The following is a 72,089-nucleotide window of genomic DNA, read 5'->3' as shown; positions in this document are numbered from 1 at the left end:
TGCTCTTTCAAGTCCCTTCCAGGACACAGAGGCCCTTCCCAAGAACTCAATACACGAGAGCTGGCCTCTGCCCCCAGAAGCTTCCAGGCAAAGGAGAACAGTCAAGGAGCCAAAGTCCTAGGTGCTCCGCTGGAGGGTGATTTCCACTCACACCAATCTTCCAAAACCCTGGAACTTGGGACCCAGCAGTAGCATTACATCATTTCCAGGCAAAGCCCTAACTTCTGTCTTCAGTTTATGTGGTCTCTTTTCGAATTTTGCACATTGTCATTTGCTGCTTCATCTGACCTAACTCAGTGAGTTTCTTGATTTTAATGTGTGTAGAACTTACTTATTGGAGAATTTTATTAAACATGCACATTCTTAAGCCTGGCTTCCAGTGATCCTCTTTTGGGAGGCCTGGGCAGGGGCCAGGATGTAGGCATGCTTCACAGGCACCCAAAAGATTCCTATGCAGCAGTGACCCATGAAACATGCTTTGAGGAACACTCATCTGATGGTTCTGGAGTGGGGTTGGTCTCCTGCACAGACTCAGGCTCCTGGGAGCCAGGGACTCATTTGACATTGCAATGAAACAGAGAACATGGAAAGGGACATGCCATGTAGTCAATCCAAATTGGATGAGTAAGTGAATCAATGAATGACTAAGGCACATGCAATAGGGAAGGTCATTGTCACCACGAACTGAAACTTTCCAGCAGTGTTGGAGAAGGTAAGGTGAGTGGGAGAGGTGGTACAAGACAGGCTTCAAAGCTGGTCTCTGATAGGTCACCAGAAACAGTAGGGTCCTTGTAAGGCAATGCTTCTTCTCTAGCAGACACATTTGTCCAGAGGGAGTCTGTCAGCCTCCATGATATTTTAAGCTGCATCCCTCAAAATGTCATAAAGGAGGATTAAAGTATAAATAATTGTCAGTTCACTCCTGTCCTCCTGGTACTGCGCTGAGCATCTCAGGCTGTTTGGAAGACAGGGGCGGCAAGGGAGGGGAGGAGCAGGGGAGGGCCTTAAAATGTGACTGAACAGAGCCTGCAGAGAATGAGGAGCTCCGATGTGTCTTGGGGGGCTAAAGCAGTTCACAGGCTGCTACTTTTTTGTGACATAGCTTTTACGGGGGGAGAGCCAGAATATTAAGCTCATTGCTTCCAGATGGGAAGGTTGGACAAGACAGAGAGGCTTTGGCTCTGAAAGCTTGGACGCTGTGGTGCGATATGGATGTGACATATTGAAGTAATCGAGATAGAAGATCTGGCTTTAGCCAAGGCTGTCAGATAGATACTTTTTAAAACATTACATGGTTTGTAACAAGGTATTGTGTATCCTCCCAGAAACCCTGCCGCCTGGGTCTCTGGGAAGGCGGCGCGGGGAAAAGTGTGCTTATTTTGCTTGAGTTACTAAAGCTCCTTTTATATATGAGGAATTTGGCATCTCCTGGCTGGGAACGGCTGAGCCAACAGTGTCCGATGCACTTGTAATGTAGATCATGCTAGTGACTTGCTAAGTGAGTCCAGGTGTTTGCATAAGAGGCAGGGTCCTAAGAACCTCCTTATTTGAGCCCCGAAGCAATCATGGCCCAGTGCCTCAAATGAGCCTCAAATCTGTTTAATAAATCATCCTTCTATTTATAGAGTTAATCCAGGGAGAAAGCCTCCGTGTTGTCTGGTGGGGCATGTGCCACCAGAGGGCGCCAGATGTCTGCCTCATTCCATCAGAGTGGCTCTTGCTCTATCAGGGGTTTTGCCTCCCCTGCAAGCTCCGTGATCCAGACCTTTCCTTCCTAAGCTTTCAGGCCCTGGATGGCATACCTATGGATCAAAGCCAGGTGGGACAGGGAGAACCCCCAGACCCTTTCACGAGGGACCCTTTCTCCTCCAGTGTCCTCAGTGAGAACTTCCCTCTGTGCCGGCCTGCCCATGCACGCTATTGAAAGGGAGAGAAGGCCCTGCCTCATTTGGAAATCCTGAGTTTGCAATGTGCTGGTTTACTTGCAATTCTCATGTTCAGAGAGTGGGCCCCTTCCTTGGCTAACTTCACACCTGAGAACATGTCGGGGCATCCCTGCGGACCCAGTGTCTGCTTCGCATTTCAAAGGCTGGGAACTGTTAAGCTTGTATTTTGATTAAAATTTTGTATTAGCGCCCCCCCTTCAATGTAATTTCAGGATATTTAATTTCAACCAATCATCTGAAGGAAAGTGGGGGGAGGAGGTATTTGATGTGAAACAGCACACGGGGAAAGCCAGCCAAGTTAGAAAATAGAGCAGCTCGGGGCTGTGTCGATGTGACAACTGAAGTCTCTTTTGTTCTCTCAGGCAGGGTCTGAAACCAAAGCCCCTCAAGGACAGGAGATCTACCTCTGGGCTTGGAATCAAGAGGACCAGTCCTTTCGGGAGGCCTCCCTGCTACCTTTGGGGTCTTGGGCAAGTCCCTGAAAGTTTGCAGGTTTCAGCCACCTATTTGGGCTCTGGGGAGAGGAATGCCTACCATTTGCCTCTGGCTCTGGGATTTTAAAAGGAAAACAGCAGAGTCTTTGGAAAAACCAATCTCTGAAGACCCAGGGTGAACATTAGTTACAACACCCTAGCTTCAAGGTGATGTAAACTTCAGGTACGGAGGTTACACTCAGAGGAATAAAGGAGCATTCGTCACACATGAGCTCCCCTCGATTGTGGTCTAGGGTGGAGACCAGTTATTCAAATGTCTTTGGGCCCAGGCAGGTAATGAAAATGTAATTATGGGGGCACGCCCGGCTCAGAACAGGCGTGTAGTAAATAATTGTTGTTAACTGACTGAAGGAATAAAAGTGGGTCTGATATAAGACAATAGGGAATGGTACAAACCTTGTCAAACTGGAAGGTACATGACTTGAATTTGATGTTCAAACTATTGCTTTTTAAAACACTAGTTTAAACATCTTCTGGTCCTAGAGCTACCAGTTTGTACCTCTGTATCCACTTTTATATATTTTAGGCCCATTTAAAAGACCAGGAAAGGAGGAAAATAAATCTAGCAGTATAGGAAGTTCTTAATCTTGTCAGTTAACCCTAATTTTAACACCCCATCTCTGTTTGTCATTCTACTTAACCACTTTGGATTAAGCAAATTCAGTCACTTTGGAAATAGTGTGTGTGGATGGTACCTTATAGGATGAAGGACCGTAACAATATTCTCTAGCACAGGCCTGTACCTCTACAGGGGGACAGACTGATGAGCCAGATCAACTCCTGCATCCTCTTCCTCAAGGTAAGCCCCCATCAATAAAACCACAAGGTTACAATGGAGCCAGAGGGAGAGCTGGCCTGAGTTGAGACCTCCTCATGGAACTCATGGCTTCAGTTTCCTAAAATGGGGATTGTACTCCCCTAGCTCTCCTTGCTTCACAGAGCTGTTTGTGAAAACTCATGAATAATGTCATGTGAAGGCTTCACACATTGCAGTGTGCTGAATAAATATAAAGAGTCCATGCTATCCAATTTGGAGACAGAAATTAGAGGACTCATCCTCATGCTAGTTAAGTACATCTCTTAAATTCGTTGGACTGTTGGTGTGGTTCTCACCAGAGTTGAATATAATTCCTCTGTGGATGGGTCAGCCTTTATTTCCCCCAATGCTGTTTCTTACTTGAGTTAATGAGTCCAAAGCTCATGTTTGCATGCTACCTCTGACCCTCACTAAGTGCTCACTGCAGCTCTGCCCTGTCCTCAGAAAGATGTGAGCCTCGGGGCCAAACACTCCACAGGCTGCACTCTGCCACCTCCAAATCCCCACTAGTGGGTCCAGTTCTCAGTCATCTGCTTGTTGTATTTCTGTTGTTTCTGTATTCATGTCAAGGATATTTGGCTGCAGAATTCCTGCAATATATTTTAGGTGAATGTGCAGCATGATCTCATTCTCGAGTCCAGGGGACTCCACCTAGGATTGCTCACAAATAGGTCAAGTGGAGGGGGTGGCTAAGGACAGTTTTTCTGCCATGAAAAGAACTGCTTGCTATGCTGGCGCAGGCAGATGCTTTAGAGTTATGTTTCCAATAAAAGGCATAGATTTTCACTGCCTGATGATCAAAGTCAAACTCCTAAGCCTGGAATTTGAGGTTCTCCAAATCCGGCAATATCATTTTTTCCTTCTTCTCCTCTAGTTTCTTCTGTGCACCACAGGCTTCACGCACCAGGGAGCACTCCCTTCCGTGTACATGTTCCACATTTTCACACATCAAGCATGCATACATATAATTTATACATACAGTTTCCTCTGATTCTTTTTTGTCCTTAAATGTCTGCCTGCTATCGTCATGACCATTTTTAGGGAGAAATACTTACCCATACCTCCTACTTCCACAGAGAGGAGAGTCAAAGTGGAGTGTTCACCACTCTCTTTAGGAGGAGAAAAGATGGAGGATCATTCCCAGCCCCTGGCTCCATCTTTGACTCGCTCTTCCTAGGGGAAGAGGAGTAACTGGGATCAGGACCTAAGTATACCCGGCTCAGCTCCACCATCCGTCCGTCTGCAGGGCTCCTCCTGCCTGTAGATCAAGGGCTTCTTTCCTTGCTCCCACTTACTTTCTCCCTGCGATTGCCTTCTAGAGGCAGTCATGAAGCCCCATGCTCAGGGCAAGTCCCTCCACGGGGGCAGGACTGGCATGAAGGAGTAATGCCCTCTGCAGTGGGTAGGGTGAGAACGTCTGCCTGGGACTGGCCCTGCCCTCATGAGGGTTTATACTGCAAAGGCAGGGGAAAGAGGCCTGCTTTCCAATCCAGAGTTACCAACTGATAGTTTGAGCTTCTTCCTTCTGACCCTAGTGCCCATACTGAATTGACTCTGAATCCTCAGAGGAAGAGAGAAATTATTTATGTCCTAAAACCTCAACAGCTAAATATCACATCTTCAAAGACGTTTCAGACTTCCCTTGTCAGATGTGATCATTCCTTCTCTTTTTCCTCTTTGCATGTTTCCTATAGAACTTCAGTTGTGCTTCATTTGCTCATTCTTTAGTTCAACACATGTTTACAGGTAAAGACCTGGGATTTCCTTGCATTTAGGATGTGATGAAAAATCACATTTTTTAAGTTGTGATTTTTTCAGAAAATCCAAGTCTTCATATTAGCATGGTATAATTAGAACAGAATTGGACAGAAGGCTTGGATTTAGGTCTCAGATTGAGACCTGCAAGATATTGAGAGCTTCTGAGATTACAGTAATGCTGTTAGGTGCTTTTTGATACAGAATCTTGAAATCATTGGTTTCCTACATTATTTTCTTTTTGGAATGAAGACCACTAAAGCTCTAAGACAAAGTGAACAAATGATAGCAAAAATAACAGTAAGGAAACCATGCTCAGCTCAGGGTCATGTCACCAATAGTTGGTTGGGTCAGGGGTCCCACCCAAGACTCTTGACTTTGAATCCTCTATTCATTCTTTCTGCCTTCTCTCACACTCTCTGTGACTCTTGCAGTCCCTCCGCGGAGATAAGAGTAACCCATGAAACAGATCTGTAGCAACATAAGGCAATAAATGATAAATGCCAAAATAATTCCTCCTGGCTGTGAGTAAACTAAGGATTCCATGAAGGGCGAATCCCCATGGCCGTGGAGATTCATGGCAGCCTTCCTGGAAAAGGCAGGATTGAATTGAACCCTGGCAGGAGAATTCTTGGGTAGGGATAGAGGACTGGGAAGAACATTCTAGGCAGAGGATCTCATAGAAACAAAGGAGCACAGGCCAAATAGAGCAAGAGAAATCCAGGACACAATGAATTTACCAGCCTGGCCTGACCCAAGGTTGGTATCTGGATAACATGGGAGGTAAGGCTAGAAAAGACGATTAGGTCTTTACTTGAGAGGATAGTGGTTTTCAATTTAGGAAGAACCACAGTCTCACCATTTTGAAAATGCCTATACTAGTCCCCAGACCTGCTGAATCAGACAGGATTTGGAGGAATGAGTTGGAACAATTATTATTTTTCAATCCTCTATATGTGATTCTAATGCTCAGTGAAGGCCGAAAATCACTGAGAAAGGAAGAAAGCCCATCAAGCATACACAGAGCCCTATATTTCGATCCAGTCATCCTGGGGTTCCTCTCTGGCTTTCCATCTCTAACACTGAGTTGGGGCAAACTACTCTCTGTGCCCCACTTTTCTAATTTTTAAGATTGAAACAATAATAAGACTGCTTACCACCCTCAAAACTCATCATGATGAAAAAGCAAAGTGTTGTATTTGAAAATCCCAGACAGATGTGGCATAGGTAGCTATGAATTGATTCTTTGAGTAGGGACGTGCTGAAGGCTGCTGATAAAAGTATTGGGGCCGGAAGGGCACCCAGAGGGATGGATGAAGCACCGAGAGATTGGAGGGTACTGGGTAGCAGCTAAGGCAATGATTCAGGTGTGAGCTGACACAGCCCAGCCATGGTGAGGCCTTGAGGACAAGTGTGTGGCCACAGGCCAAAAAGATTCAGATTCTCTGTGGGGAACAGCAAGACACTATCCACACCTAAAAATAAAACTGGCCTGTCTCAACCCTGGATTGGGTACCTCAAATTGCTGAAGGGCGGCAGGACCAAATTCTAATTTTAAGAAGGTCTGCTTTTTGAATGCAGACTCAGAAACAGCTTTGCTGGGGAAAAATGTCAAATGGTTTGCCAGGATATTGACAGTGGTCCCAAAGACAGGAATAGAAGTACTGAAAAAGGGAATGTCAAGGCAGGAGTTCCTGGGGTCTCTGACTCCAGAATCTTCCAGCAGGAGGAGGAAAGGCAAGGAACCAAAACCCCGGAAGTTAAAAAATAATAATAATAACAATAGTAATAATAAAGCCAAGCTGCAAACCCACACTCCTGACACCCCCATCTTGCTCCCACCTGGGCCCCTGGAGCGATTCCCTATGACCCTTAAAGAGCTACCACCCCTTGGGGTGGGTGTCAGGGACTTCTCCTCCCCTTCCTCCTCCTCTGGCAGCTACAGGCGCCATTATCTCATGAACTTTCCCCATATCCCTTGGAGATAAGTATTTCCTTATGGTAATGATTGTTATTCTCATTTCACAGCTGGAGAGGTGGAGACAGAAGGATAGTCCTGAGAAGAGGGAGACATTTTCTTCTTTTTCTCTGGACTCCATCATATTCAAATCATAAAACAGAAAGCACAGGAAAGGTCTCTGAGCATTGTTAAACTCGAGGTAGCAGGAATCAGCACTAAGGGAAGGAAAGGTTATTGTGGTTGTGTTGTAAAATATATGTTCAAATTTTTGGCGGGGAGATGGTGGATAGTCAATTTCTTGTTATTTTCATACACTGATTAAAAAAAGATGGAATTTCAGAAATAATCTAACACAAGCTTCATTTTGCATGTAAGGAAATTGAGGCCCAAAGCGAGAACTTGTTAAACAGGCTGTGATGGGGATGCTGAAGCCCCCTGCTCCTAGTGTCATTTAGGCCATGCTGTCTGCCACCCTTCAACCTGCTTCACATGCTCTGGGGACTAAGGCTCCAGGCAAAGGCACATGCAAGGGTGATGCTGCTTTGGGTTATCGTGAGAGTCTGGCTAGAGGCCGGACTTCTCTGCAAAGTTTGAGAAACATACTGAAATTATCAAGACTTGGAAGGCGGCCGTCATTTGCACTGAGCTTTCACCGCCTTATCGAGTTCTTAGGCTTTAACTATTCAGGGTTTAGCCAGCCCATTGTATTAGCCTCATCAGAAGCCCTGCACTCTTAGGCCTGTCCCCTAGGCCCAGGGTGAGGTTTCTGGGAGGTATGGGAGCAATCCTGGCCCTACAGACCCCCAACAACTGCCCTAGGGGAGAGAGGGTTGTGGGAAACCTCCCTGGCCCCTGTGCTGGGAGGGCACAGGCTGGGGGAGTTGGATGCTGCTCTCAGGATGTCTTTAGGTAGGAAGACAGGCCATCCACAGAGAACTATGGCCTACGAGAGCCTCTGTGGAGGTCAGTGTAAGAGTCCCTTTCTACACAAATGATTCATTGCTGGAAACGTCACATAATTACACTTTTGAATAATTCAAAGCTAATTTTCTTACAGGCACACATGTAAAGAAGGATAGATTTCACTTTTGAGACTTGTACATCTGTAAGTACCATTAGAAAGTGTAACTTTTTTGTTTTTGTTTTTGAACTTACTTTTATACCAATAAATAGAGGATATGTCAATAAGGATTTTCTGAAAATTTGGAGATGTCTGTTTAATAGTGCTTCTCATTTTCAATGAGGTTATCTGTAGTGTTTTCCTAAATCAACTGCTCGAGTTATCCTGGCAGATATTTGGTCCTCATCATAGTATTTTATCACATCTAATCCTGTTTCCTAATGTTTTTATTCTCAGAAATGTTTTTCAGCAAAAGCGCTATTTCCACTACTTAACGCACCCTTGGGTGACATTGATATAAGACATAGAAAAAAATTTAATTATAAGAACACTGAGTAGTGACAAAAATGACCCCCTGCCAACTCCTTTTGGTAAACAACAGAATGGGCTGGTGACCGATTTGTGCGTGCTAACAAAGAGACTGTTGCCATGGGGCAGTAGTGAAAACAAAGCTTAAAATGAATTCAGCACTATTGATTATTATGCAATTCTCATTAATTTTACACATTTTGAAAACTGAAGTAATTTCCAATTTTGAGCACTTTGCAGACTCTTTAAATTCCTCTAACTTTCTATCATATGGTACAATATACAAAGTAACACAGAAGTTGTGAGGAGGAAATGGAACAAAAAAGGAAAGATTAGAATTGGGATTTAAACTCACAACTTTTACTTCTAGACAATTTCACATAGGATTTACCCAGCAAAGCATCTCTTAAAGATGCACCATCCTGACATCCTTGGCTCATTAGTCACGCCACCTTGCCTCCTGCAGGGAAAGTCACTGCCAAGAAGACATCACATTGGGCACATTCATTTTATTCAGTTCTCCCAATAATACCGTGCTGCAGATATCTCTATAATTAGGTGCCGGTCGACTATTACGTCATTTCCCTGAGTCTACAGTCACCCTGGCATTGTGGCCCCTGGAGTCCTAGCTGCCTTGGCAGTTGCAGACTCCAATGTTTCTCTGCTCAGTGCCTTATGATTTCTCAGCAACTGTCCTCTGCCAGGCTTCCCAGGCCCCTGCACAAAGAATTAGCTAATGTAGACATCAAAGTGGAGTTCAGAAAATTGTGCACACAGCTTAACCTCCTGGCTGCCTCAGCAGCTCTCTGCTGCCTTCAAGACAATTTTTTTTAATGTTTTTCTTACTGTTCTCAGCTAGAACAGTGGTTTGCTACAGCTACTGCATCAGAACCAGAAGTGGACATCAACATGTTTTTGAGATTTGTATTATAGATTTGGGTCATTATTTTTAACAGCTGAATATAATTTTTATATATAGTACATTGTATTTATTTATAGGTGGACATTTGAATGTTTTCCAACTTTTCACTGTTAAAAATAATGCTGTAATGAATATTCTTGCACATGTCTTCTCATATACATCTTTGAGAATTCCTCTAAAATATACTTCTGGAAGTGGAATTGCAGACCATAGAGGCTGCTAATTTTTAATGTAACTATGCATTGCCAAATTGCTTTCTAAAGTAGATGAACCACTTTACATTTTCACCAGTAGTATGTGAGTGTTTGTGTTTGTCACTAGCTTTGATAATGTTTGATTGTGAAACCATTTAATTTTTGCCAGTCAATTGGAAATAAATTTATATCTTCTTTTTCTGATTACTAATGGGGCTCTCCAGCTCATTGCATTTCAGGATTCCTTTTCTGGAAATGCCTGTTCACATCTCTGGTTGATTTTCCATTGGATATTTGTCTCTTCCTTTTGAATGTATTATTTATACAACCTAAATACCAATTAACCCTTAGTCTGCTATATATGTGGCAAATCAATCCACAAGTATCCATTGAGAGCCTTCTGCATGTAGTTCTAGGGGCATAAGGGTAAATAAGACAGACTAGGTCTGATTTCCATGAGGCTTATGTTCCAGTGCAAGAAGACAGATCATCATCAATTGAACACAAAATTAGTAAAATAATATCAAATCAGAAGAAATGCTATAAAAATAAAACAAAAAAATAGAATAGAGAGGGATGGGTATGTCAGATGTTTTAGGTTGGAGAGGTTACAGAAAAACCTCAAGCAGTAGCTTGGATGAGAAGAGAGAGCCCCATGAAAATAAGGAGACAATGCTTCCCCACATGGATGAAAGTCCAAGGCCCTGAGGTGGTTCCAGCTAGGCACTCAGTGTTTTTTTTTTTTTTTTTTTTTTCTATATCTCCATCCTCCAAAGGCCAAGACTTTCTCTAATGAGTGCCTTACTCTGTGCTCCAGCAGGGCCACAATTATTGCTATCTGAAACTGAGTTGTGGCAGGCAAGATGTACAGATTATTCTCTGGCACAATAAATTGGGTTTAACTCAAGCCCCCCAGCAGTGGTAATAGCTGAAGAAGAAAGCCTGTCTTCCACACAGCACAGTTCATGCTATTTGGAGGGCATCCTGATGAAAGGCATTGGCACTCTGGATTCAGGTTACCCACATTCATATCCTCCTTCCAGTTTTTTGGCTATGAGACCGGAAAGCAAGTTCTCCAAACTCTCTGAGCTTCCATTTCTTCTCGTGTAAAATGGAGATCATATTTATGGTAGAAAGGCCTCTAAGATCCCAGCCTCTTGGTAGTCATACTCTTGTGCAATTCCCTTCATGGAGTGGACCTAGTAACTTCCTTGTAATTAATGAGAATATCACATAAGTGACAGGATGTCACTTGTGAGATAAGATTTTAAAAGACTCTGAAATCAATTTAAATCCATCCTGTTGTCTCCCTTCCTTGCTCTTTATGAGGAAGCAAGCTGCCATATTGAGAGGTCTATATGGCAAGAAACAAGGACATCCTCTGCCCAACAGCCAGCAAGGAACTAAGACCTACCAATAGCCACTGAGGGTGCTTGGAAATGAACCCTACCCTAGTTGAATTGAGGTGACTGTGAGCTGGCTGATATCTTGATTGCAGCTGTGTGAGAGACCTGGAGCTGAAGGAACCAGGCAAGACACCTGGATTCCTGACCCACAGAAACTATGAGATAATAGATGTGTGTTATTTTAAGTCACTAAAATTTGTGGTAGTTCATTATATAGCAGTAAATAATTAGTACAGTAATAGGACCTTATCATGTCATTCCTGTGAAGCTAAAATTACAGATGATTCCCAACTTAACAGTAATTCCATTTACTATTTTTTTTTTTTTTTTTTTACTTTGCTGTGGTACGAAAGTGATACACATTGATGGAGTTATGTCCTGACAAAACCATTGTACAGTGAAAATATTTGGTGGAAAATAAGCATTTTTGACTTAGGATGTTTTCAATTTATGATGGTTTTATCCGAGTATAACCCCATTGTAAATGCAGGAGTACCTGTATCCAACACAAGTGTTAAGGGCACATGGTAAAGGCTCATAAATGTTAGGGGCTGTTCTCCTACTCAATGCCAAAGAGTTGGGCAGTGGGTATATTTACCAAAATTAAGGCTGACAAGAAGTTCTGCCTCCTACAAACCCCCCCTGAAGCCCATTGGATCACAGGTCTGACCAAAGCATTCTTGCAGTTTTAAATCTCAGGAGTGGCTCCTTCAGATGGGCTATCTTGAAAGCACCAGAGTAGTCTCGCCCCTTAGTCCTAAACAACCAAAGGATAGAGGTGGCCTCGGATTTTAGTACCTTCCTGCTCTTCTCTTCTATTTTCCCAGTACTCCAGCTACTCTCGGTTCTGATTTTCTCCAGGAAGGCTTTTCATACAGACCCCAGTGAGTTCTCCTTCCTCTGAAAACCTTAGCTATTTTCATTATTGTTATGGCTTTGTATTTCTTTCCACCCTTGTGCAACACTAGCTACCTGAAGGGGATTTTACACGTGCTTGTCTGACATCGACTCCCTTGGAGGTCTCTTTGGTACCAACGTTCACTTTCACTCTATTGCCTTCTGCCCATTTGCTATTCAATTCTTCCCGCCCTTGCCCCTGAACTACATGGCAGTGAGTAAGCGTATCCTAAAATGTTGGCAGTGCAGTGGCAGTAGATGGCAAGGATGTTTCAGGTGGTGCTTACAGGTCTCAGGTAACATATGAAACCCGCTTCATTAGTAAAACCAAAACAAGGGGTCCTGTTGCATGCTCCCCCATAGGAAATACTTTACAGCTTAGGGGATCCAGGCTATAAATAACTGTGCCAAGTCTGTGAAGCATATTTTTTTTGTCAGTTTATCCAGATCAGAAGCTTCTGAAAGTCCAAAACCCTGGAGATTATTTGCTTTGTAATGATAAGAACGTGCAAGTTACTTCCACATTTATGATGTCATACAGACTCCAAAATAATGCTGGAAGATAGTCAGGAATCGTTAACTCCATTTCATAAATGACTCAGAAAAGGGAGTAACTTGCCCAGGTTTATAAAGGGCAGGGGTGGGCTTGAGTTCAGGTCTTTTGCATCTAAATGAATATTGACATGGTGAATATTCAGAGTTCTTACTCTGTGCCAGGCCCCACATGGAGTGTTTACACATGTTATCCCATATATAGTCGTATTGCACACTGACAAGTTAAGTTTAGAGAGATTAAGTCACTTGGCCGGGTGACCCACAGCTAGTGAAGGAAGAATTGAGACTGGAACCCAGGTCTCTGGCTCTAGAGCCTTTGCTTTTACGCACACACCAAGCATCTCCCAACTCCAAAGGTCCTGAGCTTCCCTCACAGGGTGCTGGTGATGTGGTGTCAGAAGAGAGGAAGATACCCTGCTCAGCCCCATTCAGCCAAGGTAACGCTAATGCTCGGTCCTCAGAGAGCTGGGATGCCCTTCTTCTCCCTGCTTGCCTCTGCCTGGGCCGCCTCTCCTCCCTCAGATCCAGGCCTCTGCAGGGGGCCGGCCCAATTCTGGGAGCATCCTGCCTGCTAAGGTCAGAGAGTTAGGCCTGAGGAAAAGGGATACATTTTTAGCAATAATAATTATGCAAACCTGGACATAGAAATATAATCCAGAAGGAGGCTTCATTTGCCCACAAAAGAGCTCTACTTTGAAGGAGAGGCTTGGAGAATCTTTGCATGTACAATTTATTTAAGCAAGCTTCATAATAATATCCTTTTCAATGAAATTAATTTAAAAATACCACTTGAGTATAAAAGAGACTAGGAAAAAAATCTGTATAAAAAGCAAATGGGGTTCTTAAGCCCATAAAATCTCTTCATTGACACAGAGATTGGGGACGGCAAAGAGACTTTTCTAAAGATTCTCTAGGTATGAAATACTGGTTAGGAAATGCCCTCTACCTGGTTGGAGGTAGGAAGATGGGGGTTATCAGGACACGGGCCTTGCTAAGTCCTCAGGGTCTCCCTGTCTAAAAGTTTCCACACTCAAGGGCTCCAGGCCCTCCATATACACTACAGGATAAGTGCTGTGATTCTGGAGTCAGAGAAAGCCAGGGATGGATTTAAGCTGTGTGCTTTCTTCTCCTGCTGAGAATACAGAGAAGTCTATTCTCACCCCTGCAGTCAGAGTGACCCTTCTGAATCAGGTCAAAGTACTGATCTGCTGAAAATCCTGTGATGGCTTCCCACTTCCCTTAATGGCAGCCTACATCCTTACAGGAAGCACTGGCCTGAGGTCCTTGTAAGTTCTTAGTAGAAACCCAAGCCACCTAAGGTGATACCTGTTAAGCTCCAATCACCCTGACTCATATGCTAACCTTGTTCACTTTTCTCTAGCCACATTGTCCTCCTGCCTACTTGTTCTCCAACAATGCCAGACACAGCTCCTACTTTATGGCCCTTGTATTGCTGCTTCCTTGGCCTAACCAACGGGTTCACCTCCTTTATGTCTCTGCCTACATATAAACTTCTTAATGAGACTCACCCTGTGAAATTATTACTATCTCCGCCTGCACCCCTTTTCCTTCCCCGATTTTTTTTCCTGATCGCCTTCTTGGTATACAATTAATTGATTTATAAATTTTATTTTTTTCGATGTCACTTTCCCCTCTAGTTCAATCTACATAAAACTAGAAGTGTTTGTTTGTTTCAGTCATTAATAGATTCCAAGGACCTAGCATGGTGCTTAACATATAGTACGTGCTTAATAACTTATGGCTGAATGAATGAACGAATGTTTAATGCTCACAAGCCACTTCCTCTCCAAGCCTCTGTTTTCTCTTCTCTAAATGGTGGTAAAAATAATACTGCAATGAGCAGCTGCTGCTTTTGTCTACCTGGTATTCCTTCTACATTTGATAAGAGAGCTCCTCTTTCCTAAACCCATTTCACATGGTTCTGATAGCAGCAATCACAGGGTTGCTATTGTCACCCCGGCTGCCCTGGCAATCAGGGAACAACACCATTTCCCTGGTCATGGTGGTGCACAAAAAGGCATGCGTTTCAAGCAGGGCCAATCCATGAGACTAGGTCAATGCTTTCTGGATGAAGTGCCATTTGGAGGAGCCTGTGCTGGCAGGGCCATGTGGGCTGTGGCTGTCAGCAGTGATTTTGCAGACTCTTGAAGGCAGCTTTCTTGGGATGTAGCCAAGCAGAGTCAGGCAAAGCAGAGTGGTTGCCTAGAGAAAGAACAGACCTTGTGCTCTTTTTCAAAGTAGGGTCTAGCTGGAAGAGAGCTGAGGCAAACAGACCCTGGGAATGGACAGGACTAATATGGAGAGACAAACTGAGGAGCCAAAAGCAGAAATTCCTCTGCCTAGGATGGCATCCTTCAATTTTTGCTTGGCAAATTCCTGCTCATCCTTCAGAACCTCATTTGAGGACTTCTTGCTCCCCTAGATCTCATGGGCTGAATTGATCACGATTCCCTTTGTGCCCTGTGGTACCACGTTTCAACTGTATCAAATTCATCACTACAAATTGTAGTCATCCATTGTGTTCATTTGCTAGAAATGCCATAACAAAATAGCACAGTCTGAGGGGCTTAACAGAAATGTATTTTCTCATGGTTCCAGAGGCTGGAAGTCCAAGATCAAGGTGTCGGCAGCAACGGTTCCTTCTGAGGCTTCTCTCCATGGCTTCTCCCTGTCTTCACTCGGCCTTTCCTCTTTGTGTGCATCCCTGGTATCTCTTTGTGTGTCTAAGTGTCCTTTTCTTAGAAAGACATGAGTCAGATTACATGAGGGCTCACCCTAATGGCTTCATTTTAACTTATTTACCTCTTTAAAGGCTCTATTTCCAAATGCAGTCACATTCTAAGGTGAGGGTTAGGGATTCAACATATGAATTTAGAGGGAAAAAATTCATCCCACAAAATCTAATTTCCTACTTCCTCCACCAAGTTACTTCAGGTCAGACGGAAGCTGCTTAGTAAATGTTTGATTAAGAAAGGATTAAAAAGATGAGTGAATGAAGAGAAATCATTGTGCTGCCTCAGGGCTAGACAGATCCTTCCTTTGGCACCAGTGGTCACTTTCTAGTCTCTCCTCAGACTGGTCTGGGAAGATTAAGTCTTCCAGAGAAGGCTGAGGTTATTGGAGTTTCTTCTGCCCTGTTTCAGGGTGGGCCAGTTGCCAAGGGGATGCCTATGTGCCAAAGGCCAAGAATCAGTTTTGTTATTTTAATCCCATTTAAAATCTTTCTAGCCTCTACTCTCTTACTGACTTCTCACATCTGGTAAATTTCCTGAGCTGTCAATTCTTCTCCTAAAGTAGCTATCACTTCTCTCAATTCTTGTGAGGCTGGCAGAAACCCTGACTAGCTCTTTCTTAGATCAGAGTACCAATCTCCTAACTAGCTGGTCTGTCACCACCATCCCCACTTTAATATACCCTATCCTTGTGATTGTAATCTATCTGAAATCAGTGCTAACTGTGCCATTCATGTGCTAAGAAAGCTCTGATGTGCCCTACTGTCTAAAAGTCTAGGTCCCCTTTACATTCCTCCACATGCCCTTCAGACCTTTTGTGATACTCATTTCATCCATCTCTCCAGGGTCCTCTGTCGTCTTCACTCTCCTGCCACACCAAGGCCACGTCTCTGTGCCTCCTCATGTATTTTTCTACAGCCTGCAACACATCTCTTCCCCTTCTCCCACAAGGATCCCATGCTTCACAGGCCAACTCAACATTACATGCTTTCCAAAGCTTCTCAAGAACCAAGTTTAGTTATACTTTGAGCTGTTTACCATAGACTCTACCATTTTGCATTATAGCTTTTTTTGTGCATGTGTATATTTATCTACGTCTGCTAGACTGTGAGTACTTTGATGGGGAAAAAAAAAATCAGTCATTTTTTGTTTTTTGAGACAGAGTCTTGCTCTGTTGCCCAGGCTGGAGTGCAGTGGTGTGATCTCAGTTCACTGCAACCTCCGCCTCTTAGGTTCAAGCGATTCTCCTGCCTCAGCCTCCCGAGTAGCTGGGAATACAGGTTCCCACCACCACGCCTGGCTATTTTGTACTTTTAGTAGAGATGGGGTTTCACTATGTTGGCCAGGCTGGTCTCGAACTCCCGACCTCAAGAGATCCACCCGCCTCGGCCTCCTAGTGTGCTGGGATTATAGGCATGAGCTGCCACACCTGGCCAATCAGTCTTATTAATCAGTATATCACTAGCACTCAGTACATATCTAGAATATAAAAGATACACTCATAGATAATTTCAAAATAGTTGGTTGACTTTTTCTGGTTGCCTAAATGTGCCAGGCATAGAAACACATATGGATCTGACCCAGTTATAGACACAACATGGCCATGACTTGCAGTAGTGTGCTAAGGGATCAACAGAGGTGGAAATGAGAAAGGCTTCCTGTGGTGGTGGTGTGTGACCTGGAGCTCATCACCTGGGTAGCAATTTTGTAAGGAAAGTGAAAAATAATTCTTGTTCACACAGGGTGAGGATAAGGGAAAGCATTTCCAGTGGAAGTAAATGACCCAATTGGAGGAAAATAAGGAGCAGGTAGAAAAAAGGCTAAAAGGCTTCAAGAATACTGAGTGGCTGCAGTTAGCTGAGAAGTAAGAATCATTTGCTGAAAGTCTTCATGTTGAAGTAAAGGTCCCTGGCTTGCAACACAGGTCACCTGTTTTCATGAACTTCCAGATAGCAGTATAAAAGACGAGAGCCCACATATGGGATGACTTAAATTGGTGCGAGGAAATGTGTGTGTCACCCTGATCGGGGGTGGTACGTGCTGCGTTATTAGGCCCAGCCTGAGGCCACAGTACAGTCATAAATCAAGAAGCGGGTGTTTAAAAAACAGTGGAAGTGTTAGGGAAACATGAAGTGGCTGACCTGTGGGGCTGGGCTGTTTCTCCCTACGAGAACTTCTATGACTAATGATGTGGATAAATAGTGCTTAACTTTCTTATAACCACACGTGTTAATTTATTTAATTCTGGTGTAGTATGCAGTTCTGTTGAAGGCCCTTCAGATGATGGTGATCAGTTGAAAAAGGTTTCCCTCTACTCAGAAGAGCCTGGAGCCTTGTTCTCACCAAGGAGATTCTTTTTTTCTGATAACTGGGATTAATGTATGGAAAGGTGAGATTTAGGAGTAGCCACCCACTTTTCTAGTTTAATTTACAGCTCTTGAAAGTCTACCAGTAGATAATCATTCTACTGGATATTTAACAGCCTTTAAAATGAAAATGAAAATAAAAGTATCTGGGAAGAAGGTGGGTCTCTCTTTAGGATTTGTTGGATCACATTCATTGGGATTCATGAAAGTTGAGTGAGGAAAAGGCCTAAAAGCTTGTGGGATTGCAGGATGACAAGTAAATGAGTAGAAGCCTAAGACTGGCCACCAGCCCTACTCATTAACAGTTGCCACCTTCCCCCTCTAAGCCTCAGTTTTCTCATCTGTAGAAGGGGCTAATAATACCTACCTCATAAAGTGTTATAAAGATCAAAGTCCAAAGTCAGACACCTATTCCTAGACATGATCTGTTTCTTAGATGTGTATAAAAGTCAAATATATTTAAGTTGAACAAGCATATAGATATATTGTAAGAAAGAGCTGGTCCCAGATAAATATAAATTGCAAAATTTCTAATTATACCTTACTATTTCTGTATAAAAATCTTTATTCTTAGAAATATTTTTAGCATTTTATTTCTATTCTTTAATAATTGTTTTAAATTGTATTTTATAATTGAACACAATGATAATGAGTGTAAGCCCAATGCATATTGAGGTTCATTAAGGTCATCAATTGCTTTCAATACACGCATTTCATTTCATTCATTCATTTATTCAATCATTCAACTGGAACAACAAAATGAGTATCAACTACTTGGCAATTTAGTCTCAAATGTGTTAGAATTATGAAACTTAGATTGATGTATTGCTTTCTTTTTTAAAATTTTAACCTTTCTTTAAAAAATTATAAAATTCAGTCAATATTCATGTAAGTCCACGAACACTGCAGAACATACATGCCACTGTCAAACAGAACTTTTGGCCTCCAAAAATGTCCTAGGGATAATTCAAACAGTTTTTTTTATTAGTGATCATGAAAGTCTAAATTCAACATATACATAAGTTTCAGGGATATCAATGTAACATATAGATAGTAGAAAAAGTTGAAAACAATTAGTAATGTATCTAAAATGTTTTGGTTAAGACATCTTCCAAATCTAAAGAAATATCAGGAATGGGATATCAGAGGGTGATGCCAGAGTGAGAGAAGAAAGCAAGAAAGCATGCAGGCAAAGGGTAAGTCCTGTTCAAAGACATCATGCGTTTCCTGAGAGCTGGCATAGATCAAGCTCATTTTTTTGTCTTCGTTATTCAGGAGAGCTTCTTAATGTAGGCATTCTCAGTCCTGACTGCTTATTCAAAACATTTATTATTCTTATAAAAATAAGTCAAGGCCTGGGGCCCACCCAAGGTTGATTAAATTAGAATTTCTGGGGTGGCATGCAGACATGGGTTTGCACGTATGCTTCTTCAGTTACAAACAGCATGGTAGTGAGCAAATGACTTGACTTTTGTATAACAATTTTCTCATTAAAATGGTTACTGATTTATATCACAAATAACTGTCTAGGTTTACACCTGATACACGAAAAACTGCTCAAAATATACTACTTTCCTCTGTATTAGTAGACAATGCTAAAATAGGCAGACGCGAACAGCATTTGAGAGGTCTTATACTATTATCAAATGAAGCAGGCTGATGAGAGGATGCAGATGCCAGAAGGAGCCAGGGAAAATAACAACATGCTTCTCAGGAAGTAAGCCACTTGCAAAGCATCTGCCAGTTTTCTCAGTCTTAGATGGGGCACCATCCATAAGCCAGTAAGTATGACTGCTTCTGACCTTGTCAATGGAAAGTAGAAAGAGAGCCTGCTGGTAGATGTGATGGAAGAGGCTCAGCACCCCAGAGTGCTCTCTAGGGAACAGGGCATGTTAACCAACCTACTTCTTGCAACTTTTCTTAAGCCGCTGAATATTTGATTGGATTAATTCTTCATAATGAAAGGTTACACCACAGGATCAGAGGGTTGGAATTTATAGTTTCACTCCTCAGCCTCTGGGGAGGGTAGAGGAACTGGAGATTAAGTTCAATCACCAATGTACAATGATTTAATCAATCATGCCTATATAATGGGCCTCTATAAAACCCCCTAACAATGGGGTTCAGAGAGCTTCTGAGTTGCTGAAGGCATCCATATGCTGGAAGGATGATCCTCTCTCTGTGGGCAAATTATTGAACCTGAGGATAGGTTGGTGAGAACCTGTGATTTGTGGCCAAGTTGGACAAAATGTAGGTAACCTGTGGACCCACTACTTGGAATCAATGCCTTAAGTTGTAGGGGAGAGTGGTCTTGTGAGACTGCACCTTAAGTTGTAGGGGAGAGTGGTCTTGTGAGATTGTGCCTTTAACTTTTGGAGTCTGATATTAGTTATTTGTAGATAACGTCAGAATATAATTGAATAATTGGACAACCAGCTGGTGATTGCAGAGAATTGAAAAACTGATACCCCACACATTTGGTGTCAGAAGGGTTAGCAGTAGAGGAACCATTTCATTTGCTTTCAATTTTTTTAAACCTTCCTTTAGTTTTTGCTGTACTTTCTTTAACTTCTGGAGATAATCACATAAATGATTGATTTCCAGTTATGCTCTATTTTTATATATTTATTCAAGACTATAATTTCATTATCTTTTTTATTTCCCAAATATTTTAAAACTTCCGCCTGAGTTTGGGAGTTCGAGACCAGCCTGACCAACATGGAGAAACCGTGTCTCTACTAAAAATACAAAAATTAACCAGGTGTGGTGGCGCATGCCTCTCCTGAGGCAGGAGAATTGAATCTGGGAGGTGGAGGTTGCAGTGAACCGAGATCGCACCACTACACTACAGCCTGGGCAACAACAGCGAAACTCGGTCTCAAAAACAAATGAAAACAAAAACAAAAACAACTTCCATTTTGATTTCTTACATGATCCATGGATAGTTTAGAAGTATATTTCCCTCCTTTCAAACTTACGAAAGTTTCAAATTATCATTTAGTTACTGATGTTTATTTTAGCTGAATTGTGACTAGAGAATACATTCCATGTAATCTCAAATCCATAATATATGTTGAATCTTGCTTTATACTCCGATAGAAGGTCACATTTTGAAATTCTGCATGTGCTTGAAACTTGATGTATCCTGGTATCCTGGAGTTGTTGAGTGCAGTGTTCCATATCTATACATTGCATCAACTTTATTAATCAAATTGTTGTTCAAACCATCTGTAGGCTCACTGATATTTGGTCTGTTTTCTCAATTACTGAGAGAGACGCATTTTAAAAATCCACTATGACAGTAGATATGCCTATTTTTCTTGAAGATACACAGTTCTGCTTTTTGTTTTGTATGTTTGAGACTCTACAATTTTAAATTTTCATGCAGTTAGATTCTTGCAATTTTTTTTAACTGTTATATTTCCCTGGTGAATTAAAACTTTTCTTATCATAAGTGACCTTCTTTTTCTATGCTAATAGTTTTTGGCTTAAGTTCTAGTTTGTCTTAATATAGTTGAATAAGTTCAATAACTTAATTGAATAACTGGTTATTCAATTGGTTACTTTTTCCTGAAGTATCTTTTTTCTTTCTTTTATTTTCAACCTATCCTCATACTTACATGTAAGATGCATCTCTTGAAACAGCATGAAATTAGACTTTTTTAAAAAGTCTAAAATCTCTTCTTTTTACAGAAGTATTTAATCAGTTACATTTATTGTAACTATGCAGTTTTGGTTAAATATCATATTATTTTGTGACTCACACTATGTTTTTTTTTCAGAAAGATTATTTTTATCTTTCTGGTTATTTTCTGCTCTCTTAGTTTGGAGATTATACCATCTTAATATTATTTCAATGGCTACTCTCAATTGTATCACGTAACCTTGACTTAAATTTTAATATCAGTCTTTACTTTTATATTATTTCTAGACAATGGAAAACATTTAGAATACTTTAACTCAATTTACCCCTTCCTGATTTATACCTAAATATTGCTAGATATAAGTTATCATTTTACTTTATTATTTTATATTATTATTTTCTAATACAATTTTCAGTTTTATTTTTACTTAATATTTTCTTTGGTTTTGCTTATTTCACAAGTCTCAGAACCTCCATCTGGAATTATTTTCCTTAAAACTGAAGTGAATCATTTAGAATGTCCTTTGTTATAGTTCAGCTGTGGCCAGTTTTCTCAGTTTGGGTACGTTTGCTAACATTTTTGTGTCATATCCATTCTTGATATATATTTTGATTGAGTATAGAATTCTAAGTTGGCAGTTATTTTTATTCATTAGATTAATTCCTCTGTCCTGGCTTACATAAGTGCTGGTGAAAAGGTAGTTGTTCATCAATTGTCTGTCTTTTAATGATGATCTTTCTCTTTTTCTCTGTGGTTTTTAAGATCTTCTCTTTGACTTCTGTTGTCTATAGTTTCTTTATGATGTATCTTGGTATGAATACTTTTTTTTTTCCAAATAGGATTCACTTTTGGTATAGTAGTTTCTATGGGTTTTGATATGCATCTACCATTGTCATACCACAAAGAATAGTTTCGATGACCTAAACATCCTCTGTACTTTACCTATTCATTCTTCCCTCCCCTCAACCTCTGGCAACCATTAATCTTTAAACTGTCTCCACAGTTTTGCCTTTCCAGAATGTCATATAGTTCAAATCATACAGTATGAAGCTTTTTGAGTTTGGCTTCTATCACTTAGCAACATTCATTTAAGGTTGCTTCTTGTATTTTTATAGCTTGATAGCACATTTTTCTTGTTAGAAGGAATCCTGTTTTATTGATTGAATGTATCACAGTTTATTATTGTTCACCTATTGAAGGGCAGTTTGCTTCCAAGTTTTGGCAATTATTAATAAAGATTCTCTGAACATCTGTGGATCTTATGTCCACTCGTGTACACATAAGTTTTTAATATATGGCTTTTCAATGTTTCTATTTAAAATTAGGCTTCTTGAAGCTGTGAATTGTTGTTTTTCATCAATTCTAGAAAATTTTCATTATCTCTTCAAGTATTGTTGCCTCTGTTCCTATTCTCTCTTTATTTTCTTTCTATGTCTGACGATTCCCATATCTGAAATATTTGAATCAGTGCTGCTGATTCTCACTCATGGTATCTGTACCTGTATCCTTGGTGCTACTCACTGTCCTTAAAAAAATTATTTACAGGGGCTGCCCAAGCCTTTTTATGAAGTTATCTTCCTCAAAGAAGATGTGGGTTTTTTTCCTGCCAGTCATTTAGTATATTATCAGTCCCTAACAATTTTAGACCAAATTGATGGTTTGAACTTTCTTGGATTGCCCTGGTAAAATCATTTGTACTTCTGTATGGAGGCCAGTGCTTAACTTGCAACCTTCCTGGGAAAGATTTTCCTTTTTTTCCTTTTATACATACCCTCTCTGCTCAGTGTTAAGGCAACTGTCCTGTTCCATAGGAGAGTTAGGACTGTAATAGTGTTAATTCATGCATACCTTAAGATAAACATGTGGTCCTTCAGAATCCAGCTTATTGTGAATCTGTGTGGGTATCTATCAAACCCCAGATTTTTTGCAGACTTTCACTTCTGTTGTCCTTGAGGTGCTAGGCAGTAAAAACAAACGTTCACATTCATTGTTGTTTCTTCTAGGAAGACAAATACTCTCTGGGTAAAAGTGATTTTGCATTCTCTATTAATTTTTAGGGTTCTCACCTTCATGTTGGCTTGATTTTGACCTAAAAATTTTTCACCAGCTTGTACCATTATGATGTTTTTAAGAAAAAAATGTAGACATATGGATATCTGTCTATGTATCTATCTATTTAAATTTCATCCAGAATTTCTAGTTGTTCTGGAATAAAAATTGGTCAAAGTGATTTAGCCCATCATGTCTATAAGCTGACATTCCCTTAAATAACGTTTTTGAAAAGGAAAATACACAATATTTTCTCTGTGAACTCTAATTTTATTCAGACAGTTTTTATGAAATAATATTGCTATGTCAAGTGTGCTATTGGTTGTATAGTGGGAAAGCTATACTAAATATTTGGAGTCTTGAGTGCGTTTTCAGAGTTATGTCTAATCTCTGAATTCTCAGCAGATGTTGAAGAGTTAAAACGGTTGCATTTCAAAAGAAATAGTTGCATTTACTATATAGTACTGTAATATGGTTCTTTTGATCACCATATTGTGATTTAACTCAGACATGTTCGTTGTTTGTGCAATTTCTCCAACCCCCTGAAAGATGATATATATCCCTCTGGCAGGAAACCAACACTCTAGAGTGGCACTGGGTTATTTAACCACCCTGATAAATAATTTACACTTGGGGATATTATGCAGAAACCTTTTCAATTAACTTGTGTTGACAGAGAAACTAAATATAGTAGTCAGTGAAATTTTTTTTAACGCATTCTTGACCTATCAGGCACAAATAATCTTATTTGAAATAATATCTACTCTAGAAAATGAATATATGAAAGAGAAAGATTTTGAAAATAACTATATACGAGAGTTAAATATCTATGATTGTTTTGATTTCAGAGGAAATTTTAACTTTTTCTAAGTACATCGTTTTAGTTCACTAAAAGAAGGATCTGCTGGTAGAGTAAAAAAGCCAAAGGTTCTAAACCCTAAAGATTTTGGTCCAAATAGTGGCTTCAGATGAGTCACTTGAGTTTTCTGAAGCCTGTTTCCTTATCTATAAATTAGGAATAAGAATAGCTTACAATGTTGTTACAAGAATTAGAGATAATATATGTAAACTATCTCAAATAAATAGTAGTTTTTATTCTAGAAGAATTTTCCCTAATGAGTTTAATCACATGTCCTATTTTATTCTATTAACTGATAAGCCATGGTCTTAGGGATTTGCAAGAATGTGGCATTATTTTAAAAAGAAAATAAGTCTCCTTTAGTTCTTTTTCCTACATGTAAACTTATTTGAAAATTAATTAAGAGCTGGAGTAAATTAATACTAAATATGGCAAAATTAATTGTGTTGGCTTTAGCAAGTCATATCTGTCAACTGAAGACAGGCTGCTTACTAAAGTACACAGGCATCTGCAGAAAGAACTAGAAGATGCTAGTCAATAAATTCCAGAGGAATTTGTGGCAGGATGATGATGATGATGATGATGATTGTCTGTATCCTTTCTTTGTAGACATTCTAGTTTTCCTTATACTAATTCCCAATTACGATTGACTATCATTGTCAAAAATAATGCCACACTTACTTAATGGCATTTTCATGCTTACCATTTTGACTGTTAAATACGAGTGTTAAAGAAGAATCCATCATTGGCTTCACAAGCCAGAAGAGCTCTCTTTTCTTCAATAAAGATGGAACTCATTTCCTAGGGTATAGTAAGAGACCATCTACCAGGACAGCCAAATCAGCCCCATCTACCCTGACCATCAGTAATGTGGTAGACACCTGAGCTTTCAGGTCATTAATTAACTAATTAATTTGTCAACCTAATATTTTGTGAGTGATTGATACATAATAGCCCCATTCCAGATGTTAGCAGGATACAGAAAAGCTTCAAACAGATTCCTGCTTTCAGTGTACTCACAGTTTAGTGCTTGACCACTCACAACTAACCTTTGAATCCCTTCCTATCTCTACTTCTCTGACTTGATTTGCAGCATAAACATAGGAATAAATATTCCTAAGGTAACCAAGGATTCAGTCATGAATATCTTTCTAATCCATTCACACTACCCAAAACACTTATGCAGGATTATCCATCACGAGTCATTCTACAGTCCTAATCACGTTGGCTGCTGAAGGAAGCCTCGTATTTATTACATTTTTCCTAAATGGAAAACAGCTGTGATAAATTAATCTATTCACCAGAAATCTCATATTAGGAAATGAAGTCTCATATTTCTCATATAGGAATATCTATATCCTGATATAGATTTTTCTCAACTGTCAGTGTCTCCAGCTGGAAGAGGAAGAATAATATCTTCCTCTACCTTACCTGTGTCTTTGAATGCGGCTGGTTCACTTGGCCCCTTCTACTTCTCTGTCATACAGCAGAGACAAAATGTTTCCTCAGCCAGGCTAGAAACATTTAAATGATAAACACATATTTTTTTAAAAAATGTCACTCAGATGCAGTAAAGTCAGCAAAGCAGAACACATAATTACAAGGCCCACTTAAAGAGGCACATCCAGAGCATATAAATCTCCTGCTTAAGGATGGGCCTAATGCAGATATTACTGCTAATGCCACTAAACATTCAGTCTCAGAAGTCACTTCCTGTGCTCTGATTCTAGAAGAACTAATTAAGATTCTGAGTATAAGTTGGCTTCCCAAATGGATTTTCTTTATTGGGATACATTTTGCTACCCAAAGAAAAGTTTCCTGTTCTTTTGTTGGTTTCTCATTATTGACAGATATTTTGACAAATTCAAATATCTGAGGCTACTAAGCTAAGGCTTAAACATTGTACAATTGTGATTAAAGAAATGTCATACTGATTGCCTCTCTTTCCCCAACCCGCCCCCAGCCCTTCAAGTAGTAATATTGAATTTCTTTGTTCCTTCTATATACGCCATGGCTTGGTCATTTGCAAAGTGATTTTAATTACCAACTTATGTTTTTCCTTTCTGGTCAGCAATCCTGGTAGATTATATTCGTTATATGAAACAGAATCCATCCCAGATATTTTAATGAGAGAGGAACATGTAAGTATGTATAAAATAATGGGAAGGGCTGGAAGAATGGCATAGATTCTAGAAATAGAAATGACTCCAAGAATACACAAGAACTGACCTGTGAGGGGAAGGTACTAATTCTGCCCAAATCTACACCTTCAGGAAGTTGTAAGACCTAAAGACTGCCAATGGAAATACAAGTTAAAACACATGGCATCATGTGTGTCATACTAGGATCTAAATTTCAGGGAACTGGGATCAGGATACCACCACCACTGCAACCTCCTCTCAACACCCATCAGGAGGTGAGTCGACATGGAATCATTGTAGAGTCTGCCCCAATTGCCTCTTGTTATCAAAACAAAGAAAACAAAACTAAACAAAATTGACTCTGTTTCCATGGCCTTTCTTGCCAGCAGAAAATAGGCAAAAACAGTAGATAAAAAGGCCTGCTCAGTTGTCTCCTTAACATCTAATTTCATGGGTATATGTTTGCTGGAAACTGGTTTTCATTCATGATGTAGGCAATGTAGTTTCTTTTTGTTTTTAAATTGTCCAACTCATGCAAGATAAAAAAGGGCACTCTAGATGTAGGTAGGAAAGAAAACTGAATGCCAATTGACCATATCCAAGATATTTCATGTTCCATTTGTCTTCTTATGTTCCTACAAATATAAAAATTTATGCAAGATACCCTATCTTACACAGTCTACTCTTTGCATGCAGTCTCTTAATGCAGATGTATGTATGCATTTGAGAATATGGTTGAAACTGTGCCCTGGAGTTGGTTGTAAATTATTATACTTAGTAGCATACTACATGAGATTCTGTACAGTACTATACCTAAGGATGCTACAGCTAATGATTAAGTATGTAATAAGTGTATCGTTGAACGTCCCTATGCCGTATGTAGGCTGAAGAAAAAGCCAGACAAACCTCCACCGAGAAAAGATCACACGCATATGACTGTTTACATCCCACATTTATTTTAATGAAATATGGACGTCCTAATCTGCTGTTTCTTTCCTTTCTACTATGCTACAATACTTTTCTTATTTAAGAATAATCACTTTTTTTGGTAGCTTCAGTTATTTCTTTCAAAATATCCAAATACAGTTATCTTCCTCTTTTCCAGTTCATAAAGAGAACATGCAAAATGTGTGTTCAGTGAAGAATGAAAAATATATATCCAAGCCTTCTCCAAAAAGGCCTCAGTGACTTTTGCAACATCCTCAACTTCATTTATCTATAGGATGGCTTTTGATAGCTTTATGTAAGCTTTTTAAAGTTCAGCCAAGCCAGCTGCATGATCAACACAAAGACAATAGCTCCCACACACAGGGTTACATGGATTAAAGAACCCGATCCATCAGTAAACCTGCCAGATGGCAGTGGAAGAAAGCTTGTAACTCTCTCACTTTCATTTCAACAGCAGCAAACAATGTTCAATGTTTAAAATAAACTCTTCCAGATGAGCTAAAGATAAACTCTGAGGTGGGTGGACTTGATCTTGCTAGGCTGCAGCTCTGAAGTGTTTGATTACATTAACACAAAACCCCTGGGTAGAACCCACTTCTGTCAACAGAATGCCTAGACTCAAACACCTACTACACAAAGCCATTTCCTGTGCTTTCATGGGTTGGTGGCAGAAACTCGCTTTGCTTTTTTCACAAACTAATAATGATTATATATTTTTCTGTGCTCAACATTTCCTCAAACCATGTGGATAACTTCAAGTTATAACTAAAATGCCAACATATATGTATGTCTGCACAGATAAAATATTTGAATCTGTTTACAACTTAAAATTCTACTATTTATTCACCTTACTACTCTCATAGTAGCAAAAATGGGGGCTATTAGGAAGATTTAGAACCAATTTCATTCTGTTAAAAGCTGGAGAACTATCTACATCTGTGGGTTATACCAAAAAGAAAAAAGAGGAAGGTACAAGTGCTTAAGTTCAACATTATAAAGGAAGGTAGAAACTTTTTTGTTTTTAATAGACTCTCAAACCCCCAACTTAGGACAAACCAGCCTGGAATAGTTCATATGTAACACGGCAACTTCCAAATATAAAATGACATACTGAAAAATAACTTTATTAAACATTCAGAAACATATTTATCACAATTAATAGGAGCTTTTTAAATGAGAGAGAGAGAAACAAATCTGATGATGAAATTAAATTTTAAGAACTGGCTACAAAAACACTTTAGGACCAAATATATCAAGTTATCAATTCAATATATTGGTGCATTTTAAAAAATAAAACTATTCCCAAATTTAGATTAGAACTCCTTGGAAAAACAGGCTTCACTACACAGAACACATTTATTGTCAATCCCTCCAAACGAAAACTCTTCTGATATGAAGTGATGCCTCTGCTGTACAATAGAAGCATTCTTATTTTGAATTGGTTGGTTTCATTTAAAAAGTTGATTAAAGCAGAAAATAAAAAAGATGAATTATATGTACCACAAAATGTTTGAACTTAAAACATATAACATGTTCATTTCTTTGTCTCTCTTCTAATATAAGTCTATGGGTTCAACTGGTATCTTTGTTGTTTTCCTTTTTGAGCATGGTCTCACTTGGAATTTCATTTTCTTACATTGTTCGAGAATACCTTGTTTTATCATGCTTCACCTGACTGTGCTTTGCAGGTACTGCATTTTTTTTTTTTTTAACAAACTGAAGGTTTCTGGCATCCCTGAATGGAGCAAATCCATTGGTGACATTTTTTCAATGGTTTGTGCTCACTTCATGTCTCTATGTCATATTTTGGTAATGCTTAGCAATATTTCAAACTTTATGGCCGGGTGCAGTGGCTCACACCTGTAATCCCAGCACTTTGGGAGGCTGAGGTGGGCGGATCATGAGGTCAGGAGATCAAGACCATCCTGGCTAACACGGTGAAACCCTGTCTCTACTAAAAACATAAAAAATTAGCCGGGCGTCGTGGCAGGCGCCTGTAGTTCCAGCTACTCGTGAGGCTGAGGCAGGAGAATGGTGTGAACCCAGGAGGTGGAGCTTGCAGTGAGCTAAGATTGTGCCACTGCACTCCAGTCTGGGCGACAGAGCAAGACTCCGTCTCAAAAAAAAAAATGTATTTCAAACTTTATTATTTTATCTGTAATGGTGATTTGTAATCAGTGATCTTTGATGTTATCATAGTAATTGTTTTGGGGCACCAGAAGCCCCACCCATATAAGATGGCAAATGTAATCGATAAATGTTGTGTGTGTTCTGACTGCTCCAGTCATTCCCACATGTCTTTCCCTCTCCTTGGGCTTCCCTACTCCCTGAGACACAACAATATTGAAATTAATTAATAATCCTACAATGGCTACTAAGCATTCAAGTGAAAGAAAGAGTCTCACATCTCTCAATTTAAATCCAAAACTAGGAACTATTAAGCTTAGTGAGGAAGACATGTCGAAAGCCAAGAAAGGCCAAAAGCGAGGCCTCTCATGCCAAACAGTTGGCCAAGTTATGAACCCAAAGAAAAGTTCTTGAAAGAAATTAAACATGCAATTCCAGGAAACATATGAATGATAAGCAAGTGAAACAGCCTCATATTGCTGATATGGAGAAAGTTTTAGTGGGCTGTCTAAAGTGATCTTCTAAGATCAAACCAGCCACAATATTCCCTAAAGCCAAAACCTAATTCAGAGCAAGGCCCTAATTCAACTCTATCTGGGTTAAGAGAGGTGAGAAAGCTGCAGAAGATAAGTTTGAAGCTAGTAGAGGTTGGTTCATGAGGTTTAGGGAAATAAGCCATCTCTGCAACATTAAAGTGCAAGGTGAAGCAGCAAGTGCTAATGCAGAAGCTACAGCAAGTTATCCAGAAGAGCCAGCTAAGAACATTGATGAAGGTGGCCACACTAAGTGATATGGTTTGACTGTGCCCCACTGAAATCTCATCTTGAATTGTAGCTTCCACAATTCCCATGTGTTGTGGGAGGGACCCGTGGGAGGTAATTGAATCATGTGGATGGGTCTTTCCCGTGCTGTTCTCATGGTAGCGAATAAGTCTCATGAGATCTGGTGGGTTTATAAAGGGAAAGCTCTTTGGCTTGTCTCTCATTTTCTCTCTTCCCTGCAGCCATGTAAGACGTGCCTTTCGCCTTCTGCCATGATTGTGAGGCCTCCCCCGCCACATGGAACTGTGAGTCCATTAAACTTCTTTTTCTTTATAAATTGCCCAGCTTTGGGTATGTCTTTATCAGCAGCGTGAAAATGGACTAATACACTAAGCAACAGATTTTTAATGCAGACAAAATAGCTTTCCATTGGAAGAAGATGTGATCTGAGGCTTTTATAGCTAGAGAGAAGTCAATGCATGGAAACAAAGCTTCAAAGGACAGTCTGACTCTCTTGTTTGGGGCTAATACAGCTGGTGACTTTAAGTTGACGTCAATGCACATTTACCATACTAAAAATTCTAGGGCCTGTAACAATTATGTTTAATCTACTCTGCCTATGTGCTGTTAGGGGAACAACAATGTCTGGATGACAGCACATCTGTTTACAGCATGTTTTACTGAAATTTTAAGTCCACTGTTAAGACCTACTGCTTAGAAAAGATGCCTTTCAAAATATTACTGCTCATTGATGATGCACATAGTCACCCAAGAACTCTGACAGAGATGTATAAAATGATTAATGTTTTCATGTCTGCTGATACATCTAGTCTGCAGCCCATAGATTAAGGAGTAATTTTGACTTTAAAGTCTTATTATTTAAGAAATAACATTTGCTAGGGCTAAAGCTGCCACAGTTATTCCTCTGATGGATCTGGGCAAAATAAATTGACAATCTTCTGGGAAAGTATTAACAGTTCTAGATGCCATTAAGAACATTCATAATTCAAAGGACAAGGTCAAAATATCAACATTAACAGAAATTTGAAAAAAATCTGAGTCCAACCCTCATGGATGACTTTGAGGGTTCAAACCTTCTTTGGAGGAAGTAAACACAGATGAGGTAAAAATCACAAGAGAAGTGGAAGTGGAGCCTAAAGATGTGAGTGAACTGCTGCAATCTCACAATAAAACTTGAAGAGATGAGGAATTGTTTCTTAGGGATGAACAAAGAAAGTGGTTTCTGGAGATGGACTCTACTCCTGGTGAAGAGGTTGTGAACATTTCTGAAATGAAAGCAAAGGATTTGGAATATTACATAAACTTAGTTGAGAAGGCAGCAACAGGGTTTGATAGGATTGACTTCAATTTTGAAGGAAGTTCTACTGTGGGTAAATACCACCACATACTACAGATAAATATTTCATGGAAGGAAGAGTCTATCAATTTGGCAACCTGCATTGTTGTTGTATTTTCAGACATTGCTCCAGCCAACCCAGCCTTCAGCAACCACCACCCTGCAGTCAGCAGCCATCGAGGTGAGACCCTCCACCAGAAAAAGGATAATGACTCACTGAAGGCTCAGATAATTGTTAGAGGTTTTTGAGCAAAAAAAGTCTTTTTAAATTAAGGTATGTACATTGTTTTTTAGACATAATGCTCTTAGACACCTAATAGACAACAGTATAGTATAAAAATAACTTTTACATGCATGGAGAAACAAAAAAGTTTGTGTAACTCACTTTATTGTAATATTTGCTTTATTGTGGTGATCTGGAACAAAATCAGAAGTATCTCTGAGGTATTCTTGTACTCACTTAAATAGTAGAGTCGGATTTCTAGCTTTTTTGTCCTTAAAATGGACTCAAAGTTTAAAGTTACTTGCAAAGCACTAACTACAGACTCCTTTTATATTTTTGTATTTATTTTTAGTATTTGATAGTTGCTTTGAAACTTTAGTCAACAGCAAATTTTTAGTGACTTGCTTTCATTTAGTTTTTACAAACTACTTTTCTACTTTTCATATAAATTCTCTTTGTACTCACATTTCATTGACTTGCGGTATGATTAATAATTTGTAATATGATTATTAACCAGCACAGTTGACATATGCATGCACAAATTGGGTTGGGTTTTCTTTGTTGCCTCCTGCATGCCCAGAACTAGAATAATGCCTGGTTACATAATAGGCACTCAATAAATATTTGCTAAGTGAATAACAAATGGTACACAACTCACTCTTAAGTATATAATAGAACAAGAGGAAGCAGAAGGGCTGTTTTGTGCTAGAAGAAAGCCTATCAGCCTAGAGTTTCACATGCTATGTGCATTTGTATTTTTTTTTTTTTAGATAAAAAGAACGGAGAATCAGTTATTACAGCAACTATCTTAGATGGTAGTTGCTTAAAAGTGCTTCCACTGCACGTTGATTACACATCTGGCTTAGCAAAAGCTTTTCCTTACTCTCTGCATAAAACTAAGCATTCCATCTTAGTTTCCTCTAGGAATAAACTACCTTTCTCCATGTTAATCTGTAACTAATTTAACTCCCCATCGCCCAGAGAGGGCTTGTGGAACATCTAAAGCTGTCTGTGGGGGCCAAGCTCCTGAAGGGTGATTAGTAACATGTTCTCTCTTCAGTGTTCCATAGGACATTTGGAATCAATTAAATATTCAAATACAGAGTCCCTCAGATCTCTGGCCAGGCCCAGCAAGTTTGTCAGGGGAGGGAGTTGAAGGCAGATAACTGCTCTTCCTCACACCAGAAGCTATAGCTGGAGACAGACTTTTAAAATACACTCTCTAGGCTTCCTGGTCTGCCAGCAAATAGCTGTCCACAACATTAGAAACAATATGGGAAAACAACAGCAGCCTTATAGAGTAATAGGAGTCACAGCATATACGACAACTACTCCCAAACAAGGTGTCTTAAAGGTAAACAAGTAAGCGAGTACATTGGGCCTGGAAGACTGTACCAGTCGTTTTAGTATAATAGTATGGTATGTGCTGGCTACAAATGGTTTTTACATTTTTAAAAGATTATAAAAAGAAATCTGGCCTTTTAGATGAAGTTTGCTGACCCTTGGTTTAGAGTTCTGTTTCCATCATATGTACTTGCCTAACCACTAGCACTGCTAATTACTATTACTGCTAATGGATAGTAATGATTATGTGCATTGTAGAAGGAGAAATGGATGTATGCCCGTATGTGCCAAGCACTTTGCTAAACTTTACCTACTCTGTCTCTTTCATTCACTGAGTAATCCTTTAAAGTAGACACTTATATTTCAATATAGAGCCAAAAAAAATAATAGCTCAGAAAGGTTAAGAAACTTGCCAAGGTTACAGGAAGCATTACACAGTAGAGCTGTTAGTCAAACCCAATGTGGCGTTGTGTTTAAGCTGTGAAACCCCTTGTCCAATTAAATGCTACTTAGAACCCCACTATATAAAATAGTTACTCTCAGCAAAGCTGAAACAGAAGGCCAGCAACCTCAACCCTTCTCAGAATAAGCTGCTTGAAACAGGAGTCAATTTTTCAAAAAAAATGAAGCCGAGAACCAGCATGGAAAATGGGCTTTCAACTCACTTCTTCCATTATCTGGCACATTACAGTTTCACCTCTAATATATTGCTGAGGGTGAGAACAGTATCCAAATAACAGGACTGCCTTTTACTTATTTCTTTGCCCAGTAAAATGGTTTAAAGTGAGTCAGTAAAAGGGAGAAAGAAGGAGGGGAAGTTAAGGACTTCTTCAAAATCTACCTCATCATTTTGGAGCTTTTAGTCTTCAATTCCATCAAACACAGTGGTGGGAAGGACATCTTCCAAATGGCAGCTCACTTTACCTTAATAGTTGGTGTTTCCAGATAAGTTTCTAGTTTTCCATCATAAGTTAATATATCCTATTTTTATTATGGTGCCACAAACAAGAACTTTGAAAGGCTCAACTCTTACAAAAGGTCCAAATCCCCTGAAAAGCATCAAGTATCAAAATGCAGCCAGAAAAGATGGTATTAAATGAAAAAAAGGGGCTCCCTTTTAATGAAGTCGAGGTGTAGGACAGATTTATTAGCTTCCATTTTTCCAAGTTGCATTCTGGTGTATTTCCTGCCTATACTTCTAAGTTCAGCAGGTCTCTTTGTAGGATTACTTTTTAAAAATACAATGTTTCAAAGAACATGATGCAGCTATATCCACTACACCTGCAGAGACGCACCTGTGATGATACACTGTTTCTCCAATTCACAAGGCAATGCTCTAACAGAAAACAGACCTTCTGCATGATACGCCAAGATCCTGCCATTCTTGAAAATAACTGATACTTATAAGCTGATATTATAAATGGTCTTAAAAATAATAACCAAGCATTATCCCTGGGCTAAATAGTCATTAAATTCAGTGTAACTGTCTATACTTTAGTGTTATAATTCCTTTTTCCGATATGAGATAGTGAAACAAATAATTAAAATTAAGTAGATACTTTTGATGTTGTAACACAGATGCCTGCAATATTCCTATTTGGGCTCAATTATTCTTATGCATACCATTATTTACTGATTTTTTTACTGTGTGCTGGGCACTATACTCAATTCTTGAGGGAGGAAAGCTAATAATAAATTTCTTTTCCTTAGAGAATTTCTATTCTGATTATCTAACTGAACCTGTGAATGAATAATTAGTGCACTAAACTCCTAGTAAAAGTACCAAGATCAGAGGAAAAAAAAAGTAGGAAGAGAGAATTGTCTCTGCCTACAGGGGCTGGAGAAAGGAACACATTTGAAAGGAACCTAAAGAGTAAGTCGTATTTCCAAGGAAAAAGGAGAGGGTATTCCAGACTGAAAGAACAGTATAAAGAAAGGCCCAAAGCAAGTGAGTAGGTGACTGTTCTAAAATCAGGACTGGATTATCTGATGGGATGACCAGAGATGTCCTGTCCAAGATACCAGTTGCTAGACATGTGCCTATTTAAATTAACATTACATTTAATTAGAAATTCAGTTCTCAGTTGAATTTGAAATACTTAATAATCCCATGTTTCTAGAGTCCACCACATCAGACAATGCAGAGTATTCCTTCCCTCACTGCAAAGTTCTACTGAACAGTGCTGAGTGTGAGAGTATAGGGTAAGCATGGTGCCGTCTCATGGAGCCTCAACTCTATCTTCAACAGTTTAATCTTTGGTCTAAATAAAAGTGGTTTATAAACCACTATATTCTATGAAATCTCTTTAGGAATTGCTGTGGGGGACTCCACCTTGGCAGCACTGCAATAACCTGCTTTACCCCTCCAGCTTCTATGTTTCAGTGAAACACTTCTTTTGAAGAAAGAATTCTGCAGATTTTTTTTTTTAAAGGCTCAAAACCCACTATTTTTTAAGCAGGAATGTGATAGATTTGGGTTTTAGGAATATTATCTCTCAGAGCAGTGTACAAGATACGTGGCAAGAAGAGACTGGGCAGACCAAGATCAGCAGAGGCTAATGGTGACATGATAAAGGACTGTATTCAGTGAAGCCTCCAAAGAAATGCACAGTTAAGAATTTCTATCATCAGTAAATTTATTCCAAGTAAGACTTGTGTGCACACACCAGGCAGATTATTTCCACACAAACACCAAACATCATAGTAAAAATAGGTAACACTTTGGCCATGAAACTCAAAAATACTTGAAAAACCTCTCGATAGCACTTTGAGTTACTTAATTCTGACAAATATTAATATGTCATCTATGCTTGCCCAGTTATAATTTTACAATATAATTGTATTTTTCATTATACTTATTATTCTTTATACTTACTATATATATTTAACACATCTTTGCTGAAATTCTCTTATCCCAAAAATAATTTTTCAGTAACTCCAAAATACCCCCATGTACCTCTTAGCAGTGCTATTCCAGTATCAAAATTCTTTTTCTTCAAGTAACAAGTTCTCAAGCCACACCATTCCTGATTACAGATATAACTGATATGCAGTTTTATAAACAGCTCTTTTACTCCTTGTTCCTATTTTAGCAGGCCAACCATCACTTCACTGATATCCCAGAGTTTTCTTGCAACAGATTCATCCATAGCTTTGGGCAATAGTTCTTCCTCTTTACAATCCCCAAAGTATCTTCCTGACACTCCTTCTACCTCAGGTGAAGAGGCCAAATAAATGGAAGTCTGGGCACCTTCTACTGGAGTTTTGAAAAAAGCCCATGACACCAAATTGAAGAGTGGTTTGACCAACAGTGGAATGTGTATGTGCCTCCCCAGATTTGTCCGTACAATACCAGGATGCAACACATTGACGGTGACATTTGTGCCTTCTAAGCGGCGGGCTAGTTCCCTGGTAAAAAGAATGTTAGCCAGTTTGCTCCGGCTATAACAAAAGCTTTTATTATAGCTTTGTTCACTGTTCAAGTCATCAAAGTTGATGTCTCCATATTTATAAAGTTTGGAAGAAACTACCACAATCCTGCTGGGAGCTGAACTTTTGAGGAGTCCAAGGAGAAGATTGGTGAGTAGAAAGTGCCCCAGATGATTCACTCCGAACTGCATCTCAAACCCATCTTCAGTCTTCATGTAAGGGCACTGGAAGATCCCTGCATTATTGATCAAGACATCCAGCCTAGGCTCTTCCTTTAAATGTCAAAAAGAGAATGGCAGAATTATTAAGATCACATGCCTTGTATTGCTTTTTCTGTTCATGATAATTACATTTTAATAAAAATGGGAACTTGAGACTAAAAGCATTTAATTTCAGTTGTTGGTCTATTGATCAAAGAACTACTTGAAACACTGGCAATTTTGTGTTTAATAAATGGGGAAAAGGATTCCTCTGCAGGATGTTCCTCAGATAAATACTGATATTCATGATCTTTCATTCAACAGCTCTTTTTTCTCATTTATTAAAATGATATACAGAAAGATATTTATCCACAGTCATCTTCCAATAAAGGATGTAGAAACTAAATCTAAGACTTAATTTCTGGCTTTATGCTTTTATAACAATAACATTTACAAATATATAAACTTTAACATTGCACTAGAAAGTTGACTACGTGATCAGTACCAAGATCTTTCTCAAAACAGAAATACAGTCAATTTGAGGACAAGGCACTCCTATAATCCCATATTTCTCCCTTTAATTTCAGTTGAACTAGGAAAATATCAATTTGGGAGTTATCAGGTTAATACTGAGATCATATCAAAATTATAAGTGTACCTATGATAAAGTGTTTAAAACTACTTGCAAACTACTAAAATTCTACAAAATGCTTCTATGAGCTTCCAATAATTGAGAGAAAAATAGAAAAAAAAAACAGATGCAGAAGCTTGACAGGAGCCTGGCTTTGTGCTTTTCACATGTCACCACATCTAATTCCAACAACTGTATAAGCAAATGAAGCTCACAGGCTAAGTGACTTGCCCAGTATCAGAACTCCTAAGTAGCAAAATAAGATCAGATCTGAAGATGAAGTCTTTGACACCAAGTAAGCTGGCATGGCGTTCTAATTGGGATTTTCAAAACAGCTAGAGAGGCAATGAAAGCTAGACAGACTATATGCTGTAGAAAACAGGTAAGCATAGTTTATTCCCAGAGCTACTAGTTATCAACACCAAGGGCAAACTTATGGCTGCTTTATTCTGTAGTTCTCTCAGGGTAAATGACACCATGGGGGTGGAACAACTTCAAGTCATTTCCTTAAAACTGAAACAAGCAATAGAAAAGGTCAGAAATGCAAACTTAACACTGGAGAGAACATCATGAATAAATCGAGATTCATAAAGAATAATCAAAGATTAAGAAAAAAATAAACAGGTAATATAAAAATATCCAGCGTAAAGGGGACTCTAGATCTGTAGAGTCAACATTTTATACTTTGAACATATGCTTCTGTATCTTTCCAAATTAAAGTCCTAAAATTTAGACTGTTCTCATAGGGAAGTCTTTTTATTCCTTAAATCATGTAAGATGGTCTTCTCTAGCCTTTTCTCGGTTGTTCTATGTTTCTTTTGATGGACAAAGAAATGCACAACATGTTCCAAGTGTAAAGACACTGTGATGACCCATGATTAATATGAGGTCAAATTTCAAATTTCACTGGCCCTTCTGCCAACTGTAAGTGAAAAGAAAAATGTGTTACATTTCACAACTGTTATCGAAGCCCACCTGTCAGAGGATTAACTATTTCTCATTCTGCCCTGTCTCAGCATCTTTGGGTTTTCCAATAGTCAACTTCAAAAAGAAGGCAAGAGTTCACTCATGGGGGAAAGAAAGGAGTATTCTTTTTCACTAATCCTTTGGAAGAGTTTCCTGAATTAATCATTTGTTAGCCAGCATTCTTTGCTGGGCTTGTGTTATTTTAAAATTTTATCATTTACTATTTTTTTAAATTCTAGGAGATAAATGAAATAAATACCAAGAATACCAACCTGTGGGAAATCTACATTTCCATTTTTTTTTTCCTTCTAATTATAGTCACTTAACTTCAGAGCCAGGCAGGAACAGAAATACTTAGAAGCAAGGACAACTTAGTTATCTCTTTGCATCCTCACTTTTTAATTAGTTCTGCCTCAAGTGCCCAAGAAGCAAACCCAGCCCCATCTATATTTTAAAGAGGAACAGATAGATCCATTTTTAATGCTTCCAAAATCTCATCGATGAGTATTATTTCTTAACCTGTGTTACACATAATTAAATACTAACAATAAACAAAAAACCAACTCTCTAGTTCTGCAACAGCTCCCAAACTGTGGCCTACAGCATTGCAGCAAACTCTCAGGGTGTTGTGGAATATTTTAAATTTTCGAGGGAAACACAGTGATATTTGCTCAATACCTCAAAAACTACTAGCTCTAGGTGGTTCACAGCTTGAACATTACATTGTGCTATATTCCTTTCAATGACATTATTTCTTTGTGGAGCTGACTTTTAAGCAGCTGTTAGCAGTTGCTGTAATAAAAAACAAGAACAATGCTAAAAATCCACCTAGAACAGGAAACGAGGGTGGCAGTGTCCAATCTGATTCCAAGATTTCAGACGCTGGTGTAATGACCAACAGGGATACATTTCCCATTAGTAGTCATGGTTGTTTAAGAACAAAATAAAAATACCATTTTTTCTTTCAATTATGTTATCTTCTCAAATAGCTACTAAGTTGTTAGGACATAACTACTTATTAGGTTGTGTCAAAGGAAAATAAATCTCAGAACCCAAAATCACTAAGTCAAAGGTTAAAGTCAAGCTGGGAACTGCCTCAGACAAACCTGCCTCCCATTTTATTCCTAAATAAGATAGCTACAACCCTCACAATTTGCCCACATGGGCCTCAAGATCTTTACCCTAAAATAGTTCTGTTGAATTTCACCCTGGCAATGTACTAATAAATTGATAGCTCATCTTCACAAGTGCCAAAAGAAAGAACTCTAGTCATCCTTCTGCTCACCTGACATAAATGCTTAGCTGATTGCTGCCTCTGCCCTGTTGTTTATGTGAAAATGCAGACTCACTGAGCCAGTTTAAGACATAAGTGATTATTCCTCTATCCCTCCTGCACATGTAAATTGTATTCAGTAAAAGGCTAATCAAAGACCCAAAAGAATGCAACGTTTTGTCTCCCATCTACCTATGACCTGGAAGCCCCCACTTCGAGTTGTCCCACTTTTCCAGGAGAACCAGTGTACATCTTACACATGTGATTGATGTCTCATGTCTCCCTAAAATGTATAAAACCAAGATGTGCCCCAACCACCTTGGGCACATGTCCTCAGGACCTCCTGAGGTTCTGCCACGGGTGCATCCTTAACCTTGGCAAAATAAACTTTCTAAATTGATTGAGACCTGTATCAGATACTTTTGGTTTTACAGTTGTTTGGACTTAACTACGTAATAAATGAACTGGGAAATATTTCTGGCCTAAGGGCATCATGAAAAAATTACTGAGAAAATTTGGGAACCTCTTCTCTAGACTCAAGAGACTCCATGTCATATAGGCACCTTTCTTGTCCCAGCTAATTTTAAATTTCACTCTTCTGAACAAATGCCCTCTGAATGCCAGTTATCCCTGCAAGAAACTCTTCTACCTCAATCTCAACAGAGAACATCCACTTATGTGGAATTACTCACCATTTGCACAAATAAATCCTCACACCTCACTACCAGGCAGCAGGAGGAAACAAGGGTTAAAAGCAAGTGTTCTGGAGACAGACCACAAGCAAGTTTCCTAGCCTTCCTATGCCTGTTTCCTCGCGTTGTAAAATAGGGATAATAATGTCTACTCCACAGGGTTACTGTGTAGCTTCAATGACAGTTATAGGCAAGGACACTTCATTTTCATTTAAAACATAAAGGAAAATCTGAAATGCTTGGAACAGCTCCTGGCATACAGATCTTCAGTAATGCTGGGTATTATTTTTATTCCTGTCCCTGTATGGAGCATGACCACTGGGTTCCAAGCTGTATTCTACTTGGAAATCAGGCCACAGTCCTGTTAAGGATGGTGCTGAGTTTACCTGTGGCAGCGAGCTCCCTACCCCAGCAGAAAAGTGGCAGAGGCCGGGGGAGGGAGAACTTTTTTTTAAAGGACTGATCTGAGGTCCTTGGCTAGCAACTTCCCCCAGTGCTCTGGGGTTCTGAAGACAGCTCGGTGCAAATTCACTTCTGACACAGGAAAAACAATTCAGAGGCCATGGATCTACTCCGGGGCGGTCCTCACATAACGAAATGAAATGTTCAGAAACTGGTTTATTTATTTTCTCTTGGGCCCATTTCTTTTTCGACATCCTTAGAGGACAGAAGGCAGCCCTCCCAGTTAGTTTCTCTTTCCTTCTCAACCCTGCAGCTTCCTGGCAGCCTCAAAGTGGCTTTTTGGACTCCTCTCAGCCTCAGCGGTTCCCAAGGTGACACCCTGAACCCCAGGGCGGTCCCTCGCGGCTCAGCCCCAGCCCGCAGTCCCCTCGACCCCGTGCCCAGGCTCTCCCCACCAGCCCGGCCCCCGAGGCCCACACCTGGAGCATTTCCTGGCAGAAGGCGCGCACCGAGCGCAGCGAGGCAAGGTCCAGCTCCCGGACTATTAGCTCGCCCGCCCCGCTGACGCCGGGCTCTGGGCCGCACTCCGCGGCCTGGCGGAGCTCGCGGCGGAGCTGACTCGCCGCCTCCTCGGCGCGCGCGCGGTCCCGGCAGCCCATGATCACCCGCGCCCCCAGGCGCAGTAGCTCCGCGGCCGTGGCGCGGCCCAGGCCGCTGTTCGCCCCGGTGATCAGCACAGTCTTCCCGTGCATGAGGCCGGGGTCCCCGCCTCTGCGCAGCCGCTGGACTCTGGGCCCCACGAACCGCCGGGCCGCCAGCCACAGCGCCCCGCCCAGAGCTGCCAGTACTGCCGCTGCAGTGGCCACTGCCATCGCGGGGCCCGAGGGCCCACCGGCCCCTCCACGGGAGTTCCGGAGCCACCGCCTTGCCGGAACCCAAGCGACCACCTGTACGCGGAGAACTCTGGGGCGCGGCGGGTCGGCCCCTGACGGTGCGCGTGGGGCATGCTGGGACTTGTAGTTTCCCTCTGGGGGCGCCTGATTGGTTGGGAGAGTTCAGCGCCCTGGGTCCTGCGCCCTCCGTGGAACTCGCTCCCAGCCTAAAGATGGAGGCTAGGCAACCAGCACAGTATTCAGGCTGCTGGGGTTCATACGTATTGAAATCCCAGTGTAGGGGCGGACTTCCCCATGGGAATGTCTGATGAGTACTTTGAATTACAGATCTCTGTACAGGCCCTGTTAGAAATGCCACTCTTCAGGGCATTTCGTGTGTTTTCCTTTGAGGGCTCCTGGGACTTGTAAATTCAGTTCAGTTCACCTTCTGAGGAATGGGCTGACAAGCTGAAGTCTGAGGTAGGACTGTTTTTCATAGACGAGACAAAGAATTAAGCAACATGAATCAGCTGGAAATAGAATGGGCGAGTAGTTCTCAAACTTAAATGCACATCAGAATCATCTGGAGGACTTGGGGTGGGGGTTCAGGGTGGGGGAATGAAACAAAACGAAAACAAAAAACCAGGGCCCCAGTATTAGGGTTTCTAATTCAATAGGTACAGGATGGGGCCTGATAATTTGCATTCTAACAAGTTCCCAGGTGTTGCTGCTGCTGCAGATCTGGGAACCACACTTTGAGAACCACTGAACATTATGTCATTGGTCCCTATTAAAAAAAAAGAAAGTCATCTTCAAATGATCTTGACACTGGCAGAGGTACAATGGGAAAAGCTTGGACTTATGGTAAATATAGGCTTCTGAGCAGGCCATTTACAAATGCCTCCCTGCCCTCTCCATAGGACTATTACACGCAACGATAGAAGGCAAAGTGCTTGGCTCACTGTAAAATGCCTCATTAATATCAGGGTTAGTGTCACAGGGACCCTTCTTCAAGCTACAAACTTCATAGCTGTAGACCAAGCTACTTTTAAAGACTCATTCGTTCGTCTGCCTCTCCATCCAATATGTGCCTGGCCCTGCCTGTTCCCTGTTAGAGCCACAGAGAAATGGGACACCATTTCTGCTCTCAGGGTGCTTACTTTCTGAAACTGTGATCTCCCACTTCCCACCCTCCACCCATTGCAGGTTCTTCAGACAAGGACAAAGAACCACAGCTTGTGTAGTTTGAGACAAACTCCCCCATAATTGTGATAATCCATTTTCCACTCCCTTACATTTGGGAAGGATGTAACATGCCACTAATAGAATACAAAGAAAAAGGGATGGATTCCAGGAGGTTTCTTATGAGTAATGAGAATGGAGCTCAGAGGTGGGGAAGAGCACTCTTACTGGGGATTATACAAGGCGCCAGGAACAGGAATCATGAGAGGTGGTCCTACACCACCCTATCCCCAATTTGAAGCTGCTACTCAAACTCAGTGATCCCCCAGCATCTCTGTTTCCACTTTATTGTCCTTTCTACCCATTCACATCTTGCCCATCCATCAAAATCACAGGCTACCTCAAGTCTTTCTTTCCTGACCACTTCCAGCCTATAAAGATCTCTGCTCCCTTCATGTGTGACCCTCACTGGCACTGAAGACAAACAGCCTTCTAGTGTTGGCTGTTTTGAGTTTGCACATTTGACTTCCTTGACCAGATTGTTAAGGTTTTAAGTTTCCTAGAGGATAGGATTATGTCTGCGTACCTCTTGTGGTCTTTGCATGGGAGGACACCTACAAAATGGTAGGTACTCAGTAAGTGTCACATGTCACAACTGATATATTTTGGACTGGTTTACATAAAATTAGGGAGCATCAGAAGATGTGTTTCAGCTGTGGTCTTCTCTCATCTAGAGCCAGGGGTGGAATATATATGTACAGGTGGAGTAGAGATGAAGGTGGAGGTAGAGAGAGCAGGAGAGGGTAGGAGGAAAAGAGGAGGGAGGAATCCTTAGACGTGCAGTGTAACTGCTGTGTAGTTTATGCATGGAAGTTAATGAAATGATTAATCTGTACCAGATGGGTCCAAAGGCCATGAAATTAATAACTCTATTTGGAAGGGAGGAAAGAGACCTCATTATAATTTTTGAAGTAAGATTTGAATTTGAATCTAATTACTCTTAACACTCATTAGCTCCATATCCTTAAACAAGCTATCTAATCTTTTTGAATCTTAGTCTCCTCATTGATAAAAAGAAAGGTAATAATAATACTGTGTCACAAACATTTAATTTGATAAGAAAATGAAGTAACATGTGAAAATAACCAGGTCACTGTGCCTAACATATGATATATTTAATGACCAACCAATTTTTGTTGAAAACAAAACAAAAATCACAAGAGAATGACAATGAAGGGCCAGGATACTACACTTCATGTCACTTTTTGAAGTGGTAGCTTAGGGTCTTTTTTTTTTTTTTCCATACAAATATAGATGTGCCAGCCTGCCAGGCCCAAAGCCAGAGACTTCAAATATGAAACTCTGTGGACCAGAGGCATTTAACCCACCAAATAATTTTCAGAGAACCTTTCTTAGGAGTTTCTGTTTAAGACTTATCTTAGAACGTACCCTGGAGGAACAACCAGATGATTTATTTCTAAATGAGCAGTATCGAAATTGTTATAATCATGCAGGTAGAATGAAATTCTCATTTTGCTTTGGTTAAAAAGCTGGCCATAGCAGTCACAGAATACAAAGCTCCAGTTTTCAAGAGTGTACTTAACCATACTCCTTCTGCCTTTGAAGACACTATTCTACAATGCTGATGGGTAACAATTCATTGTTATCTACAAACATCCAAAAATGAGCAGTGCTTTATGAAACTAAGTAAGCTTCTAAAACAGTCCCTTAAGCATGCAAATATTCAAGTTCTAAACTTATCCTAAAGAGTCATCATTATGACTTACACAGAGATAGGTGTAATGGCATTCAACAGTATTGGTAGTTCAAAGAGAAGTAGTTTGATGGTAACTTGAGGGTTCAAAAGGTTTTCCAAAAAATCAAGAGAAAACCTTTCCAAAGAAGCAAAGTTTTAAGATCCAATTTTCTGAAATACCTATCTAATTATCCTAGAGAGCCAAAAGAAGTGGCTTCTGTAATACCAGACTATCACCACTTCATTTCTCCTCCCTGCCCCTAACTACTGAATTTTTTATTAAAGCCATAAGCTGCGATGGAACCTAACTTCTGTGCCCCTTCAATGTGGAACATGTGGTCATCAAAGAAGATGTGGGGCCGGATCTTCACTAAGATGGGACTTTTGGGGGCTCCAGCAAGGAAAAGAGCTTCGTCTATCTCTAGACCCCAGCGTCGAAGGTTCTTCAGCACACGGGCGCCTGAACTGGCTGCACTCTTAGCTGTAACCAGGTAGGTCCTGATAGGACAAAGTAACCGTTGATTTTTGGCATAGAACTTCTTTTGCAGTCTGCCTAAATCTTCCAGAAAGCCTTTTAGGGGACCCTGTAAAAGGAACATATATCACAGCTGTGATACAGTGAGCCAAAGAAAGTGAATGCTAAAAAGCAGAGATCTATATGATACGATACAATACAAAGGATATAATACAGCATGACATGCAGTGTTATGAAGCTGATGGCAACATGCTAAAACTCAATAGGAATTTATGTGAATATGTTTTCTGATATAGAACCATCCTTGCATTCCTGGAATGTGCCTAAAATGACCATATGATTTAACATGTAAACCTATATACTTTAAGTATGAAAGAATGTTCAAAAAATAATTAAGCCAGGACAACAGAGATAAACTATCCATGGTAAGCTGGAATAGAGGGTCACTCTAAATAACTCTAATTAGTTACCAAAGCACCACTCTTTTAATTTGCTTTTTGTGAATTGTGCATTTTAACTTTATAAAGTGTATGCTTTTGTCTAGTTTAATGCTGTTTGGCTTGAATCTAACTGTGTCTTTCATTTTTAACCTTTCCAAACATTTAGTTTTAGTATCTCTTGTATAGACCCTAGAATTGGATTTTGCTATGTGATACAACCTGAAAATCTTATTTTTTAAAACAATAGTTAAGTCTTTGTTCATTTACATTTATTCATATTACAAATGTGCTTGAGATTGTTTCTGTCTTGTAGTTTTTATTGCATTTTCCATGTTTTAAAAATTTTAAAGGATTGTTCAATAATCTGTGTCTTTCTTTTTTGTAGTTGTGTATGGGTGGTTCCTCTGACATTTAAGAAGGTTTACATTATTTCCTTCTATAAATTACCTTTACAACTATAACCTTTTATAGTACCCTTAGTCCTCTATTTTAAAAAGAATCCCAGATCTATTATTCTTCATAATGAGAAATAATGAAAACAGGGCATTTCTTCAGTGTCTCTGTAGTCCTCTATTTCTTCTCCACCATCTAATTTTAGTCATTTATTTACTTCTCCATGGTGTTTCTTTTGCATTATTACATTTTGTTTTATTTCTATTTATCAAGTTTACATTTCATCCTTTGATTGGCTATTGTAACTGAAAATTCCAGCATACTTCTTCCGTAGACCTTCTTTCCCCATATTTTTCCATTTTTTGTTAGCTATATAATTTGTACACCATACAAATTTGTTCATTTGTACAGTTGTTTTAGTTTTAATTCTATGGTTAAGTATATTATATGACCATTTGTGTCTTTGTGCTTCTAGTCCTCTGCATGTTGGCCGAAATTTGTCCTGTAGTACTGATTTTCTCAAAAACATCTTATGGTAATAATCCCTGAGAATATAGTATATTCTCAACTGTATATCTATTTCCTCTGTCCATGAATAAACTTTTGGCTAGATATAGAATCCATGATTTATATATAAGATTCTCCCCAAGATCTTATAAGTAGTGCTCCACTGTCTTTTGCTTTTGAATGCTGCTCTTGAGAAGTTTGAGGGCCTCTTGATTCCCATCCCACCTCTTCCACCACTTATATGAGTAGGCAGCCCAGATAATTATTTCCTCATTTTGAAGCCCAATAATTTCACTAGGCCATGTCTCAGTGATGGTCATTTTGATTCTATACCTCTATCATACAATATGGGCTTTTAATCTTTAATATTTTAATCATTCAATATATATAAACATCTTTGGATAGTTTAGCAGTTTTTAATTTATATTTTTACATTAATTTGCATCTTTATATTTAACATCAATCCCCCTCCCCCAATATGATTTTAAAGTTTTTCTTCTGGGATTCCACTTAGGCATATGCTGGGTCTTCTTTACCTGTTATCTATTTCTGTCATTTTTCTATATGTAATTGTATTTTTAATCTGTACCAGATGGGTAATAACTCTATTGGAAGGGAGGAAATATTTACAGCATTCTATAACTTTCACATTTTATCATCTCTTCCTTGACTATTGCATTTTTACTTTATGATCTTGCTTTAAGTCTTTAAAAGTCATGGCAAATGTTCAGTCATAATTATCTGTATTATGTCAACTTTTTCTTGTAAGAGCTCTTCATCTGTTACTAGATTTTTTTCTTTTTAAATCTGCCTTTTTCTCATAGTATCTTTGAATGTATTCAATGTCAGTTCTCTTTTTATTATTGCTTATACTGAAGTAGACTGGTTTTTCTTGGGACAATTGGTGGGTTTCTAGGGGAAGGTCAAGGGTAGTATTTGGAGACTGACTTGTTTTCATGATTCAAAGGCTCCCTTCTTTGCTGTCATGGAAACAAACTGTTTTCTGTAAACATGACTTATTGTGTAACCATTTGCTTAAATTTTCTTTAAGGTTGTATATCTTAGAAAAAAACAAGTAAATTTACTTTCTACCAGTAAGAGGCCATACATATAGGTGAAAAAACTGGGACTGTTTTTATGACAAGAGCAGCAAACTCATAGTGACTGTTGGCAGGAACCACCCTCATTGCAGTTAGTCTTTAAAACACAGAGGGGCACAGTTTCCCTTGCTGTTTCTGGATGATTTCCAAATGGAAGAAACAGAGAATGCTGAGTTTATGTCACCACATTCAAACCAAGTATCCATCTCATTCTCTTTTACTTCTATTTTGGGGTATGTTTTGTAATTTATATATTTGCACAGTAGTGCAGCATATAATTTATCAATAAAAATATAACAATACTAGGGAAACGTACAAAAAGCAAATACTAGGGAAAGACTGTTACTCCCACCCTAATAATAAGAAAACCCCAATCTAAAAATTAACTTTTCTTGAGCCCATCAAAGAGCTGAGATTGCAGGGTAACCAACTAGCATGAAAACTAGGGAAAAACAGTCATCTTCAAGAAGACATGGAGTGCAAGAACTGCGTACTTTTGGTAGAGTGTTGAAGAAAGTTATACCAGATTCCATACAAGCAAGTACAAGCAATTCAAGTAATTTTAAAAAGACATTGACAAAGAACTAGGGTCCACCAATGAGCGAGCATAGAAGCCCTAGGATCCACAGGCACAAGAAGTACACACTCTCTTTTAGGCTTTTCTCCATGGACTTCACTAGATGCTGATGACAAAGACTGCAGGCAGTAGGGTGATAGAATAAAGCCATCCTTTGATGGTACAGGTGTGGAGGAGGGGAGCACCTGCCACTGGGGGCAAAGACTAAAACTCCCCCTAGTTGCTTATACCCTCAGGAACAAAGAGCCTAGACTGCTAGAAGAGCTTCAAACACTGTTATCCTCCAGGGTGTGAGTAAAGATCCACTGTTACAGAAGAAAACATTCTAACTTTGGGAGGAAAAGAGACTATCAAGGATTGGTACCATTAGATATTGGCTATCACTGGGGCATGGCAAGATCCAGGATATTCATCCCTAAGCCCTAGGAACATAGAAGAAATAGCTGGGAAGGGGTAAGAACGAGGAGACTTTCTCTGCAGCAGACACACAGGGAAGGCCTGCTGCTGAAAGTCGACTAGAAATCTTGAGAAAAACCCTCTGGCAAGCCAGTTTGCACCCTAAGAACAAAGTTGATACCAGACAAACTTGGATCCTGTGGTGCCATGAAGATAACCATAGCAACCACAAAACCTAAAACAACTTTAATACCTGATTTGATTGATTCAATCTATCACAATAATTGCTAGTCCCACAGTAAAACAGAACAAAACAAAATGAACAATCTACTTTCAGGAGAAATTAAAAGAACTAGACTTAGTAATGACCCAAGTGTCACAAATATAACAGAGGGAATTGAAAATAACTGTGATTAATATCTTTAAATGTCTACTTTAAAGGTGGATACCATACATGAGTAGACTAGCAATTTTGGCAAAGAGATTGAGATGATAAGAGAGTTGAATGGAACTATATAAAGAGTGCCTAATGGACGTGTCAGTAGACTCAACACAGCTAAAGAAAGAATGAGTGAACTTGAAGACAAGTCGATAGAAATTGCCCAAACTGAAAAGAGAAAGAGAAAAAAAGAGTGGGGAAAAAAGAGCAGAGCATTGAAATGCTGTGGGACACACACACACACACACACACACACACACACTCCCCTCTCATATTCAAACCAAAGGAAATATAGACAATTATGAAGGCAGCCAGAGAAAAATAGACACATTACATACTAAGGACCAAAGATACAAATTTCATAACATTTGTCATCAAAATCTATACAAATGAGAAGACAATGGAAGAGCATCTTTAAAGTGCTGGAAGAAAAACACAGTAAGCCCAGAATATTACATTCAGTAAAAATAAAATATTGTTTTAGAAACTAAATAAGATTAAGACTTTTTAGGCAAAGAAAAACAGAGATTTAGTACCAGTAGATTTGTACTATATGAAATGTTAAACAAAACAAAATAAAACAAAAGATCTCCTGGCAGAAGAAATATGATAACAGAGAAAAACCTGATCTACACAAAGAAAGGAAGATCTCTGAAAATGATTAAAAGGAATTTGAATATGAAATACATGTTTTTGCCTCATCCTTATTTACTAGAAGATATTTAATTGCCAAAAACAGAAATAGTAGTGGAAAAGAAAAATAAATGTTGCAGTCCCCATGTCACTAAGCTAAAGGGAAAAGTCAAGCCTGGAATAGCTTAGAGACAACCTGCCTCCCATTCTATTCAAAGTCACCCCTATGCTCACTGAGATAACTATATATCTGACTGCCTCCTTTGGAGAGGCTAATCAGAAACTCAAACCTGCTTGGAGTCTTCCTACCTTTGCTTCAAGCCGTCCTGCCTTTCCAGACCGAACCAATGTTCATATTACATATGTTGATTAATATCTCATGTCTCCCTAAAATGAATAAAACCAAACTGTGCTCTGACCACCTTGGGCACATGTCGTCAGATCCTCCTGAGGCTGTGCCATGCGTGCGTATCCTCAACCTTGGCAAAATAAACTTTTTAAATTAACTGAGACCTGTTTCAGATTTTTGAGGTTCACAGTAGCAAAGTATAGAAAGTTTATAGCATAGATAAAATAAAAATATATGACAACTGTAGCACAAAACATGAGGGGGAGAGTTTTTGGCAGTTCATTGTTGCAAGGTTCTTACAGTACATATGATGTTGTAGAGTATAACATTGACAATAGACTGTGATTACTTAAAGTTGTATATTGTAAACACTAGAGTAACTAATAAAAAATTTTAAATGAGTCATAAGCCAATAGTGGAGATAAAATGGAATGTAAAAACACACAATAAGTCTTTAAGTAAATAGGGGAAAAAAGAAAAGGAAAAGGGAACTAAGAACAGTTGGAACACAGAAAAAACATAGGAAGATAGTAGATTTTAATCCAACCAAATCAATGATCACATTAAATTTAAATGTCCTAAAAATAGCAATTAAAACACAAGGATTGCCAGATTGTATAAAATAGCAGCACCAACTGTAATATCTATAAGAAAAATAAGTTAAATATAAACACAATTTAAATATAAAGACACAGATAAAAGTATAGAAAAATCATATCATACAAACATTAGCCCCCCCCAAAAAGCTGGAGTGATTATATGAGCATCAGATGAATATTACATAATGAAAAGGTGTTAATTAAGATTAAGACAATATAATAATCCTAAATATGTGGGCACCTAAAAACAGAGATTCAAAATACATGATACAAAACTGATAAAATTGAAAGGATAAATAGATAAATTCTCAAATATATTTGGAGATTTCAACATTGCCTTCTCAATAGTACATAAAACAAGTAGACAGAAAATTACCGACAATATAAAAAACCCAAGCAATATGACCTGAGTTAATTTACATAATCTAATTGACATTTATAGAATACTTAATGACAACAGAATATTCTTTTCAAATACACATGACATATTCATCAAGATAGACCATATTCTGGGCATAAAACATACCACAACAAATTTAAATAATTGAGATACAAAATATGTTTTCTAATCACAACACAACAGAGTTAAGCTTTGTTTCAACAATAGAAAGATATCTGAATAAACTCCAAATATATGATAATTAAGTAACCTACTTCTATTTCCTTCAAAGAGGAAATTATAGAGAAATTTTAAAAATATATTTTGAATTAAATAAAAAAAACCATCATCTATCAAAATTCGTGGGATGCAACTACAGCAGTGTTTAGAGGAACATTTATAGCATTAAGTGCTTATATTAGAAAAGAGGAGAGGTTTCAAATTAACAATCTCAGCTTCCACATTTGAAAACTTAGGAACAGCTGGCTCAGGAAAATTGATTTACCTCTGGCCAAACTGACCAAGAAAAACAACAACAAAAAAGAAAGAAAAGACACAAATTACTAGTATCAGAAATAAAAGTGGAGACACATCACTAAGGATCCTACAAATGTTTAAAACATATTAATAAAACACTAAAAGTTTATGTCCATAAATTCAGTCATTTAAATGAACAAATTCCTTGAAAAACGCAAGCTCATAAACAGAGAGAAGAAAAGAATGAGAAAAGCAAGAAAAAGAAAAATGGAAGTTCTATAGCTATCAAAATAATTGAATCAGTAATTAAAAGCCTTCCAACAAAGAAAAAAGTCCAGGCCCAGATGGCTTCTCTGAAAAATTCTACCAAACATTTTAAATAGTTTGTATCACATTTTATGAGGTTACTATTACCCTGTTACTAAAGTCAGATTAAGATATTACAAGAGAAGAAAACTATAGAGGATGAACATGAATACATAAATGAATAAATAATACAAAATATTAACAAATTAGATTCAGCGATATATGAAAAGGATAATACCACATGACCAACTTGAATTAATACCAACAATGCAAAGCTGCCTCAGCTTTTACAAATCCATTAATGTAATTTACATATCAACAGACTAAAGGAGAGAAACCACATGATTTTTCTCAATAGATGCAAATCAGGCATTAGTCAAAATTCAACCTTCATTTATTATAAAAACTCCCAAAAAGCTAGAAAGAGAAGGTAACTCCCTCAACCTGACAAAAGGCATCTAGAAAAGACCTATGGATAACAGTTAAGAGTGAAAGATTGATGTCCCCCTAAGACCTGGGTATGTGACAAGGGTTTCCACCCTCATCGCTGTTCTGAACATTGTACTGGATGTACTAGAAAGGTAAAAAGGCAAGAATGATAGATAACAGATATACAGTATGGAAACACAGAAATAAAACTGTATTTAGTCACAGTCAACATTATTGTTGACTTAGAAAATCTCAGTCTACAAAATTGTTGCGAGAACTAACAAGGAAATTGAACAAGGTTGCAGAATACAAAAACCAATTTTGATTCTATGTATTAGCAATAAATAATTGGACAGTAAGTGTTTTTAAAGTACCATTTATAATACTAAAATATTACAAAATGCATAGGTATAAATAAAAAGATATAATATCTGTGTGCAGAAACCTACAAAAGACTAAAAAAAAAATTTAAATGATCTAAATAAATGAGGAGAGGAGAAATACCACGTCCATGGACAGAAAGACTTAATATTGTTAAGATATCTATTATCCCAAGATCTAGTTATAAATAAAATAAAAATAAAAATAAAAATTCTCGCAAAAATTTTTCCCCCAGAAATAGATAAACTTCTTAAATCTATATGAAAGTGCAAGGGAATCAGACTGTACTCTCTCTCTCTTTTTCTCTGTATGTATATATATATGTGTATGTACATACACATATATATATACGTGTATATATGTGTGTGTACATACACATATATATGTGTGTACACACACATATATATGTGTGTACACACACATATATATGTGTGTACACACACATATATATATACACGTATATATGTGTGTATGTACACACACATATATATACACGTATATATATGTGTATATACGTACACATATATTTATGCACGTATATATATGTGTGTATATACATACACACACACATATATACGTGTATATATATATATATTTTTTTTTAAATTTTAGCAAAGTTGAAGTATTCACACCACCTGGTCCTAAGAAATACTGTAGCCAGGCGCAGTGGCTCATGCCTGTAATCTATATGAAATCTATATGAAAGTGCAAGGGAATCAGACTGTACTCTCTCTTTCCCTCTGTGTGTGTGTATATATATATATATGTATATACATACACATACATATATACGTGTATATATATATATATATATATATTTTTTTTTTATTTTAACAAAGTTGAAGTATTCACACCACCTGGTCCTAAGAAATACTGTAGTCAGACGCAGTGGCTCATGCCTGTAATCCCAGCACTTTGGGAGGCTGAGGCAGGTGTATCACAAGGTCAGGAGTTTGAGACCAGCCTGGCCAATATGGTATTTTAGTCTCTACTAAAAATACAAAAATTAACCGAGTGTGGTGGTGGGTGCCTATAGTCCCAGCTACTCGGGAGGCTGAGGCAGGAGAATCTCTTGTACCCGGGAGGCGAAGGTTGCAGTGAGCCGAGATCATGCCATTGCGTTCCAGATTGGGCAACAGAGTGAGACTCTTGTCAAAAAAAAAAAAAAAAAAAAAAAAAAAAGAACTACTATAAAACTACAATAATCAAGACAATGTAATATTGATAAAAGGATGAATATCTGTATTAAAGGAACAAGACAGAAAGTCACCCTTTTCAACAAATAATGCTTGAACAATTAAGATATCCAGGAAATTAGGATAAGCAGGAAAAATGAACCACAACTTGTGCTTTGCACAAATACCATATTGACTCAAAATAGATGATAATCCTAAGTAAGAAACCTAAAACCATAAAATTTCTATATAAAAAGTCTGGAGATAATCATTGTGACCTTGGATTAGGCAAAGATTTCTTATATATGACATTAAAAGCACAATTTCTAAGAGAAAAAATTGATAAATCTGACTTCATCAAAATTATAAGTTTCTGCTCACTGAAAAGCACTGAAAGATGTTAGAATGAAAGACAAGCACAGGCTGAGAGCAGATATTTGTAAAACACACACCTGATAAAGGATGAGTATCCAAAACATATGAGGAACTCTCAGAAGTTGATAACAAACCAAAAACCCAATAAAATAAGGAAAATATTTGAACAGGTACTTCATCAAAGAAGATATGTGATGGAAAAAAGCACCGATAAGATGCTTAGTAACATTTGTCATTAAAGAAATGCAAGCTAAAACTACAATGAGATAATTTTTTTATAAACACTAAAATTGCTTAAATAAAGAAAAAAAAAAGAAAAATACTGAATACTACCAAAGGCCAGCAACAATGCAAAGCAACAAAATCATGCATTGCTTTTAGGAATGCAAAATGTTATGTCGTTTGGGAAAATAATTTGACTGTATCTCATCAAATAAAACATACAATACTTACCACATGACCTAGCAATTCCACTTCTAGCTATTTAAAAATGAAATGAAATCTTATATTTACACAGAAATTTGTATTCAAATGTTTAAAAGTAGCTTCATTTATAAATGTCAAAGACTAGAAATGACCTACTCCTTCAACAGGTAAATGAATAAAGAAAACGTGGTACATCCACAGAATAGAATACTACTCAGCAATTAAAAGGAGCCATGTACTGATACGTGCAATGACATGCATTATGCTATAATAAATAAAAGAAGTCAGATTGCATCCCGTATGATTCCATTTATGGGACACCTGGAAAAGGCAAAACTATAGAAAAAGAAATCAGTGGTTGATGGGGTGTGGAGATAGGGTACTAGGATGACTACAAAGGGGCATAAGGTTATTTAGTGATTTAATGAAACTGTTGAGTATTTTTTTTATGTTAGTGGTTATTTCACAATTATATATATTTGTTAAAACTATCCACTTAAAATTATAAATTTTACTCTATATAAATATACCTCAAAAATTCTGATACACACACACACAAACATACACACACACACTTAGAGACCATTATTCCAGAATGGTGAGACCAGAGATAGGGATCAAATCAGGAGATATCAGTTACTTGTCACTGTACTACACTGGAGATTGGAGGCTCGTAAACTACATTCAGACTTGTTAAATTAATCCTCTCCAGTTGTCCCATTTGCTGGTAACTTTCAGACCTCTTCCATTTGACAAAATTAAGATACTGCCATGACCAAACCACCACCCTACTAGCAACATACTTGAATGTCTTCAGTAGGAGTTGTACCTCATACATTCTTTCTCATCAGTGGAACACACCCAGCAAGGCCTTCTGGCCTTTATGGAAAATCATCTTTTTATGTAAAAAAATGGCATGTTTTTTAAACTGGCAGAAGTACTGCATAATAAAGGAAAGCATGTATACTAGAAATGTGTTGAGTATTCCTGCAATAAGTAGGGTTGGGATTCACAGTTTTAATTGTTTAATGGGAGAAAAAGGCAATTTAAGGAGCAAAAATAAGTGAGAATACATAAAACTAGAAAGTTTCTGCAAAGCAAAGGAAACAACAGAGTGAAAAGGCAACCTATGGAATGGGAGAAAATATTTGCAAACTATACATCTGATAAGGATTAATTTCCAAAATATACAAGGAATTCTTACAACTCAACAGCAAAATAAAAACAAATTAAGCTGGTTAAAAATGCGCAAAGGACTTGAATAGACATTTCTCTAAGGAACACATACAAATGTCAACGGGTATATGAAAATGTACTCAACACATTAATCGTCAGAGAAATCCAAATAAAACCCACAATCCAATATCAAATTTTACGAGTCAAGATGGTTATTATAGAAGACAAAAAAAAACAAAGATACCAAATGTTGGGGGAGTATGTAGAGAATGTGGAACCCTTATACACTGTGGGCAGAAATGTAAAATGGTATAGCCGCTGTAGAAAACAGAATGGAAGTTTTTCAAAAAACTAAAAATAGAACAACTACCAAAGGATTCAGTAATCCCACTGTTGAGTATATATCCAAAAGAAATGAAAGCAGGATCTGAAAGAGCTATGTAAATTGCAGTGTTTACTACAGCATTATTCACAATGGCCAATATTTGGAAATAACCCAAATGTCCATCATCAGGGGAATGGATAGAGAAAATGTGGGATGAGACACAACATAACATTAGTCAGCCTTTAAAAAGAAGGAAATACTACCATTTGTAACAAAATGGATGAGACCTGGATGAATAAATTCTAGAGATCTGCTTTACAATGTAGCTCCTATAGTTAACAATATGGTATTGTAAACTTAAAAACTTGTTAAGTGGATAGATCTTATGCTAAGCGTTCTTACCACAAAACAAAAAAATTTTTAAAAGACAAGGAGAAAAGTAAGTTTTTGGGAGTGGTGGATGTGTTTATTACCTTATTTGTAGTGACAGTATCATGAGTGTATATATATGTCCAAATTCATCAAAATGCATACATTAAATATGTGCAACTTTTAAAAATTAAGTATAACTCAATAAAGCTGAAAAAAAGGACAAAGTACAAAATGAGAAAAGAAGTGAAAAATGTAAAATCTAAAAGAAATTTAGATTATTTACTTCAGATGAGAAAATACTACTTTAACATTTGTCTGGAAGTAATGCTTTCTTTGAAGTGTTTTTGTTTAAGTGTTCTTTTTATGGAGGATTTCCACATTTCAATAATGGTGAAAGGCTCTGAATTTCAGCAGAGTGGATTGATATAAAATATAACAAAGAATTTTCTTCTCAATAGTAAGCTTTGTTAATACGGAACTTTATAACACTAGGTCAGGGTTTCCAAAGGAGCTATTTAGAAAGAGAATATGAAGTTGAACACACACTCCCATAGTTTAAATATTGCTTGCTTTAATGAGAGGTGACTAAGTAGAAAAACTTTTCAACTTTCAATTAGTCTATTCATACTTTTATAAATTTATATAAAAATAACAATATTTAAGTTTAACTTAAGTTCAGGAAGAACTGAGAAAAAGGACAATTAAATTTCTTGGGAAAATTGATAGAATAAAATTAAAAGACCTATCAGTTTAGATTCAGATTAAGTGACATTTTGATTTCAGATTTCCTTTTGTTCAAAAGTTATAGGTTCTGTTCATTTTCGACCTTGATTTTAGCACTTCAGTTCATGGATGGATTGAAAGGTACTCAACAGCACTAATCCAAAAAAATCTAAATATTTACTTTCAGTTTGATTACATATTCATAGTTTGCACTTGTTTGAGGATCATTATTTGATTCAATTCAAATTCTTAGTTGTGCATATTTTCTCAATTAAGCGATGCCTTTCTTGGGTTTGAAGTCAAGGACAGAGATTCAACAAATGCTTACTCTAATCTATTGGAAATGACCCTATTTTGAGAATTTATTATGTAGAAATGGCTTATTGATAAGCAGTATTTCCTGTTACTCCCAATTTGGAGAGGGTAGACTTCTTATTATGGGAAGATCATACAAGCATTTCCAAAAGGATAGATAAAATAATGTTAAAATTAAAAATAAAGTTGTCAGCAGTGAATGCATCAAAGTGATCAGTTCATGAAAGAAAGAGAGAAAGCTTCAAAGATAAGACAGTAAGAAGGAGTGCCCTGCCTAGAATAATTTAAACATTCATCAGAATGGACCAATATTGATATTTATGTATTAGAAAATAAATAAGTACATAAAAATTAATTAGCACTCATTGAACCTACCTGAGCAAGAGGCTTACTTTCACATAATGTATCATACTGGAAGAATTTGTCCAGCCCATGCTCCTTGGTAAAATGTTCAGACTCATCAGAGAAGAGGACAGCATCCCCATCAAAGGCTACACGGAGCTGAGTGTCACAGTAAGCCATGTCTTTGGCTCCATCAAACATTGTCGCAGAGGCAATACCTGATAGATCATGGAGACTGATTAATACTCTTCTCAGGTCCATGAGTTATAGTTTCTACCATTAAAAAACCAAATTCTCCCAGACCTTATGTTTTCTCTCTAGCTATTACCTGATGGCTCAACTCCTCTTCACAACCACAGATCTCAGAACAGTTGTCTATGCACTGCCTCTGTTTCTATAGTGATGGGAACATGTAAAATGGATTGTAGGACAATTACTGAGGATGTCCATTTCCAGGAAAGTCAAAGCTCTAAAGGACAGACTTAAGTGTTGCCCCATGTGGAAAAACTTCAGAAGAATATCCAACAAGACCATAAGCCTCATAATCATATGCGAAACTTAATGTAAGTAACCATTAGTGTAAACCTCTTTATTAACTAGAGGAATAAAATCAGACTAATACCTTCTTGTATTGCCTCTTGCACTTTTTCAGAATCTGCGGCAATATACAAGTTGGTAAGATATGCCTTCAAATAGCCAATGGGGTTTTTTCCACCGGTCAGACAGAAGCGGTCAATCAGTAAGCCTATTATCCGGCAAGAAAGACTTTGTTATGACAGAAATTAAAGACAAAAATGCTGTAAATCCAAGTAAAAGTTATGTTAGAGATAATTGAGTTTATTTGTAAATTCATCTGGCTTTATTTGTGAACCTAAAGGAAAGTTACCTTAGAAATAAACTTTAAAAATCATCTTATAGCACCAATATTTAAAATTCCTCAACTATTTTATGTAATAGTGGTTGTATTTGGTACATTATAGTTTATGGGCATAGTATATTCACATAGATCCTGCCATTTTATTCTCACAAACATACTGAAAGTATTATTATCTTCATTACAGGAAATGAAAGTTAGACATAAAGACTTATCTAACACACTGATTTAGATGCATAGAGCAGACTTGAGCCCAAGTGTTTGACTCTTGTCTAGGCTAGAACAGGGTACTTTTTCTTGAACTGCAGCCTCCTCACTAACTGTAAAGGTCTATTAAGATGTGGCTCTTGAGATCGCGCCACTGCACTGCAGCCTGGTGACAGAGCAAGACTCTGTCTCAAAAAAAAAAAAAAAAAGTAAAAAATAAAAAAGGCTCTATCTCAAAACCATACAGTTACATGGAAAGTAAACAACCAACCTGCTCCTGAATGACTTTTGGGTAAACAATGAAATTAAGGCAGAAATCAAGAAATTATTTGAACCTAATGATAATAAAGATACAACATACCAGAATCTCTGGGACATAGCTAAAACACTGTTAAGCGGGGAGTTTATAGCACGAAACACCTTCATCAAAAGATAGAAAGATCACAAATTAACAACATAACATCACACCTAGAGGAACTAGAAAAAGAAAAGAAAAAAACTAACCCTAGAGCTAACAGAAGAAAAGAAATAACCATAATCAGAGCTGAACTGAATGAAATTGAGATGTGAAAAAATATACAAAAGATCAACAAAACCAAAAGTTTGTTATTTGAAAGAATAAATAAGATTGATAGACTGCTAGCTAGACTAACAAAGAAAAAAAGAGAGAAAAATCCAAATAAACACAATCAGAAATGACACAAGTGACATTACTACCAACCCCACAGAAATAGTAAAACAAAACAAAAACCCCTCAGAGATTGTTACAAACACCTCTATGCATAGAAACTAGAAAACCTAGAAGAAATAGATAAATTCCTAGAAAAATACAACCTCCCAAGATTGAACCAGGAAGAAACTGAAACCCTGAACTTACCAATAACAAGTTTCTAAATTGAATCAGTAATAAAAAGCCTATCAACCATAAACAGCCCTGGACCAGATGGATCCTCAGCCAAATTCTACCAGACATATGAGAAGAACTGGTATGAATCCTACTGAAACTATTGTAAAAAATTATGTAGGAGGGACTCCTCCCTGACTCATTTTATGAGGTCAACATAACTCTGATACCAAAACCTGTCAGAGACACAGAAAAAAGAAAACTTCAGGCCAATATCCCTGATGAACACAGATGCAAAAATCCTCAACAAAATACTACCAAACCAAATCCAGCAGCACATCAAAAAGCTAATCTACCGTGATCAAGTAGGCTTTATTCCTAGGATGCATAGTTGGTTCAACATACACAAATCAATAAATGTGATTCATCAAATAAACAGAACTAAAAGTAAAAACTATATGATAATCTCAATAGATGCCAAAAAGGCTGTCAATAAAATTTAACATCCTTTCATGTTAATCCCCTCCCCAAAAAAACCCTCAACATTAAAGGAACATACTTCGAAATAATAAGAGCCATCTATGACAAACCCAGAGCCAACATCATACTGAATGGGCAAAAGCTAGAAGAACTGGAATAAGACAAGGACGCCCACTCTCACCATTTGTATTCAACATAGTCCTTGAAGTCCTAGCCAGAGCAGTCAGGCGAGAGAATGACAAAAGACGTTAAAATAGAAAGAGAGGAAATCAGATTATCTCTCCTGGAAGATGATATGATTTTTCACCTAGAAAATGCCATAGTTTCTGCCCCAAAGTTCCTAGCTCTGATAATAACTTCAGCAGTTTCAGGATACAAAATTAATATGCAAAATCAGTAGCATTTCTATATACCAACAATGTTCAAGCTAAAAGCCAAATCAAGAATGCAATCCCATTTGCAATCACCACACACAAAAATAAAATACCTAGGAGTACAGCTATCCATGGAGGTGAGAAATCTCTACAAGGATTACAAAACACTGCTGAAAAAAAATCAAAGACAGCACAAACAAATGGAAAAACATCCCATGATCATGAATAGGAAGAATCAATATTGTTAAAATGGCCATACTGCCCAAAGCAATTTACAGATTCAATGCTATTCCTATCAAACTACCAATGATATTTTTCACAGAATTAGAAAAAACTATTTGGAAATTCACATGGAATCAAAAAAGAGCTGGAATAGCCAAAGCAAACCTTAGCAAAAAGAACAAAGCTGGATGCATGATATAACCAAACTTCAAACTATACTACAAAGATACAATAACTAAAACAGCGTGGTGCTGGTACAAAAACAGACACATAGACCAATGGAACAGGTTAGAAAACCCAGAAATAAAGCCACACACCTAGAACCATCTGATCTTCAACCAAGTCAAGAAAAACGTGCAATGGGGAAAGGACTCTGTATTCAATAAATGGTGCTGGGATAACTGGCTAGCTATATGCTGAAGATTGAAATGGGACCCCTTCCTTTCACCAGATACAAAAATTAACTCAAGATGGATTAAAGACTTAAATGTAAAACCCAAAGCCAAAGCCCTAGAGGAAAACCTAGGAAATACCATTCTGGACAGGCTCTGGCAAAGATTTCATGATGACGACACCAAAAGCAATTGCAACAACAAGAAAAATTGACACATGGGAGCTAATTAAACTAAAGAGCTTCTGCATAGCAAAAGAAACTATCAACAGAGTAAACAAACAGCCTATAAAATGGAAGAAAATATTTTCAAACTATGCATTTAACAAAGGTCTAAAATCCAGAATTTGTGAGATATTTAAACAGATTAACAAGCAGTAACAAACAACCTCATTAAAAAATGGGCAAAGGACATGAATAGACACTTCTCAAAAGAAGACACACATGCAGCCAACAAGTATATGAAAAAAATGCTTAACCTCACTAATCATTAGAGAAAATCAAATCAAAACCACAATGAGATTATCATCTCATACCAGTCAGAATGGCGATTATTAAAAAGTCAAAAAATGACCTGCTGGTGAGGTTGTGGTTAAAAACGAACACTTATATGCTGCTTTTGGGGGTGTAAAATAGTTCAGCTGGTGTGGAAGGCAGGTTGCAGATTTCTCAACGAATTTTAAACAGAATCATCATTTGACCCAGCAATCCCATTGCTGGGTATATATCCAAAGGAATATAAATTGTTCTACCATAAGAATATATGCATGGCAGGGCATGGTGGCTCACGCTTGTAATCCCAGCAGTTTGGGAGGCTGAGGCGGGCAGATCATCTGAGGTCGGGAGTTTGAGACTGGCCTGATCAACATGGAGAAACCCTGTCTCTACTAAAAAAATACAAAATTAGTCAGGCGTGGTGGCACATGCCTGTAATCCCAGCTACTCGGGAGGCTGAGGCAGGAGAATCACTTGAACCAGGGAGGCGGAGGTTGCAGTGAGCCAAGATAGCGCTATTGCACTCCAGCCTGGGCAACAAGAGCAAAATTCCGTCTCAAAAAAAAAAAAAATAATATATGCACACATATCTTCATTGCAGGACCATTCACAATAGCAAAGACAAGTAGTCAACCCAAATGCCCATTGATGATAGACTGGATAAACAAAATGTAGTGCATATATACCATGGAACACAACCATAAAAAGAATGAGATCATCTTTTTTGTAGCAACATGGATGGAGCTGGAGGCTATTATCCTAGGTGAATTAATGCAGCAACAGAAAACCAGATACCACATGTTCTCACTAATAAGTGGGAGCTAAACATTGAGTATAAGTGGACACAAAGAAGGGAGCAATAGACATCAGGGCCTATTTGAAGGTGGAGGGTGGGAGGCAGATGAGGACTGAAAAACTACCTATTGGGTAATATGCTTATTACCTAGGTAATGAAGTAATCTCTACACCAAACCCTCATGACATGCGATTTAGTCATTTAACAGTGAATTATCATCATTAAACATTAATATAACATCAAATGCTTTTTAAAATCAGTAACAATTACAAAAAAACACTGGCTGTTTGTAAGAGGTTTATAAAATATGCACCTTCATATACTATCGGTAAAAGTATACATTGGTACAAGCTGTCTAGAAAGTGATTTGATGATATGCAATATGTATCAAGAGCTTTTAACAGGTTTTTACCTTTTGACCTAAGATTCCTTATTTTTTAAAAAGGAATATTCTGAAATTCTGATAAAGATTTCTATAGAAAGGTCTCAGTTTAGGGTTATTTATAAAAGCAAAACATGTTCAACAATGTGACAGTAGTTATATAAAGTATAGGATTATCCATATGATAAAATATCATGTACCAATTCAAAGGGTTTTTTTTTTAGATATATGATAAACTGGGTGGCTGCACATGATATAAAGCAGAATACTGTGTCTAGTTAGTTGTTTGTCATCTGTATGGACCAAGAGAGTAGGTCAGGTCCATTAACTGTCTTGGTGGAAGTATCTGCTTTGGTATTAGAAAATGCTCTCATTTTTTCGCTTAGTCAATATTGGGCATATGTGGCACAAAAGTGTACTCTACAAATCCCTAAATCATAGGAATTTCATCACCCAGAAATTATTTGGTGACACTAAGACTCCAGAAATGATTAAAGCATCATCCCTCTTCTTAAGGAGATCACAGTTCACTGAGGAGTCTGGCATGTAAAACATTTATTATAATAACGACCCTGGCAGATGGAGATACGAATTGCTTTCAGTACCCAGAGAAGGAAGTAACTAACTCTTCTGGGTCAAAAGATTTTTATTCCATGAACAAGGCTGCATGAGAAGGTTGTACACAATCAGTTCATCAGCAGAATTAACAGGTAAATAAATGATTTCTTATGCTTCCAGCCTTGATAGGTCAGCGTGGTGAGGGATAGATAGACCTCAATCACCTACTAAATCAATTAAGGCTATGTGTTGTTAAATACTAGCTGTTGTTTACTAGGTGATTGCTATATGCCACTCATCTATGTTAAATTTTTATGTTCTCTCTTTTTACTTCATAACACTATGAAGACTGCACTTTTAAAAGGCAAAAATTTTTAAAATGTGCTTCAATGATTCCAGCCTTATAGTTAGAATAATATAAAGTAAAACTCATAACTTATATCTTGATTATTTATAAATATGCCCAATTTAAATGTTATTTTAACTTCACATACCCATTTAGAATATAGGCTAATTGTGCCTGAAATAATTCAGGTAGTTCCATAATAGGAAAAGTTGGAACTTTCTCTTAAAGTCCCCAACACACTGATAGAAACATTGAAGAGACTAGAATCAATCAAATGCTCTGTGTAAATTATTTTATGTGTGGGGAGAGAGAGCAGCCGGGGACAATCAGATTTTAAGAGTGGAAAGGAGAGGTGAAAACCTTTAAACCTTTAACACGAATCTGTGGTGAGCAAGAAGTTTGATCACACAGTAAAAGCCTTTGGGTTGACGGCTCCTTGAAGTCAAGTTCAGAAGTGAAAAACATACAACAGAGAAATATATTGCAGGACCTAGGATTAAGACTTTGAAATTCACACTTGACAAGTTAAGTCCAGAGCTTTGAGCCCAACTCTGTGCTGAAGTTAAAAATGAGCATGGCCTCTCTTGTTCTGACATAGGCAAATAAACATTCCTGGCGCAGAAGGGGGTGTCAGTATCAAAGACACTGCATTTGGTTAAGCCACAGTTAGCAAAATAACATGGCTTCTCTCTTTCAGAGCGGAGAGCTGGTCTTCCACATGGTATTTATTTTACTTACCGTAGTGATTGACGCTGTTTATAAGCCGCACTCCCACTTGGGCATGGTTATTAGTCATCAGTACAATATCAAATAAGTCCTGTTCATCAGGATATAGATCACGGAGTCTAGCATTGACATACTGTAGTGCCTGCAGGTTACAAACATGAATGTGTGTAAAGAGGGGCAGGCAGGGTGGATTTGGGGAGGCCAGAGAGGAAGCATCTCATCAGAGTCAAATTCAAGCTCTGAAGAATCTTCACTGAGAGATTCTGGCGCCTTTAAGGAAGATTTATCCTATGCATTTCTGTATTATCAACCTCTCATTCATAGGAACTCAGTTAATGTTCACAATACATGAGTAATGTTTGTTGAAAATTGTTTCAACTTTGGGTTCACTAGAATTATCTCTGGGGGACAGGTAGAGAGTAGGGTCAGGCTAACCCTTTTATGCTTTGTCTATGTTTGATTGATTTTTAAAATCTGCTTTTATCGATCATCTAATGATTGTTTTTTAATTTTGAAAAATATGGACTGCTTCATGAATCTGCATGTCATCCTTGCCCAGAGGTCATGCAAATCGTCTCTGTTTTGTTCCAATTTTAGTATATATTCTGTCAAAGAGAGTACTTTGTGTATTAACATGTATCTTTAGGTTTGTGGCTCCTGCCTATGCTTTTACTATGTCTCGTAAGTACATTCTACCAACAACTTGTAGAGGTGTCATTTGTTTTTGCATGGTTATGATGTTGTGTAATATTTATATGAGCAGATCAAAGTTGTAGGTGCTATACATTTCGGTGTAAGTTCAGAGAACCTTACCTTCTCTATTAAAGTCACACCCGTAAGTGCCAAGGGCATCTTTATTTTCTTAATATGCTATGTTTGGGGCCAGAAGAGCTAATGTGAATTTCATTTCACTGTAATATGGCGTTTTATTTCTACTACTCAGGATTGTAAACTCATTATGGCTTCTTAGCACTCCTTCGAGGGAGAGAGGCTTCTGTTACAGGTCTCATGATTAGGACTTTACTTAGGGAAGGCCAACATACCAAATCTAGGGCTGTGGGCTGGAGTCCCTTCCTCCACAGTCTGGAAGGCTGTGCGAAATCATAAACTGATCTGGGTCAGGTAGAAGGAGACAAGAATGACAGGGTGGGCTAGGAATCATCTGGGAAATTGGATGCCCTCCCAAGGGTTGGCCTGGGTCCCTCCCTCGCCATCGAGGGTCCTGGCGGGCCAAAGACAGCTTGCAGAATACCTTGACGAAGCGGAACGCCGGGCCCGGGGTCAGGATGACGTTCTCATTGGTGAGCTGATACTCCATGTACTTTTCCAGACCCTCTTCCTCGTAGATTTTCCTGCCGTCCACCATGTTGAAGAGCGCGCAGGATGAGAGAGCAATGGTGATGGCATTCTTGGGTTTGGGCTGCAGAGAGGGACGCCAACGGGAGGATAGTCACATAGCCACGAAGGGGACAGGGTTGGGGCTCCTCCAGGGTAGTGTGAGAGTAGGACAGCGGGCCCCTGGTTGGAGAAGCGGGATGCTGGAGACAGCTGAGGCTGGGACTCCCCGAAGTTTGGGGAGGAGAAGCGGGAGACAGGGGAGGACCTCCCTGCGCAGTGGAGAGAAGGGCGGCTGGAAGAGGCTCTGCTGCGGGCTGCAAGGAGGGGCGCCCCCGATGCCAGGGGCGGCGGGCTGGCTCACCGGCCAGGGGCGCGAGCAGCTCGGGTTCTTCTCGTAGAACGACCTCATGGATGCCCAGTAGACAGCCTCGTAGTTGTCCTCGTCCTCCCGCTGCTGCTGCTGCTCGGACAGAGAGTCGCGGTCCAGCTGGGTGGAGGCGGGGTAGATCCCCCTGCGCTGGCTGGAGGACTTCCACTCGGTGGGGGACGTGCGCGAATATTCCCGCGGCTGCGAGTCCCGGGTCTGGTGGTTTTCCCGCACGATGCCTTGGGCCCAGGCCTCCGGATTCTCTTGCATTTTGGTGCTGCGCCGGGAGCCAGGATCGGGCTCTGGGGGCGTGGGAGGCCGCGAGTCCAGCGACCGGGACGGCTGGGGCGACGCGGGTGCCTGGAGCGAGGGCTGCCCGGACAGTGGCGGCGGTGAGGAGTCATGCAGGCTTGGGGAGGTGGATGGAGTCCGGGAGCTCGTGGAGCTGCTGGGGAGCTGCAGCAAGACAATGGGCGTCTGAAGTCGAGGCCTGCCTGCCCATCTCCCGTCAAAGATCTGTCCCTTCTGCCTATTCCATTCCTAGACCTTGGATGGGTGCTGGTTCATCTCAGCTCCTTAAGTAGGGCTTGAGGGACCCGGACATTTCTAGGCCTCAGCTGCTTGATATTTCTGTTAAACAGACACAGAGACTGTCTGCTTTCATTCTCCCCTAGCTTCCCCATAAGCATTTCACACATTTTTATTTGTTTGGAGTAGATAGGACCCAGTCCTCTTCCTCCGCCTTAGGCAGCTGACGCATGGTTTGCAAAGTTCTGTTCCCTGCTCGGCATATACCTACTCGGTCAGAGGCCTGCAGGTAGGACAGAGGGCGTGCAGAATGGATCTTGCTTGGCCAGTGCCTTAGTGTGCGACTTCCAGTTAACTCCATGAGCAAAGTGGGCCAGACATTCTCACAAGGACACTCTACATAGCACCTCAGGGCATGTCTCTCCCCGCTCCCCATGTGAATGATGCAGTGATGGCTGGGAAAGTCTCTTGTCTGGAGACTGGAGCATCTCCCCAGGGCCTTCAGAGCTCCTTGTGCCAGTGAAGCACAGTTACATAGAATCATCTTCCTAAACAGGAAGGGGCCATTCTAGAGAAAAAACTCCTTTACTAAGGTGAGCAAGAAGTTATTAGGTATCCATATATGATTTCAGATTGTTTCACACATGACTCAAAAAAGCATGTTTTTGTTTAGATGATTGAGTCAAATCTGACAGAGATGATGAATTGGGTAGGAATGCATACTCTCCCAGTGGCTGGATCTGGATCATTCGCTCTGCTTCCAAAATCTTAATCTCAAAACTTTTTTTTAAATTGCTTATGTGGTCAGGCCTAATTAAAAACTCAAAGCCCCACACAATCTGACACTCTTTTTCTCTTGTGGTGACCATTTCCTTCCTTCTTCTAAGAATCACAGTTAATTACTATTTGTTGAATGAAGGAAGGAAGGAGGAAGTGTGCAGCCTCTAGATCTAGAGCCCCTGGGTTTTAATGCTAGCTCTACCACTTATTAATGTGAAACCTTAAATTCCCTCTGTACTTCAGGTTTCTCAGTGGTAAAATGGGATTTATGGGTGGAAGGGAGTTCTCTTGAGGGCTAAATTAGCTAACACATGTAAAGCACATAAACAGGGCCTGGCACATAGAAAGCATCAATAAATGTTAACCATTGTTATTATTCTATCATCTACTCCTCCCTTTCATCTTTACCTCTACCTTAGCACTGGTGTTCCTGCTTCTAGGCTCATCTATGGATGGAGCCTTGGTGGATGGGCTCCGGGATGTTCTAGACCATTGACTGCGCACAAGGTACCCTCGAGAGTCTGTCTTCCGCAGTGATGATTCTTGTGATCTCTGTGATGGAAAGAAGAAGCCCAAGGGTGTAAAACCCCATCAGCAGCTCCTTCTATACATGTGCCTGCAGAATAGTCATGTCAGGCTGAATATAGCAGCACCCAGTGAGAAGATCCCTGGCCTCAATGACTCTTAACTCAACCTGAACTCTTGTGTACTATTCTAACTCTGGTCTAGTCCTCACTTCTGTTTGGAGTATCTATGTGGGGGTCCACTTGAAAGAGCATCCAAAACCAAGATACAAACATATTTTTTCACTGTGACTTCTCTTATATGGAACTTAGTATGGTTCACCATTGTTCCTCCCTTTTGCTCACTTCCCTTGAGGATAAGCCTGTTAACAGATGCTGAAACAATATATCCACTATTTTTTACCAGACTGTAAAGGTGAGGGCAGCTGGTGCCCCACTGAGGTTGCAGGGGGACTCTAAGGCAGCTGCTTAAAAGGAATGGAGCCTTCAAACTTTTCTTTTAGGAGAAACAAGAATAAAGGAGACCACGAAGCAGCAAAGTAAAAGAGTTTATATTTGCCATATTCTTCCCCTCACCCAGATTGTCTGTGGTTCCCCTCCAGAACCAGTAGTGTGATCTCTGCTCACCCTCATCATGGTGATCTGCTGGCCCTGCTCCCACAACAGGCACATGTGAATATAAATACGTATTGTGCGGCAGGGGCCAAGGGCTGTTCCCTCAGCTGCACAAAGGCAGCGTCTACACGACGAGTGACCCCGGAAGGGGCAACATCTCAGCGAGTGATTCGGATTGACTGCACGCCTCATCTGAAAGATTGTGCAGAAAGTGGTCAATGCCATGGCCAGACCCCCTCCCCTCCCTGATTTGAACAAAGACCAGTCTCCTCCCTGTGTAGGCTGAGCAGAGGAGCCTGCTGTGGTTCCACACATTCTAAGTGAACACTAGGGTATGGATGGAGGGGAAGGCAGGGCCCAACCTCTCCTAGTTCCTTAACCTCCTCATGACGACATTAGGGACGCCTTAATACAATTCTCAACAGCTTGGTCTTCTCTCCCAGAACTCCCTGCCCCCTAACATTTTCCATTATGCTTTCTGCTCCTTAATTACCTCACCTCTGCTACAGAGATCGGCTCACCTGATTGCTCAGACGAACTCCTGTTTTGTCAGATTCCTTTCTTTTTTCTGCTTCTAGACTCTCTTTTGAGGACCTCATTCCGGGCTCATTCTTGACAAGGAAACAAAGAATGTTTATTAATTTTTAATCTCAGGGCATTAGGAACTTTGGCTTTCGGAATAAAAGGATAAAGAAAACCTAGAATTTATTTATTTGCCAATGTAAAAAGGTATAAACTCTAGACCTTAGTTTCCCCTGTTCTAACAAGCATGAGTAAAAGGTAACACATATTTTATTAAAAAGAATTATATAAACAAGTTTTAATATAGAAATTTGCTGGTTCATAGATTTGAGATATAAAGCATTTATTGTTTAAAGGCCGATAACATGGGAAATACTAGAGAATTGTGAAGTTTATGTAGAATAAGTTTGTTTTTTTTTTCTCTATTACTCTGAAGATTGCTACTTATGGAACTTACTTTTCCTTGCCATTTAGAATTCAATTTTTTCTTGTTTTCATCATCACTATAGCTCAAATTTTCTGTGGATCTAGCCTCACCAATATTAGATTGATTTCTAAATATAAAGACCTTAATCTCATACAAATTTATTGAAAGTCATGTCTTCTGTTCCTATCATCTAATTACTCATAGATCTAGAGTGGAAAGGGATTTCTTACCAACAAATTAACAACAGTTAGGGAAAACCAAGTAAAAGAGCACAAGAAGATAACTCACTTTATGGAACTCTACTCAAATATTTATGTTTTCATTTTCATTTGGAGGAGATACTTATTGGAGTATTATTTGAACTGTTTCGTGCTAAGTAAGTAGCTGCAATGTGATCAAGATTAGTGTTATTTACATGTTTAAGGAGCACAACTTCTAGGTTAGACCAAGATCCACTAGAGCAGTCTATATTCATCCGTTTATGCTCTGTGTCTTGCACGCAGGAAAAATCTCATCAATGTTAGTTGCATGAAAATGTTAGTTGCATGAGAGAATGGCATAGCTGTATGGCTCCTGAACTAATTTTAAAATCTTTTCATCAACCCTCACCCCCGTTATACACATACATAGCAGTCACCATAATATCCTCTTACTTCTAATTCCAGGTGATATTTTGAATCCAGTTCCTTTTTTCTATCTCTGTTATCATTGCCTTGTTCTAGGCCTCTGACCATCCTGGGACTACATTTTTATAATATAGCCTTTTGAACAGGTTTCCTGGCCTTAAATCCTCTCCACTTCTAGATCTGTCCACCATATTTATTTAGAGTAATATTTACAAGATGTAAATCTAGTAATGCTTCATTCCTGGATAAACACTTTCTTCACTTGGTTTGACCAGGAGACTCATGATGTTTTCCCGTGTACCTGCTACTTGCATGCCCTTCACTCTATACTTTATCACCATGTTCTGCTAATACCAAGTGACTTGTATTTGCCTGCATACTCCAGCCTTATTTCCTTATGGTCTCCTCTTCTCTCTTGTGTTCTTCAAAACCCAGCTCAGTGTGACCTGGGGGAAGTTCCCAGAGTGAAATATTGCCCTGTGTTGCTTGTGTCTTTTGTACATACTTTTACGGAGCAATGAGTTGTCCTTTGTCTATTCTCTTTCCTACTAAGCCATGCATTCTTCAAAGACAGCCACTGTTTTTACCTTTTACTACTAACATATGAGTATATGCTAAATGAATACTGACTTATTGGAATCATTTATATACTACATGTTTTAATCTTTTTCTTTGCTGTCTTCATTTTTTAAAAAATTCTCCTTCTTCCCTTTTCTCTGCTCTTTCCATTGCCTTTATTCTCTCCCTTCTCTTTTCCTCTACCTGAAGCCATTATCTGAAATTATTTGATCGTTGCAGAGCCTTTGCAGAGGCAAATGATGGACTGATATCCACATTTCTTCAGCCCCATGGCAAGATTCTAAGACACTCAATTCACTCACCTTTTTCTGTCTGAGAGATGTTTGACTCATTTTTTTAACTTGAAATTCATTTGTTGTTATCCAGATTTTTGTCTCCCCAGCTCCATTTCCTGTCACTTCCCTTGCTCAGTCTAGCTTTGCATTTAGAATGTCAAATTTATGACATCATATGTGATTCCATAGTAACAAACTGACTCTATGAATATGTGATTAACCTTTTCTTAAAAAAAAAAAAAAGTTTCTTCATTTTGAGTGTATCTGCTCATAGCCATTATCTTTGTTTTCAGAAATCGATGTCTAAACATTGTTCAAATGTTCAATATGTAGCAATATCAATATTACCACTTCCTTCTTTTTAAATCTTTTTAAGCATTTCCCTGCCATTCATTATATAAATCCCATTTGTGGCTGTCTGTTTCCTGGTACTGCCAAAATGAATGGCAAAGTCATTTGTGGATCCAATCATTTATCCATGTTCATTCTGCCAGACAGACTTTGGAGGGCTTTCCTCAGATCTAGAGACTATTTTTGACAGCTGGGATTTTGTTCTAGACGTGGAGTTTAGACGTGAGTTCGAGTTTAGCTTTAATGTCTCGTGTTTCTTTCAATGGCAAAACCTGTTGAGGAAGACACTGTCAAAGCCCTTTCCCCATGGCTAGACTCAGTGTAGAATGTTACCTTTGCTGCCCCATCCTTAACCCTTAACCCTGGGCTGCCCCATCCTTAACCCTTTAAACACTAAAGCTAAACTCAAACTCAAGTCTAAACTCCATGTCTAGAACAAAATCCCAGCTGTCAAAAATAGTTTCCAGATCTGAGGAAAGCCCCCCAAAGTCTGGGAGAGTGAACATGGATAAATGATTGGATCCATAAATGAGTTTGTGATTCATTTTGGCAAGTAACAGGGAAAATACAGTTACAAATAAAATTGATGTTTGTAAAAAGTAGCCCCTAACTCTGGTTTACAGAATCCACACATGTTCTCCATTTTAGTTTTCTCCTTTTATCTTCACCCAAGCTTTAGATAGGAGACATGTGCCATGCCAACCTGAGCTGGTGAAATCATCAAGGACTGAGGCAGGTTTCCAGCCTGTTTTCATGGGACAAGTTGATAGCTAAGGTTGAATATCAGAAGTTGTTGATGGTTTTAATTTAAGTTATCCAAGGAGTCTTTTAGTTAGTAAAACATTCAGGCTGTAGGTAAGAGTGCCTGGGTTTAAGTTATTTCATCTCTCCCCTACTCCCCACTGTACACCCAACCCCCACCATTCTACCCAAAATTTGTACAGGGGTCATTTGTTTTTGCATGGTTATGATGTTATTGTATAATATTTGTATAAGTTATGTA

The 72,089-nt window shown here is 38.9% G+C and overlaps 2 protein-coding genes, 1 long non-coding RNA gene and 1 other non-coding gene across 9 annotated transcripts; 1 reads left to right on the top strand and 3 right to left on the bottom strand.

Moving 5' to 3' along the window:
- Nucleotides 1-35,565: 35,565 nt before the first annotated feature.
- RDH14 (retinol dehydrogenase 14) lies at nt 35,566-41,524 on the bottom strand. Its single transcript, XM_055252895.2, has 2 exons — nt 41,020-41,524; nt 35,566-36,648 (listed from the first exon to the last, which is right to left on the bottom strand). Exons 1-2 carry the CDS (start codon nt 41,410-41,412, stop codon nt 36,031-36,033), a joined length of 1,011 nt encoding a protein of 336 aa, XP_055108870.1. The 5' UTR covers nt 41,413-41,524; the 3' UTR covers nt 35,566-36,030.
- A 97-nt stretch (nt 41,525-41,621) lies between these two features.
- LOC129467964 (uncharacterized) lies at nt 41,622-44,861 on the top strand. Its single transcript, XR_008652514.2, has 2 exons — nt 41,622-41,892; nt 44,636-44,861. It is a non-coding gene; the product is annotated as an uncharacterized lncRNA (long non-coding RNA).
- Nucleotides 43,749-70,989, bottom strand: NT5C1B (5'-nucleotidase, cytosolic IB). 6 transcript variants are annotated; one of them, XM_055252888.2, is made up of 10 exons: nt 70,763-70,989; nt 68,828-68,917; nt 68,268-68,498; nt 67,582-67,719; nt 65,854-66,315; nt 65,407-65,574; nt 64,167-64,296; nt 58,082-58,204; nt 57,493-57,677; nt 43,749-44,934 (listed from the first exon to the last, which is right to left on the bottom strand). In XM_055252888.2, exons 1-10 carry the CDS (start codon nt 70,790-70,792, stop codon nt 44,611-44,613), a joined length of 1,881 nt encoding a protein of 626 aa, XP_055108863.2. In that variant the 5' UTR covers nt 70,793-70,989; the 3' UTR covers nt 43,749-44,610. The 6 variants fall into 6 exon arrangements, with proteins under 6 accessions (XP_055108863.2, XP_055108864.2, XP_055108865.2 ...); XM_055252889.2 differs by having other exon boundaries at nt 67,576-67,719; nt 68,319-68,498; XM_055252890.2 differs by having other exon boundaries at nt 68,319-68,498.
- LOC129468785 (U6 spliceosomal RNA) lies at nt 64,669-64,773 on the bottom strand. The gene has a single exon (XR_008652844.1). It is a non-coding gene; the product is annotated as a U6 spliceosomal RNA (small nuclear RNA).
- Nucleotides 70,990-72,089: the final 1,100 nt, after the last annotated feature.

Source organism: Symphalangus syndactylus, chromosome 18, assembly GCF_028878055.3.
Source record: "Symphalangus syndactylus isolate Jambi chromosome 18, NHGRI_mSymSyn1-v2.1_pri, whole genome shotgun sequence".
NCBI lineage: Eukaryota > Metazoa > Chordata > Mammalia > Primates > Hylobatidae > Symphalangus > Symphalangus syndactylus.
The sequence above is the reverse complement of the archived record's forward strand: the minus strand, read 5'-3'. Positions and strand labels throughout refer to the sequence as shown.

Coding starts and splice junctions, on each gene's coding strand:
- RDH14 (XM_055252895.2), bottom strand. CDS start 41,412: ATGGCAGTGGCCACTGCAGCGGCAGTACTGGCAGCTCTGGGCGGGGCG. Junction 36,649..41,019: donor TCTGCCAGGAAATGCTCCAG/GTGTGGGCCTCG, acceptor TGACATTTAAAG/GAAGAGCCTAGGCTGGATGT.
- NT5C1B (XM_055252888.2), bottom strand. CDS start 70,792: ATGAGTCAAACATCTCTCAGACAGAAAAAG. Junction 68,918..70,762: donor CATCTCTCAGACAGAAAAAG/GTGAGTGAATTG, acceptor TTCCTTGTCAAG/AATGAGCCCGGAATGAGGTC. Junction 68,499..68,827: donor GAGTTCGTCTGAGCAATCAG/GTGAGCCGATCT, acceptor ACAATCTTTCAG/ATGAGGCGTGCAGTCAATCC.